We start from the raw sequence: 72,089 nt of genomic DNA on the forward strand, positions 1-72,089 counted from the left end.
AAATCGGGTTCAGTTTTTAACTTTTTAGGTCATTAACGATGGTCCATATAGTTTAAAACTTTTAATTGATGATCCTTTTCGTTGACTCCGCCAGATTGGAGTCGTTAATTGCCCTCACATGCTTTGTATGTGAGGGTATTTTCGTCATTTCACTTGATCTCCCTCATATAATGTTACTGATCATTTTGTAAGACGTACTCTTGTTTTCCTCTCCATCCTATCAACCTCGTCCCTCTCCGAAGAAACTTACATCTTCATTGGTCCTCCTAACTTCCGATTAACAGAGCAACTCCAAGCATCTTAGCGTTTCAACTAAACGAAGGATAATGGCACACTGTGTTTGGAATGTCCATGAAAAAAGGAAAAAAAATATTGAATTGGAAGTTGAATACGATGCACTTTTACATCAAAAAAGCTATTTTTTTTTACTTATAACGTGTTGATTAAAGACTCACAATGTGTTTATCCTTTCTTATTTGGGATTGCAGTAGGATTTTCCAACTACTTTATCTTTACGATACATTATAGTGGATTAATTGTTCACCAAGCCCCCAAGTAGAAATTATGTAGATGGTATTGCCTCATATGTTGACTTTATTGATACATACCTTTTTTCAATACACGGCCTTAATGACATGGTTAAAGAGTTAGAATACCAAAATAAGTAGACATGGTACTACCATTATTATATCCCTGATGTCTCATTAGATTATGGCTTAATTCCCTTAAGGAATGACGGTGATGTTTCAAAAATGGTCACATATGTCCTTAAACATAGACAAATCGCTGTGTATATTGAAACTGGGGACACTAGGGTTTTTACATATTATAAGTCCCATCCAAAGTGGTGATTGAGGAGTTGGAACTTGAAATTGTTTCACCAGAGTTTAGAAAAAGAGACACAGGTTCTTGTAGTAGGAAATTAGATTTGAATCAACCTGAATATGAGGGACTTTTAGTAACACAATCACACGTAATTGATATTGATGAAGCCATAACATATGATAAGTGTATTGTACCATACAAAATGTCAAATGCTACCCAAAAAAGTCATGTATTTAATGTTGAAAACCATAAAGGATTACAAACAAGATCTGTTAAACCTTGTACATCTAGGTTTTTAGCAAACAATATCCTTTAACAAATTCAAGGGAATCCTATAAATGGTCGTTCCATGTTGCCATAAAGTAATTTTCCTTTCACTGTGACCCCTCCTAAACATCATAAATAGGCATGTACTAGACTTACAATATGTAAAGTGCTAGCATATAATAACCAAAACTAACATGTTTCATTATGTATAGGTTGAGATGCCAAATAAGAAGGCGAAGAGGGGTGTTGATGAGGCAAGAAGCCAACCTACCAAATTGAGCATGAAGTATGTCATATTTACATATGCAAAATGTCATAACAAAGGGCATAATTCAAGGAAATGTAAAGGGCAATGGGCATTAGTCAATCATCAAAAGTTGAAGCAAAAAGGAAGAAATAGGGTAAAGTGAGGGGGTGCATGTTCTGATAAGTAGTTGTTTGTTTGGCTTGTTTGGTAGTCTATTTAGGTATTTTGTTGTTTGGGTATACATTTTGGCATGGGGTTATTTTGGGAAAACATTGACAGTTGTTTAGTAGATTTTGATAGTATGTTGCTATTTTTGGTTGTCCAAAACAATTAACTAGATGATGTAATGTTTTGTTGAATTATTTAATCATCAAAACTTTGGTAGTATGATGCTATATTTGGTTGTCAATTGACTTTGTATAATTTAGTATACGTTGAAGTATTTAAATATCAAAATTTTGGTAATAGCTTGCTATATTTTCTTGCCAAATCAACACACAAAATGAAATTAACCAGTGCATTACCTTGAATTTCATACATTTAAAAGCTTGACTTCATACATAATAAACTTTTGCATCACAAAATGTACCCAAAAAATATTTCCATTCCCACCCAACTTAACTACTGCATGTTTGCAATTCTTACAAGGTTCAACATGAAATCAAACTACCAACATCAAAACAAACTAAAATTTAATGGGTGTAATAATATAAAAAAACACCCATCAAAACAAGTAGGAGCATCTTCACCTTCAACACTTCAAAATATAGGAGTTCTGCCATATCATGGCTCTAAGCAAACCTAGAATCACCACCATTGCCCTAGGGCACAATGGAGGGTCATCCCACTTAAGTACCCCGCATCTCCCACCATACCTAGAACAACTACAAAACTGCCTACGTAGGTTATGATTGGTCTAAGAAGTCACCTTCATTGTTTGAGCTCTACATCTGCAAAACACCATTTTCTTGAGTTCGGCATAGTGGAAGAAGTATTCAAGAAGGGAAGGTAGAAAATGGTTTAGAAATTAAGGTCGTTGCAACCTTATAAAGAAGGGAGATCAAGTGAAATGACAAAAATACCCTCTTATGCAGAGTATGTGAGGGCAGTTAACAGCTTCAATCTGACGAAGTCACCCAAAAGGACCATCCATTAAAAGTTTTTAAACCACAGGAACCATCGTTGATGACCTAAAAAGTTAAGGACTGAACTTTATTTTTTTGGAAACCATAGGGACTATTTATGAAGATTTTCCTTCATTAAATTAAACTAAATAAGAATTACTCTTTGAATATTTAAGTTGAAATTATTATACATTTAGTTCACGACATGGCTTAGGAACAATATCGGTTTTGAGCTGGAACTGATACCACCTGGTTTGGAACCGACAACTCCCTCTTTAAGCTAATTCTCTTCCTCTTGTCACCTATTGCACCGCGGTCTCCTTACCACTCTCCTTCTTCCATCTCATGCTTTCTATGTTCATAGAAGAACAAAGCAACACAAGGTGGTTCCTTTTTGCTCATGTATTCCTCGAATTTTCGTCTGGCGTCTTCCTTGCATCTCCGATTATCACACCAAGTGTTTTGGCTTCACACACTCTCTACAAACTAAAGTGGATATCTCCTTTAAGACTTCTTCCGACCTTTTTTGTACTTTTAACCACCTTGAAGTTGCCACTCCCCTTCTCGAACTCACGTCTTCCTACTTATTTTGATCTATGCCATCGTTAACCCTAATTTTCCGTCGACCCAGTTCGTCAAAATCAACTCTAATCCCCGACTCCCTCTTTCGTGCATCCATACATTCTCAACTACATATGCACTAACAACACCAACGAGGCTACTGTTTTTGTTAATATCACTTCTCTACAATCATTATTTTTTGGATTTATAATGTGAATTGTTTTATGGTTTTTCCTAATTTATGTTTTGCTTTTGTTTTCTCTTGTTGAATGGATAATGTAAGCACTCGAAAAGCACTTTTTTGATGTTGAGTTTTAGGTAATCAATTTATGTGTTTTATTTGTCTTCCATTTTCCAATGTTTTATCAATTACCTCTAGTAAGAATCACATAATTATTCCTAAAATAGTTGAGAATGTATCATAATATTCATCTTCTTAAGTTGTGGTTTTTAACTTTTTTTGTCTTTTGGTTCTACGATTTGACTTAACTCTCTTTAACAACCGACTCATTAGCCAAAAAAGACGATCAAAATCATATGGTACAATATTTCTAACTTTACTCTATTAATTTCTTTTTTTAGTATTATTGTATTGCTCTGAAATATTATTTGAATTTTTTTTAGGGTTTAAGAAAAGATGTCATAGTTTCAAGTGTGTCCTCATCATCATCATCAGGAGTTCATGAATCTTTTGCAAAAGCTAATGTTAGAAATAGAAACAAAGTATATATAATTAAAGGTGTCCATTATTCATCTAGTAACTGTTATGAGTATCAGTATCCAGGTAAGAAGTTTCCTAGTTGCATAAACGTTATCTATACCATTATATAAACCATATATAATGGTGGGCCATTTGGATTTTAAGACATTATCTTAAAAAACAAGGAGAAAGAATCTTGACCTTTGGATCTAATTTCAATGGTTAAGATAGTGATCCTTGTGAATAAAAACCATCAAATCAAAAAAAGCACACGGATGCCCATTATACCCGCCGATTTTCTTTACAATTGCCCAGGTCTCTTTGTTTCCTCACCTTTAAACAAAAACTACCTCCCACCTTTGCCTCCTCCCCCCTCTCAAGACTCTCTATGACGATCACCACCATTCCTCCTGCATCGACTTTACCACTACATGTCTTGATCGTACGCCTCCATCACCACTTGCTTCTTTTCCGTCAAAAAGAGACTCATCGTTTCCCTCCGACAAACTGAAGCAGAGGGTCAAATAACATCAAAGATTTGGAAATCAAGAAGTTACGATCTTCACTTATTGTGTAATCCAATGCCATCAGCATCCTAAAGCCAACCGTCAACACCATTCATCCGAACCTGAAGCAGGTCAGCTTTTGTATAAGTTTTTATGCTCAGATCTCGATTATATATCTGAACACAAACCGGAAGCTTCCATTAACCACTAAACAACACATGACACTGCACAACCACCCAATGTCACCGTCTTTGACCTTCTATATCTTTCTGGTATGCGTTCACGGACACACACACACACATGTACTCCTAGGTCTTACCACACACATTTCTCCTTCTATTTGCAGGTTAAGTTCAACCATGATCTATGATACGTGTCTTTCTTGATTTTTATGGCTGCTAAAACCTAATCCATGGTCTGAGGTAAAAACATTTCCATTTCTTTTAGTTTATGTTTTCTTTTTTACATGCAGAAAGAACGAAATTGAAATCAAACCCTTAAACATTTATTAAAGCATAGCACCAATTTAGGTTAGTTTTAAACTGTTGATGAGTTTGTGTAGGTTTATTTATTTGTTATTGTATATGTGAAATGAATTCTTTTGTATATCTAGAACATAGAGGGTCAAAATTTGTTTAAAGTTGTTGACGCTTTGGTGTTTGCACCATTTTACTCTGCTTCTCAAGTTTTTGTGGGGTTTTTGACTATTACACCTCTAAATTTCTAATATGTTGCTGCTGTTTCTCAAGTTTTAGTCTTATTTCACTAAAATGCCTTGATATGCTCTTGTTGTTTATCAAGTTGTAGTCTGATGCTTGATTAAAGTGCTATGATGTTTCTAACGTATTAGTGCGAGTTTTGACTAAAATGCCCTTGATGTTTTGGGCAAAATTTCATTAATGTGGATTTTGTGGTTTCTATTTGGTTTATTCCCGTAATGTGGCTGCTAGCCGTGTTTTTTTGGTAACGTTGTTATTGGACCAATCTCTCCCTAAAGTCTTCAAGTTGTGTTTGTGCTTCTTCTTTTTGCCTCAGTTGGTGCTTCCGAAATTCTTGCTTGAGGAAATTTTGACATAAATTATGTACTTAAAAATAATGACTTTTCTCTATTATTTTTTTAATACATGGTGTGCTAATTTCCTAATTATTGTAGTTCCATTGTTTTGGCTTATGGTAAATGGAAGGCGTAGACCTGCTGTCTACAAAGTTGGTCAAAGATTACAGCTGTTGGCTTATTAGATTTGTTGATGCCAAAGTTTGGTGCTCTCTCCGATGTTTGTTGCTATTATAAGTGGATAATTATCTTAAATGCTATCTTAGTTCATTTAAAAGGATGATTATATGCAAGGGTTACCTACCAAGGGTATTGTTATTTGAGTATATCAACAACCAAAACTTGGTTGTTAACAGAATAAATACATATATCTAACAAAGTTCATGTTTTTTGTTTTTAGATTTGGCTGACATCATCACCATCTGTTCCTGAATTTGTTATTGTATTTGGCTTTTTAATCATTTTTTCTTTAGTTTTGACGTCATCACCGTCTGTAATTGTAAATAGAAGAAATTTCAATGAGCATTGATTGTGAGTTGGCACTGAATTAAAAGGTTCAATAACGATTCAACTTTAGACTAAAATGACAACAATTCATTAAAAAATTATTTTATAATTTATTCAAATGTATTTGAAATATATATATATATATATATATATATATATATATATATATATATATATATATATATATATATATAAAATGACAACAATTCATTAAAAAATTGTTTTATAATTTATTCAAATGTATTTGAAATATATATATATATATATATATATATATATATATATATATATATATATATATATATATATATATATATATATATATATATATATGAGATGATGTGAGTAGTCTTTTTACTTTTTGTTCCATGTAACTAACAAAAAATTGTCGAATATTATATATAATTTTATAATAATTAGTATTATGTTTATAAACACAAATTACAATTAAATATATTTGAGATGATGTGGCTAGCCGTGTTTGTTTAGTAGCGTTGGCATTACAAACAAAATAAAATAATCTTTTATGTTGTTTTGAATTATATTTTTGTAACTAAATTTCTTCAAATTTAATAATTGGCCAAAAATAATAAAGATTTAAAGTTTAAGTACAAGTTGAAGAGTAAAATGAAATTTTATTGTATTAAAGAGTTAATAATATAATATGAAAAATACAAAAAAGTATTTGGTAAATTCTAATGTGGATAAAAGTGAAAAAAAACTATCAACGATTATTGGAATAAACATTTTTTATGGTAGATTCAAAATCATCCACGTTTGATATCTTATAATAATAATAGTAAATATTATGCTGTAATAGATGATTTCACAATATGAATGTGTTACCGCTACAATGAAAAAAGAAACTATCTGATGTGCACATCTAAAAACATACTAATCGTTAACGTTTAATGATGCTTCTCGATTATTTGTGAAAATTTTGAAATATGATATTCAAAAAATAAACTAATCACAAGAATGTAGTATATTTTTATTATTAACAAAAAAAAACAACGTAATTTTATTTTTAACACAAAATCGTCGGACGAAACCAGATTCATCATCCATTTTGCACAACATATCACTTTTTCAATATATTTTTTTTCATTTTCATTTTATGCAACCCCTACCAAATAATCGTATAATAAAACCAGAGCAATAGATGACACAACATACTAAACTATTTAACCCCCACATCTACGTATCTAGCTAGAAACTATTAGCCGAAAGGAACTATCCGACTAAATGGCCGAAACGAACTATTCAACACGAAAAGGAAACTAATTGTCGCATGAAAACTCTCTGCCGAAAGGAATAACCGGCGCCTCCGCATCGCGCTGGTACCTTACTAGTATATATATATATATATATATATATATATATATATATATATATATATATATATATATATATATATATATATATATATATGCTAGGTTAAAATGTGGATGACATCTATTTCGCAAACGTGTGTGGATAGTGCTATTCTATAAGAATGATTAAGAGAATAAGTTGTTTAGTAATGTGAATACGTTCAATCTCATATAATTATCGTAATTGTCATACATTCTCACTAATTCTTTTTAATTTTTGTTCTCACGCATCATTTTTCATTAATTTTCATTTTTACAGAATACGATTATCAAGAACACATTCTGACAGAACGAGAATCATAAAAGAAAGTCTATAATAACATTTCAGATGATTTAATTAGTGAGAACGCATGATAATGACAATAGTTATGTGAAGTTGAACGTATTCACATTACCAAACAACCTATTCTCTTAGTCATTCTCATAGAATAGTATTGTCCATACGTCCGCACAATAGATGTCAATCCACATTTGAACCTAACTATATATATATATATATATATATATATATATATATATATATATATATATATATATATATATATATATATATATATATCTTTAATTTTGGTTTGATTGTTATTTATACCGGGACAAAATGGAACATATACTTAAGTAGATGGATCTAGTCAAATGAGTTCCAATGGGGTTGTTTACTACGATAATGGTTCACTTATTTATTATATGCCTAACTATAATCCGCATGCTATTGGAGCTTATATGGGTGTTGATGGACAACAACAACATCATCAACAGCCACCCTAATTCAACATCTTTGGGTACAAAATATGGTACTTGCTCAAATGGGATGAAATAAAATGATTTAAACTCCAAATGAACCATGAATTTTTACTCTAGGAAATCTCCTAATTACCCTTTGGACGTGAAGGGCGATCAACATTCTACACATGCTGTTCCTAGTTTAACATCTTTGGGTACAAAATATGGTATGGACTCGAATGGGATGAAACAAAATGATTTAAACTCCAAAATAACCACAAATTTTTACATTGGGAAATCTCTTAATTACCCTTTGGACATAAAGTGAAACCAACATTCATCACCTTCTGTTCATAAGTCTATCATTCAGTCATAACATTTCTGGTCTCTCAAGAAGGTATGTGTTGATATTTTGCCTAAAAAGTTATTTGATAGAAAGAAAGGCACTTGAAATGTTTTTTTATTGATTTTGTTTTAGTTGGGTTCTGTTTACTAATCGAGGTCGTCGTCTCGGTAAAAAACAAACCAACTAACCTATGTAGATAGGGTAAGTAGGGTCGAATCAATGAGGAATCTGTGGTCAAACTTTGTGTCAAAATAGTCAATGGAAATGTATTACTTGCAATTTCCACGAAAAAATATTTAAACAAAGATTAAACAAAAAACTTGGAACTTTATTAATTAAAAGGAAACTATCAATAAGAAAAGTAAGGTACTCCCGGTTCAGTTGTCGAACAGTTTAGATTCACATGTTTTCTTCCCTGAAATCCTTGTTCAATTACTTAGTGATGGGTTTATTAGTGTGTAAATGAATCTCCATATCAAAAGACATGGGGTTATGCTCATTATATAGTGGAGATAATTACATATAACCCCCACAAATAATACAAAGAGACATACAATAATTACATATAACATACACAAAGAATAGAAAGAGATATACAAATAAATGTAGTCTAATATCCCCCCTCAAGCGACAGGTGGTGGACCAAGGCGCAACATTCGATGAAACTGCTCAAACTGCTGACGAGGCAGGCTTTTGGTGAAGATATCCGCAACTTGAAGCTTGGTTGGAACGAACATAGTAATAAGTTTTCCAGATGCAACGAGCTCACGAACAAAATGATAATCAAGGTCAATGTGTTTGGCACGTTTGAGAGCAACAAGATTCTGGGTGAGGAAGAGCACACTCTGATTATCACAAAGGAGGGTCGGTCGACAAGAAGGCAAAGCATGAAGCTCACGCAGAAGATGAGTAAGCCAAATAATATCAGCAATAGTGTTCGTCATGGCCCGATATTCAGATTCACAGCTGGAGCGAGAAACGGTCGGCTGTTTCTTAGCACTCCAAGATACAATATTACCCCCCAGGAATATCGAGTAGCCATAAGTGGAACGCTGGGTATCAAGACTAGGGGTGGCAACTCTCGACCCAACCCATAACCCGACACTGACCCAACCCAAAAATAGACGGGTTTGGGTTGAGATTTTTGACCGCCAACCCACCAACTCGTTTATTTCGTGGGTTGGGTTGGGTTATCTGTTTGGGTTCGCGGGTCAACCCGCCAACCCGTATATATATATATATATATATATATATATATATATATATATATATATATATATATATATTACATTTAAAAAATGATATATTTAATTATTAATGAAATTTGATTTCCATCCGTATTCGTAATATTCTATATCATTGTATTCCTTTTGTATTTGTACGCGACTAATTTGCATTTGCAGTTCGTTAATCAGAAAAAGAAAAAGTACATGTTGTTATTTTCACGAGTCACGAACGAAGAACACATCCACTTTCTATGAATGTTTTCATTTTTCATTTTTATTTGGATGTTATTGACTTTATGAATTTATGTTGAAAACCTTTTTTATAATTACTTTAATCATTTTATGAATTTATGTTGAAAAAACCTCATTTTTTAAAATGTATTGTTTATTTATTAAACGGGTTATATGGGTTGGGTTTGACCCATTAACTTGTGAACCCGCGAACCCATATACTTAAATGGGTTATATGGGTTGGATTGGGTTGAGGTTTTCAACCCACCAACCCGTGACCCGCCAACCCGTCAAACAATATATTATATGGGTTGGGTTGAGTTTATGTTTTCTGACCCGCCAACCCGTGACCCGCCAACCCGAACCCAACCCAATTGTCAGGCCTAATCAAGACAACGAGCCCAATCTGCATCATAGTAGCCCACAATAGAGGTGGACTTGGGCCGAGAAAAAGTGAGACCATAAGTCAGCGTTCCTTTCACATAACGAATATGATGCTTCACAACTTGAAAGTGAGCGACAGTCGAAGCAGCAAGATACTGGCTGACCTAATTCACAACATAGGCAATGTCCGGTTGAGTAATCGTCAGATACTGAAGTGCTCCGACCAACGAGCAATAGCGTGTGGGGTCCTCATAAAGGGGACCATCACTAACAAGAGAGGCATTGGTGGCAAGGGGAGTCGTCATGGGCTCAACATCAAGTAGACCTGCACGAGAAACAATTGTTGGGTTTTGAGCATTCTAACACTCCTATGGTGTACATGCAACCCTATAAACCTTGGATCTATGTTTTCTCTATTATACATGCAAATATTAACTATTCCAAGGTTTCATCCTAACTAGCATATTATGAAGCACCTATACTACAAAGTTCTAGTTAGATGACATACCTTTTGATGTAGCTTGATGTCTTCAAGCTTTAAGAGCTTAGCCCCAATAGTGTGGAAGCCTCAAATGGAATCACAAATCACCAAAACACCTTGGAAGAACTTGAGAGAATATGTATGCACACTAAAATCGGCCCACTCTTATTTTCACACACTTGTGCCAATTTTGTGAGCCAAGGACCCCTTTATATATTATGGAGGATTAGGGTTACATCCATGTAAACCCTAATACCCATGACCTTTCATTTACATAGGATCCATGGGTTAAAAGCTCCATGGACCATCCATGAAAGCTTAGCCCAACCTAAATGAACTTGGCCCATTCCATATATATAAGAGTCCATATTTAATTAGTTCTTTTTGATCACTTAATTAATTCTAAATTAATTCTTGATCAATACTAATTAAATAATATGATTCCATATTAATATATTAGAACTTATAATATATTAGTATAAATCATAAATATACTATTCTCAAAAGACTATCCATATAAATTGTGCCGGTGAAGTGCAACCCAAATGGACCATGCCGGGTCGGGTCAAGTACATACCAAATATAGTTATGGACTTAGACATTAATCCAACAACAATGTCATGAGCATATTTGGCCTGGCTGAGGAAGAGACCGTGTGGAAGCGACGTCGCCTCGAGGCCAAGGAAATAGCTCAAGCGCCCAAAATCTTTAATACGGAACTCAGCATGAAGCTTGGCAATAAAGCTAGACATAACGGAGGTGTCGGATCCAGTGAGGATAAGGTCATCCACACACACCAACAAGTAAAGAATGCAGCGATCCCGACGAAAAACAAATAAAGATGGGTCAGCCCGACTACAAGAGAATCCATTAGTAACCAGAAAAAAGCTCAACTGATGAAACCACGCACGCGGGGCTTGGTTCAACCCATAGATAGCTTTGTTGAGCTTGCAAACATGATTAGGAAACCGAGTATCAACGAACCCCGGGGGTTGCTGCATGTAAATTGTATCACCCAACTTGCCATGTAAAAAGGCATTATTAACATCAAGTTGACGCAGCTGCGACCCATTAACAATGGCGAGAGAAAGAACAACACGGATCGTGGCAGCTTTGACAACAGGACTGAAAGTATGCGAAAAATCAAGACCCGACACCTGACTAAAACCTTGGGCAACAAGACGAGCCTTGTGCCACTCAATAGAACCATCCGCCCGGTACTTAGTACGAAAAAGCCACCTGCAACCAACACTATTAGAGTGAGGCGGACGAGGAACCAACGTCCAAGTATTATTGTGGTGCAACGCATGCATTTCGGAGCGCATATCATTACACCATTTAGGGTCACGCAAGGCAGTGACATGAGAAACCGGATCCGGAGAAGAGAGCACAACCGATATCATACCACAGGACTCGTTAGTGGGATCGGTGTGCGAGTCGGGCCCAAAAGAGCTGTCGGAAGAAGAAGAGCTTGACCTGGTGAGGGCCGGTTCGGCATCGGCATCAGGGGAGGGATCGATGGTTGCTGAGGGAGGCTCGGTGACCTCAGGTGCGACAGAAACGGGATCTGGGCAAACTGCACATGGAGCGGTGGGCGGAGACGGGGAAGTCGACCTTAGAGGAGCCATAGGCGGGGAGGAGGGCATCGAGATACTTGAAACATCTCCAAAAAACTCATGTAAAGGCAAAGAGGCCATGGGAGCTGCGCCGGAAGACCCACCAAAGGGAAAATAAGTCTCATCAAACTGGGCATGTCGAGTAATAAAGATGCGTGAGGAAACCGGGTCAATACATTGATAGCCTTTATATTGCGGATGATAACCAATGAAGACGCATGGTATACTCCGAGGAGAGAGTTTATGAGCTGCATAATCACGCAAATAAGGATACACGCGACATCCAAAAGGACAGAAAGTGTCATATGAGGGCACCCGATGAAACAACACCTCAAATGGCGACTTCATGTCAAGAACCTTGGTGGGTAACCAATTAATAATAAACACGACGTAGCTAAAAGCATTCACCCAATAAGACGCAGGAATATGCCCGTGAAACATCATAGCGAGCCCGGTTACCACAATATGACGATGTTTCCGTTCAACCCGCCCATTTTGTTGTGGGGTATACGGGCATGATATTTGGTGAAAAATCTCATGTTTTTGCAAAAGAATTTTAACATTTTTGTTCAAAAATTCGGTACCCCCATCACTGTGAAAGGTTTTAATTTTAGTGGAAAATTGTGTTTCAACAAATGTAATAAACATCTCAAACACCATATAAAAGTCCGATTTGGACTTAAGCGGATAAAGCCATGTGAACCGGGAAAAATCGTCAACAAACGTCACATAATAGCGATATGAATCAACCGAAGTAACCGGAGATGGGCCCTAAAGGTCACAATGCACCAAATCTAAAACACAAGCGACACGTTTATCATTATTATAAAAGGGTAAGCGATGTGATTTCGCTAGTTGGCACGACGAACATACAACCGGTTTAGGTAAAATAGAAGACACCAAAACGGGAATGCCATAACTCAAAAGAGGCCTTCGATCCATTCCGAGCAAAGAAAGCACGCGCCACAGGTTTATTAGGAAGATTGTAGAGCCCATGATCACATCGTCCGCGAGCTAGAGCCCGCTTTGTTTCCTGGTCCTGAATTTCACAATAATATTTGGAGAAAAGAACATCCACGTCATTATCATAAGTTAACCGGCTAATGGAGAGTAAATTTTTTGAGAGACGGGGAACCACTAACACATCCCGTAAGCGAAGTCCATATTATCATTACCAAATTGAACCGAGCCATCACCATTGAACGGTGCGGGTTGAGAAATCGATCCCGAGGAAGACACCATATGATCCGAGGCAACATAATCAATATACCAATCCGGGTCGTGAGTATTATTGACATTACATTTGGCTAGAAAGGCTTTCACCAAGTCGGTGTCATTCACGGGGGCTGAAGAGGCAACCGAGGATAGTTGCGGCCACTGATTTGCATAATGGCCAATGGTACGACATAGTTAGCAATGAGGGGAACGACGCCCACGGCCACGACCACCGCGAATGCTGTCACCACGAGGAGCCCCATGACCTCGCCCAACAGCCGATGAGGTGTGCCGGGGAGGAGTCTCGGCAGTGAAAGCAACGGGAGGCGGCGACGAACCATGAAGCGAGGTAGGAAACATGTCATGCCCCTCGGCTTGGGCAAGCAAATCACGAAAAAGGTGAGCATGACGGGATGCACGAATCGCCAAAGAAAAGGATTCAAAAGAGCCACCAAGACCACATAAAAACAAATGACACTTGTCCGATTCATCAACCGCGTGACCAATGGCCGCTAGTTGATCACAAATAACCTTAAAACGACGACCATACTCCGAAATAGAAGCGTTGCCTTTAGAAAGGAGACGGAGTTGATCATGAAGATTTTGAACCCGCTCCATAGAAGAGATTCCATAGGCGGACTCGAGAGCCGTCCAAACAGCACGGGTGGCGGAGAGACCCACCACCTCAGAAAATGCCTCTTCGGTGAGAGATGCTTGAAGCAAAATGAGGGCACGTTGGTCCGCGGCTTGCCACTCCGCAAACTCCGGGTTCACGGTGGTCTTGTTATCAGCCGTAATAGATGATGGCGGGGCATTAGAAGAGCCATTAACATGGCCAAGAAGTTGTTGATAGGAGAGGAGTAGGGTCATTTGATTCACCCATAGAAGGTAATTAGTAGAGGAGAGGCGGATTGTGATGAGGTGAAGGATGGTGTTCATGGGAAGGTTGGTATCATTGGGGTTGGATGTTGAAATGATGAGGCGACGGTGGTGATGGAATTCCGGTGATAGGGGAAGAAGAAAACCGAAAAGAAGAGAAGAGGAGAGGAGGAATCAAAAGTTTAATGAAGGAGAGGAAGGGAGGGGTTGGCTCTTGATACCATGTCTAAATGAATCTCCATATCAAAAGACATGGGGTTATGCTCATTATATAGTGGAGATAATTACATATAACCCCCACAAAGAATACAAAGAGACATACAATAATTACATATAACCTACACAAAGAATACAAAGAGACATACAAATAAATGTAGTCTAATAATTAGGTTACAACAAAATGCTCAATGCGAAAAAACACTGAACAATTAAGTAAAGGGCATATGCAACCTAAAAGTATTTATGTCTTTTGCTTTGAAGGAAACATACTTTGAATAACAAAACTAACATAAACCCTAGCAATTGAAAAATTAAGAAACCAAGATTAAGGGTTTACATACCTTTGATTTGTTGTAGCAAGCAAATCACTTCAATCATTCCTTTGAAAAGATTGGAAAGCTAGCACCAAAAGGATGATGCCTCTATTGGCTCACACGCAAACCCTAGAATTAGAATACAATTGAGGAGAGAGGAGGAAGGTATAAATTTTGTGCATATGCTCATTCGAAAGAGTAAGCACGAAATTTGATGCCCAAAGGGTCCTATTTATAGTTTAGGTAACTTAAGGACAAAGAAAGATTTGAATAGTTAAATGATACGTGTGGAATGTACTAGTTTTAATCCTAACTAAATTAAACACAAAAACAAACACACGGAAGGCAGTGTACCTATCGATTAGCAGTTTAGTGAAGGTAAGTAGGGTATCGAACACAGGGAACGGTAAACAATTAAAGTTACTACTAATATTATCTAATTTAAACAATGAATTAAAGATGGGGTTTTCTCTAGTTTTACAAGACAAGAAACTTAAACAATTACTTAAACACTTATGAAAGAACAATTAACAACTAGAAAGAGGAACAAAAGACAACTAGATTCAATAATATTAAAGAGACTTCCATTTAGATTCAATTCACTTATTCCTATGGTTGATTTCGTGGCAAGTGCAATGGATTAATATATCATCAATTACCGATTTCTAATGTGATTGGGTTCATGTTCACTATTACTAATCCTTTAGCTAACAAATCAATTCAAGCAGTGATCAAGTGATTAAATCAAAGAGTTTACTAATGTTCAATTCGAATCAAGCAGGACTTGTAATGGTAGTTAATTAAATTGGTTGGTTCAATTAACCCATATATGATTGGTCATCATACATGCTCACACATTAATTTACTTATTTTCTAATTAACCCTAGGTTATGTTCACAACACTAGGCTTATAATCTTGTTTTCACAAAAATCATAAGAGGCAAGCAATCAAGCAGATGTTCATACAACTCAATATACTTAGTAATTAACAGAATAATTGTCATTAACACATAAGGATCTTTTAATAAGCTTATCATGATAAATAACCAAATCAACTTAATCCAAAGCCACTCAATCAATACATAGTCATAAGATCATCTTTCAAAACGAAAATATGGTGTTTTAGCCCATAACTTCAGCAAATAAAACCATAAACACCAAATTCAATGTTGCAAACATGATTCACACAAAAGAATTGAGAAAGAGTAACGATTAATTGCCTTTGATCTCTTCAAAAATAGCCTCTAGTCGAATTCTAAGTTCCACAGCTTCTTGAGAATATCTCTGGCCTCTAAAAGTCGCTAAAAACTCCCAACAATCATTAGGGTTTCAAACAGAAACGATCTTTAAATAGATTATGAAAATAGGCTCAACACGCCGTGTTTTTATACTCAACACGTTGCGTTCTTCATTAAAAACGCATGTACGGCAAGGCACTATTTTATCAGGATTTTTCAATACAACACGTCGTGTTGGTGAGATTAACACGCATTGTTTTCTTCAATTTCATCTTCTTTCTTCAAAATTCAAGATCCAAGCTTCCAATCGCCAATTTTGCTTCCTTTTCCTTCCGAGCATGTCTTTGTTGCTGAAAATGAAATTTCAAACTAATTAAGTATCTTTTGTTCAATATTTGAAACAAAATGCAACATAAAGTATTAAGATAATGCATGAATTATATAACTAAATTTGCTCATATCAAAATACTCCACACTTGACTTTTGCTTGCCCCCAAGCAAAACTGAATTTTAGCAGACTATTACCACATAAGACAATCCCAATTGAACCCAACCATTATGCCAAGACCGTAACGCATGCATTTGTGTCTAATTTTTCCTAAGGACCCCCTAATCCTAAATACTAGCAATCTTCATAAACACTCGCCCACTTTTTCCGGACAACGCTCATTTTATGCATCCCTCCAAATCCATCCGCATAAAACTTTCTTAACCTCAAGGTATATTTGGTTAAACCCCAAGCATACATATGGAAAAATAACCTAGAAAAGAAAATTACAAATAAAATAAAAATACAACTTTTGCTTTGAATCTTTGATACTTTGTAGCTATTCTTTATGTCTTCATACTTGTAGATTCTTTCAAACATTTCATCACTTTTTTCACTCAAATCTAAAAAGCTAGAAAAACATATGCTGACGCAAGGGGTTTTAACTTCAACCTTTATTGATTAAAGACATTAGTCTTATGTGCAATGACTACTTAAGCTTTCCTGGATACATTTCAAGTACATGATGCTAAACATGTTGTGTCCCTCAAACTAAGCAAGGTTATGTTTTTGTTCCATGATTTCACTAGAATAAAGGGAGTCATAAATGCATTATAATGTATATTAGCTCAACTAAACATTTAGGTCCTCAAAGAATCATCAAACACAATACTAGCATGGAATCCTAATTGCTTTACCATAATTTTCTAAATTAACCTAGCAATTTTTTATGTTCAAAATTTTTTAAAATTATACCTAGGATTCTGATGTAACTAATGTAACCAACCCCCTACCCCACACTTATTTTATGCAATGTCCCCATTGCATGTTATGCAAAATAAAGAACATAAAACTAAAGAGAGAGAATTGGAACAGACTCCCCTGGGATAGTAGTGGCGAGGTTGATATTTCTTTTTTAAAGCTCCTTCTTCAGTTGAATTTGGCATCTCTAAATGTAATCGAAAAAGCTTCTTGGAAATGCCTAGAAATGGACTTCATAAATGTGAATAATGCCCGCCTTGGATAGGAGCAAATCAATGACTCGAGAAAGTTGACTGAGAAACGAACACGTTGAGTTGTAAGGAGAAACACATCGTGTTGATTTGATTTCTAGGCAAAAATCGTGTTTTTCTACTGGAACACGTCGTGTTTGGTTTTGACCACGACGTGTTTAAGGTTCAGAACATGAAGTTATTCTTTTCTGCTTCAACTCCGATTTCTTGGTCAAAGAGGGTACTAATGCAATACACCTCTTTATTTTTTCTGTAACGTGACTCGCTTTAGCAATCTAAACTACCAGACTCAAAAAACGTCGCTCAAAGTCTTCTAATTTCTCGTAAACGATTCGACCCCTCACTTGTTCCTCTCACGCTTTAAATACTCGTTCTATTCTCAACCTAACTTCTGCAAAGATCAAAAACAAAAAACTACATAATAAAAGGAAACAAACATTAAATTTAAATTCCTACATTACCCTACTTACTAGAAATTTAAAAAAAAACAAACAAAACAAAACAAACAAAACACACAAAGCAAATAAAAATTGTCTTAAACACTCAAGCACAAATAAAATAAAATGGATAGCTAGTCATCGTCTTCTCCCCCAGCTCCACTTCCGCCGACTCCTCCTTGTCTTTCCCTCTAAAAATCTTCCCAACTCGGAATGTATGGATAAGGAGGATGAGTGTCGGGCTGGTGAATATTCATTTGGTGCATCATGAACTCCAAAGTCATGTTGGTATGATTCACACCATGGGCCAAATTGTCTTGAAATTTCCAAATAGCCAAGTTGTATGGGTCCATGGGCATTTCATCCTCAACTGGAATCACCGGTGGCTCCTCATGTACAGCCACGGGTCGAGGCCTCAATCTCCTTCCCAAGTGCTCCAACACCATAACCTCATCCTTATTGCGGATCAAAAAATTACCCCCTTCATTGTCCTCAAAAATCTTAGCCCTTTTGTAGAGAAGGGGGCTAAAGGGACGTGTGTTTAACATGGTCAGAAAACTTCTGGCCCCATTCTCAAATATTCCATATGACCTTGCCAACTTCGTCACCAACATGCCACCACAAATGGGTGACCCCTTCCTATCATTCTCTCCTCTCTCCGCCAAGTATTTCGCCAAATAGTAGGGTATATCACAAAAAATGTTGGGTGTGATGATGCTCCACAAGAAAAACAAATCAAGGTTTGGAACCTTGTCATCGTCTTTCCTCATGTTGATGGAGCATGTAATGAATCGGTGAATAAGTCGGTGGAATGGTGAACGGATGTCACCTTCTTGTGCTGCCAATGGAATATGTACCCCATTGGCAATTGTGGTCCACCTGTTTGTTCCATTAACCCCATCTGAAAACTCCCTGTGACAGTGCTCCAAAAATGTAACAAATGCTTCCGTCATGGCCTCCGACTTGTTGTAAAGATCCATCCTCCACGCAAACTCAACTATGCTACACTCCCTACACACTCCTCCTAGACAGAAAGTTAGGTTGTTCGTATCAAATGGATCATCCCCCCTCCCCTCTGAACTGAATAGTGGCATAGAACTCCAGGCAAAGTTCCTTATAGATCGGTTGCTGTATCTGAAATAGTCTTCTCCAAGCAGTGCATGTCATCCTCACCCCATCATTCATGAAAACCTTTGTCGAGTATGGGTTCATAGCTTCAACCAATCCAACCTGCTCTAGCCAACTCCAGTTTACTTCATTAGCAATGTAGAATTCCTTTCTCTTCAACTTTTCCAATTTTCTCCTCCATTATGTTAAAGTTCTTTGAGAGACAACCTGCGGGAAGTTGTACCAAGGAAAAATCATTGGCCCCTTGGAACTTGCTGGCCTCTTCCACCTCTCCTCATCTTTTTCTGCACAAACAACACAGGAGACAAACCAATACCAAAAGAAGTGAATAATTATTTTTAGCAAAATTGGGCATTCTAAACAAAAAAACACGCCATGTTGTTCATACAACACGTCGTGTTCGTTGAACAATTCGTGTAGCAGTTTCCGATTTGAACTCATACGATCAGATTAACACAAAACAACTTAAGGGGTTTGCTTAGAACACTAAAATATGCATTTAGACATAGAAAAATCCGGTTTAAATATCCTAATTTAACCAAAATCGGAACCCTAGAATTTATGCAAAGTTAAAAAATTGGGTTTATCACCCAAATCCAACACAAAACTCAGAAAAATCTTAACTTTAACAGGTTTAGGGGTTAAAAATCTTACCTTTGTTGAAGGTAATCGAAGTAGCACCGAAAGGAGTAGAAATCGATGTTCTTGAGGAGAAACTCGACGTGTTCTGGGTGTGGTGGGTGAAAAATGAATGAATGTTGCCTTTTAGGGTTAAAACCCCTTTTTTACTGAGTATAAAAATTGCTATATTTTCGGTAACTGAAAGGTAAACACGCCGCGTTGAAACGGGTTTTTGAGAAAAGTCGCGAAAAAATTCCCAAACACGGCGTGTGAACAACTCATACACACCGTGTTGGGTGCTCATAACAAAATTTTTTATGTTTTTCACAAAATATTTTAACCACACCCCACACTTAAGCCTTGCTTGCCCTCAAGCAACATTTGAATTATTTGAAGACTAAGATTAAAAATCCTTAACAAAACATTATAAATTAAAGAAAATAAATGACAAAAACGAAAAGAAAGGAAAAGGAATAGAAATGCAAACTCAAAAGACGGGTTGCCTCCCGCACGTGCTTATTTTTGAGGAGTCTTGAGCTGGACTCCTTCCCGCTCTACGTTGTAGTGGCTTCCTCCAAATCCATGCCCTGTTCAATCCTTTCTTCGTTTGGCATCCCTTTTTCATAACGCTTGACTCGGTGCCCATTGACCTTAAAACTTGACCCATCCTTGTTCCATAGCTCAATTACTCCATAAGGGTACACTTGCTTGATTTTGAATGGCCCGGACCATCGTGTGTGCAACTTTCCGGGAAAAAGCTTCAACCTTGAGTTGTAAAGGAGAACTTTTTGACCGGCTTCAAATTCTTTATTTCCTTTTAGCCTTGAATCATGCCACTTTTTAGTCTTATCCTTGTAGATCAACGAGTTTGTGTATGACTTGTTTCTCAACTCCTCCAAGGCATTCATTTGCAAGAGCCGATTGGCACGTAGTTCACTTGGTTCGAAGTTACACGTCTTTAAGGCCCAAAATGCTTTGTGCTCGAGTTCCACCGGTAGATGACAGTTCTACCCATAAACTAACCTATAAGGCGTAGTCCCAATGGGTGTCTTGAATGGGGTACGGAACGCCTAAAATGCATCATCGAGTTTGTCTACCCAATATTTTCTATTGCTACCCACCGATCTTTCCAAGATTCTTTTCAAAGCTCTATTCGTGATCTCGGTTTGCCCATTCGTTTGAGGATGATATGGTATTGCAAACCTATGGCATACACCATATTTTTGTAACACCTTTGCTAGTTGATCATTAGCAAAATGGGTTCCCCTGTCACTTATGAGTGCTTTTGGCACTCCAAAACGAGAAAATATTTTTTTTAGGAATTTTACAACTACCCGTGCATCGTTAGTGGGTAATGCCTATGCTTCTGCCCACTTGGAAACATATTCAAATGCCACGAGGATATACTTATTCCCTCTAGATGATGGGAATGGTCCCATGAAATCTACACCCCACACATCAAACATCTTACATACTTGGATGTTCCTTTGTGGCATCTCGTTTCTTGCAGATATGTTCCCTGATATTTGGCAGGAGTCACACTCTCTCGCATAGGTGGTACCATCCTTGAAGATTTTTGGACAATAAAAACCTGCATCGAACACCTTCTTAGCCGTTTACTGAGCTCCATGATGTCTCTCTGTCGGCCCATTGTGGCAATGCTCTAATATGTCATGAATCTCCCTGCCAAACACGCATCTTCTAATAATCCCATATGCACAACTTCTAAAAAGATACAGATCATCCCAAAAATAATATTTGATTTCTGAGAAGAACTTTTTCTTCTGTTGGTGAGTGAGCCCCTTTGGATGAAAGTTGCCTGCTAGGAAGTTTGCAATGTCGGCATACCAAGGTTCTTCCCCTGTAATCATCATCAAATACTCTTCAGGAAAGCTATCCCATATGCCCTTGTTGTCTTTCTCGTCCCTCTCTGGATTTTCCAATCTTGATAGATGGCCGACTGCTAAATTTTCTATCCTCTTCTTGTCCTTGATCTCGATGTCAAATTCTTGAAGTAAAAGCACCCATCAGATCAATCTCGACTATCCTGCTTGGCAAAAAAATATTAATAGCAGAATGGTCAATGAAAACAGTTGTTTTGGACAATATAAGGTAGGGACGAAACTTGTCAAAAGCATAAACCACGGCCAAAAGTTCCTTATCAGTAGTGGTGTAGTTTTCTTGGGTTGGGTTTAAGGTCTTGCTTGCGTAGTAGATGGGTTGAAAGTGCTTATCAACCCTTTGACCAAGCACGGCTCCTAAGGCATAGTCAATGGCATCGCACATTATTTCAAAGGGTAAGTTCCAATTTGGGGCGATAATGATCGGGGCATTAGTCAATTTTTCTTTTAAAACCTCAAAAGCTTCTAGGCATTCTTTAGAAAAATTGAAAGGTGCATCTTTTAAGAGTGGTTGAATCAAAGGTCTCATTATTTTAGAAAAATCTTTAAGAAAACGGCGGCAAAAACCCACGTGACCTAAAAAACTCCTAACGCCCTTCAGATTAGTTGGTGGAGGTAATTTAGCAATAGTATCGATCTTTGTTGGATCAACCTCAATCCCCGATTTGAACACTTTATGGCCCAAGACGATTCCTTCCTTCACCATTAAATGGTATTTTTCCCAATTTAAAACTAAATTGGTCTTCTCACACCTAGCAATCATCAAATCAAGGTTAGGAAGATAATCATTAAAAGAAGAGCCAAAGACAGAAAAGTCATCCATAAAAACTTCCATAAATTTTTCCACCATGTCGTGGAATATAGCAGTCATGCATCGTTGAAAAGTAGCCGGTGCATTGCATAACCCAAAAGGCATGCGTCGATATGCAAATGTTCCACTCGGACAAGTGAATGTCGTCTTCTCTTGATCAATTGATTCGATGGGAATTTGGAAGTAACCTGAAAAGCCATCTAGAAAACAATAATAGTAATGACCATACAATCGTTCAAGCATTTGATAAATAAAAGGAAGAGGGAAGTGGTATTTGCAAGTGGCATCGTTTAACTTGCGATAATCGATGCACACCCGCCAACCGATTACCATTCGTGAAGGTATAAGCTCACTCTTCTCGTTTGTTATGACCATCATCCCTCCTTTCTTTGGAACTACTTGAACTTGACTCACCTATTGGCTTTCGGAAATGCAATATATGATCCCAACATTTAGGAGCTTGACAACCTCCTTCTTGACCACCTCTTGCATTTTTGGGTTTAGTCGTCTCTGATGTTGCATTACCGGTTTTGCACCTTCTTCTAGGTTGATCTTGTGTGAGAAATAGGAAGGACTAATGCCCTTTATGTCGGTGATTTTCCAAGCAATGGAATTCTTCCTCTTCTTTAGACACTCAACGAGACTCTCTTTTTTGGTTGGTGTGAGGTCAGAAGCAATAATCACCGACTATTGGTCATCCTCTTCCAGAAAAGCATACTCCAAGTATTTTGGCAGAGTTTTCAGCCCCAATTCTGTTTTCTAAACACTAAACACAGCGTGTGTATCAACAAAACATGTCGTGTTGTACTTATATAACACGTCTGATTGCGCTTTTTCAACTCGACACGCCGTGTTGAGCTCCTCAGCACGCCGTGTTTGTGCTTTAGAATGTCTTTTTAATTCTTCAAACTCGCTTTCCTCAAGTAACCTCTCTACATCTTTCAAATATTTTTCAGCATCAAAGTCACTTTCTGAAAGGAATACGAATCCACCCATAGTGTCTTCTTGCCATCCTGCCAATTCTTTTTCCATTAGCTCTTCGAATCTGTCCACCAAGAAAACCGTGTCATCACTAAACCTTGAATGCTTCATGGCTCTACCGACTCCAAAAGTGACTGAATCATCCCCTACCCAGAGAGTAATTTTGGACTCTCGCACGTCCACTATGGTGCAAGCGGTGCTTAGGAAAGGTCTCCCAAGAATGATAGGCACTTGATGGTCTTCTTCCATATCTAGCACTATAAAATCTGCAGGAAATACGAACTTGTCAACTTTTACTAGAAGGTCCTCGCATATCCCTCTTGGAAACGTTACCGTCTTGTTATCTAAATGGATCGCCATACAGATAGGTCTTGGTTTCGGGAGGTTCAACTTCTTGAAGAATGAATAGGGCATAAAATTCACACTAGCCCCCGAATCGGCCAATGCGTAACTTGTAGCCAAATTCCCGAATTGACATGGCAAAGTCAAACTCCCCGGGTATCCCATTTTCTTTGGTAGTTTATTTAACATTGCAGCTGAGCAATTCTCGTTCAAAAATACCTTATATGCTTCCTCCATCTTCTTTCTATTCGTGAGAAGGTCTTTCAAAAACTTGGAATACTTGGGAATTTGAGCAACTGCCTCGATGAATGGAATATTGATTTGGAGGGCCTTTATATGATCCAGAAACTTCTTGTAATCTTCATTATACTTTTCTTGTCTAGCTCGGCTCGGGAATGGCAATGGAGGTCTATATGGCTTGATTGGAGGGTTTTTATTTTCTTCAGGTGGAAAACACATCGTGTTCTTCTCCTGAACACGTCATGGAGAGTCGTCAGTTTGCGATTCTCAGTTTTCTTTTCCTGCTTCCTGCACCATTTTTGGATCTTCATTTGGGATTGGGGTTAAAGGTGTGTTTATTTTACCACTTCTTGTTGTGGAAACATATATGTGTGCCCCTCTTGGATTTTGCTCGGTGTTGCTCGGAAGTCCGCCCGGTGACCGCTCATTAAATTGCTTTGCAAGTTGCCCGAGTTACTTCTCGATGTTGAGGATCGAGGCTTGCTGATTTCTCATGAATGCTTGCTGATCTTTCATCATCACTTGTTGCTCTCATATCGTCGTGTCAGTTTAGTTATGTCTCTTCTCGGATGCGGATGCGAAACATGTAAGCATATCTTAAAAATTTGTCTTCTTTTCTTGAACCGACTCTTCTCTTTGATACAACCCTCTCGTCTTTTGCTTGTATTTTTCCTCTTTTTCCTTCTTGTAATCGTGATAAGGTAGCCATTCCCTCTTAGGTTTCCTCCAATCTTCATTATACCTATACCCGCTCGAATAGCAAACTTGAGCTTTTCGGTTTCGTTCTCGTCTAGGTCACAATCTTTGGTTAGGTGAGGCCCGCTAAAATTATCACAACCCACACGGATAACGTGGATGGATTGGTCCATCTTTGTCATCCTACGATCCATGCTATCCAACTTTTCCATCATTTCCGCCATATTATTCGAAACTGAGTTCACTGTTCCTCGAGTTGAGTCATTTCTTGGGTTATGATATTCTATTGAGTGTTTAGAGAATTCTTTAATTAACTCTTTTATCACCGTTGGCGCCTTCTTCGCGATTGGTCCTTGGGAGTCAAGGAGCTGCCTGGTTGTCACATTCACTCCATCATAGAAGATGGAGACCTCTTGTTGAACATTAAGGTCATTATGTGGACAGTTTCTCAACAACCCTTTGTACCTATCCCATGCTTCATAGAGTGACTCGCCTCCTTGCTGTTCAAAGTTTGCAATTGCTTTCTTCAATTTTGCTACTTTGGATGGTGGGCAAAACTGATCTATAAATTCTTCACGCATCTTTTGCCATGTCGTTATAGACCCTGGAGGTAGTGCTTTTAGCCAATATTTTGCAGCTCCCTTCAAGGTTACCAGAAGCATCCTGAGCAGTACATTCTCACGAGGCACATTGGGGATGTTGAAGTAGTCGGCTATGTAGTCGGCCTCATCGATGTGCTTGTACGCGTCTTCGTGATCCTTTCCATAGAACGAAATGTGTAACAACCCGATATTTCAAGTCAATGTAATAGTTTAAGTCAACCATTGTAACTAGTGTTAAAGTAATAAAGAGAAATTATTTAAATATTGTGCATTTAATTATTTTTAAAGATTTAATAAAACAATTAAGGTGAAAATAAGCGTCAAAAATAAAATATTAAATAAACTTGATTAGGATGAATAAAATGGTAGAGATCGTAACAAGGATTCCGAAAATATAAAGAATACCGAAATCCGGGTTATAATGAAGAAGTTATTGACCTATCGAAGATCCGCGACAAAACCGGCAAAACACTATGTAGCGTAAAAAGTGAGTTTACAATAAAATGCTTTTTAGCCTTAGATATCTAAATGAAAGTCGTAGAATACGTTAAACCTTGAACGTACATAAAAAGAACGTCCAAATCTGACTTCGTATGAAGGTGTTATGATTTTTCCAAGATTCGACATAGCAGTACACAGCCCGTAATTCGATATAAAGATCGAGCGATTTTTAGCCGACACAACCTAAACGAGAATCGATGGTCTCGTCAATAGTAGTACAACGATAAAAAGACATACGAAAACGGATGTCGGATGAAGAAGTTATGAATTTTTAACGGATTATCCTATCCCGGTCTGTTAAAAATATAATATTAAAAATAAATTCAAAATTAGCCGACAAAGTCTAAACGAAAGTTATAGAGTATAATCTCACCTACTCGTGGATATAAAGAACGTCGAAAACGGAGCTCGTATGCGAAAGTTATGATTTTTTAAAGTTTTTGACACAAAAACCGAGAAATTTCGCATACACTAGGCCCGGGTTCGGCCACGTCACCCCATTCCTTGCGAGCATTCCCCGTGTCCGACCTGATGACTCATCCGAAGCGGGGTCCAATCCGGTTCCGACGCGTGTCGCGTCTATGGCATGTCCGAAGTCCGACGCGTGCCGCTTGCGAGTTTCCGACGCGTGCCCCTCCCCTTCGCATGCGAGGCGACGCGTGTCCGTCCTCCCCTCTTCGGCCGAGACCTCGCACCCTATATAAGAGGTGCGAACCCTCCCAGTTCATGTTACCAAATTTCACCATTTTTCACACTTTTTCAAATTTCTCACTTCCTTAAACCTTCTTACAACCCCCCAAAGTCCCGGAAACATATCCAACACCCGAAGAACATCCCGAAGCACCTGAAGTCCACAAGAAAATAGTCTTTCCGTTTCTAACTCGACCCTCGCAAAGCCTAGTTTTCAACAAGAACTCCCGGTTTCGTCAAGAAAAATCAATTCTAGTAGCGAAGTGCTGCCCGAATCACCACATTTATCAAGTGAGTTTGTATCCCTGCGTTTTTACTATTTTTCATTGTTTTAGGGGGGGAATACAAGTCTAACACAAGAATATTGTGTTTACAAATAAATGATTTCTAAATACTTTTAAAATGACTTTAAATGTTTTATGAACTCTTTTTAATTTATATTTTGCCAAAATCACATTCATATATATATATATATATATATATATATATATATATATATATATATATATATATATATATATATATATATATATATATATATATATATATATATAAAAGATTTAAAAGGTTTAGGACTGATAATTCGCTTTATTTCCCTTTTCCTTGTTTGGATGTGGGCTCTGGGTAGAATTATTTGTCCGAATGTCGTTTCAATTTTAATTATATATATATATATATATATATATATATATATATATATATATATATATATATATATATATATATATATAAGCTTAAGGGTCTATGCCTTAGTATATTTTTTGTACGCTTTCGTTTCCCTATAAATAGGGTTATTTACTAGAGTTAGAAAAGAGTTTTTACAGACCTGTCTATTGTACTCTGTAAACATTCGAAAGCGTAATAGAGCTGAAACAAGATCATATTTACATCCGGTGTTCAATCTCGCATTCTTACTTGAATTCATACTCTGATTAATTCAATACTCGATTCTTTGATTCATCAATTGTTATCAGAGCAGGAATCACATCTGTGATCTGATTTTCATTCATTCAAAAAGTTTTCGAATCAAATTTTTGGTTCGAAAGTTTCCGCACTTTTTGATTGTGAAAAAATTGTCTAGATCTTAGTCTGTGATTTGATTCTGCATTTGAATTGTTGAATCGAGTGTTCTTCTAGCAATTTCGATTTGATTCAACTAGTTTGTTTTCAAATTTTCAAATCTTCTTAAGAATTTTCAAAAATCCACTTCCGTACAACAATGGCGAGTTTCAATCTCAATTCGATGACCTCATTTTCTCATCTGTTAGGATCATCAACCAAAATTCCAATGCTAATCCCTGAATATTATGATCAATGGGCTGATCGTATGCAGGATTATCTGAATGGTCTTGATGAAGAATTATGGTCATGTATCCCTGGTAATGTCAATGTTCCAGTGACTGTTCACGCAATTGGATCATCTTCTACAAATTCTGGTGTTGATAATCAAACTGATCGTCTGAAGAAACTGGAGAAAAGGTGTATGAGGGAATTGCGAGGAGCTTTACCTCCAGTTGTGTACAATTATGTAAGGAGTTGTACAACTGCAAAGGAGATCTGGAACAATCTGAAAGATTTCAGACAAAAAGAAGGTGAAACAATTGAAGTTTACTATGATCGACTGAACGAGTTAATCTATCGTTGTAATCGCTATGGAATTACAAGGACTTAAATGGAATTCAATCTCATTTTTGTGATGGGTCTTTAAAAAGAATGGAGAAGCGTGAGTATGATGGTGAAGAATCAGCAAAGTTTTGATACATCAACTCTCAATGATTTGTACAATCAGTTGAAGACACACGAAACTGAGGTAAATGAAATTGCTGAGGAGTCGAAGCTGAATTTGGGAGGTCCATTGGCACTTGTGTCAAAGATATCTGAGAAAGAAGCTGATAATGGTGATTCTGAGGAAGAAGAAGGATTCATCATGAATTCGGATGATGAGGCAATTGCTTTTTACTCGAATAATCGTGTTAAGAAGTTTTTTAAAAAGCCGTTCAATCCGAAGACTAAGCTTGCTGAAGTAAAAGGAAGTGTTGTGAGTAAAACTGCTGATGAGGAGAAAAAGAAAGTTGAAAAGAAAGATTCAAAAATGACTGAAGGAAAGATTGAGAAAAAGCTGAAAGGTGATGCTGGAATAGATTGTCATTATTGCAACGGTGCGAATCATCTTGCAAATGACTGTATGCTTCGGAAGAAGGATGAGAGGAAGAATAAAGTCAAGGATGGGGCGTATTATGCAGAGAAGATTGAAGAGGTTCGTGCGAAAACCAAAAATTTGTCATTGGTTGCAAAGGGTGAGCATGAGGATGAAGATGGAACTTATCAAATCTGGTCATCCGGATCAGACGATGAAGAAATGCGAAATCCAACACATGGAGCGTTGTATGCGAAAATGGAGGAGGACTCAGATGATGAGGAATTCAAAGTAAAAGGACGATGCTTCGTATCCAAAGCGGCAGACAAATCTCCAATGACAACAAAGGTACGTAAAATTCTCGAATCTTTTAATATTCCTACACATGCTTATGATTCTAAACTAATATCTTTTGATGAGACGGTTACTTATTTTGATTCAATTGTTGTGTCTGCTAGCAATGAGGCCAACAAATTGTCTATGGAGTTATTAGAGACCAAAAAGATATTAGACTTGAAAATAAGCAAAATTGAATGTTTGGAATTACAAATAACAAATATTATGTGTGATAGGGATACTTTAACGAGTGAAGTCAAACTTTTGTTAGCACAAAGAAACATTTATTGTAATTCTGCTAAAAGACTTTATGGCAAATTAACTGATTTACATCATTCATGTGACATAAGTAAAGAGCAACATAGAAAATTACTACCTTTTCTAGCATTCGAAAGAGCTAAGGTAGATAATATTTCGTATGATTGTGAGTAAATAATAGTTGATTTTGACAAAGTTCCTGATGATAGATATAAATATGGAATTGTCAAAATTGATGAATGTCTTGATGCTAATGAATTAGTTAACATAGTGAATGATACTTTGACTAAATCTGAACAAATTCAAATTTTGAAAAAGACTGAGAATTCAACATCTGATTCACAATCTAATTTTGCTGATATTAAAGATAATTCTGACAATATCAGTGAAATTAGTGAACTTGAGGATGTTGATTGTTCCCAGTTGTCTGTTGTTAATGTTGCATCAACATGTAAAGGAAAAGAAAAAGTTAAGGATTTGTTGGTTGAGAAAGAAACTGATATACCTTCAACTTCAAAAGTTTGTGATATGAACTTCGTGGATATCAAAGACAGTCAAACTGATGATAGCGATGATGAAAATGAAGAGAAAATTTCGAAGGAAAAGAAATCTTCAAAGGAAGAAGAAACTCCACGAATAGTGGTTGATCAGGTGTATGGTGATACACAGAAGTTCGAAAAAGTAATGACTGAAAAAGGAGAACATTACCTTGAAACAAATATCGTGGTTTATCCAAATTTCAAGTGTACTGATGATGTCATTTTACCAAATCAAGTTTTCGTAACAACTGGAAATGTTGAGAATATTAATCCAGAATTAAAGAAATTAGTTGAGGAGGATAATTCAAAAACAAATGATGAAGGTTTTTTCGCAAATCAAAGCACAGTTGAAAACAACTTAACAAAGAATTCGTATGTGTTTCAACGTCAAAAACCACAAAGAAAATGGGTTGAAAAATCAAAAATTGAAAAAGAGAATTCAAAACAAGTTGTAAAGGAAAATGAAAATGTTGTCAAACTAAATTCCAAGGAATTCAAAGATCAAATTGACAAATTTTCGAAGGAAAACAACATTTCAAAAAGACAAGCAAGAAAGAAAATATTTTGGCAGAATGTTGAGTCTCAAAAGTTGTCTGAATCCCAATCATCCAAAAATGTTTTCAAAGCTAAAAATTCCTCTTTTTCAACAAAAACTCACAATTCATCTCAATCAAATCATTTAAAGTCTGAAGTGAATACACAATCAAGGTTTTCGAAAGTTTCAGAAAATAATATTCCAAGAAAATTTTCAAATAAATCAAATCCAAATCAAGAATTTCTTCAACGTCAAAATTTTAAATCAACAGTTGATACATCATATGCTTACTCTTTTATAACAAATCCAAAAGTTGATTTTGTTCCTCAAAAACCAAATTTTCCTAATCAAACAAAGAAAGAAACTATGAAAATTTCACGAGAAAAAGGAATGACTTCAAGGAAGAACATTGATCATTGGCTTGAAGGCAAAGGAAAGATGTATCAGTCGAATAAATTTTCAAAGGAGCAAATTCACGAAGCATATGAGAAGTATGTGAATACTTCATCAAACGGCAGTTCATCTTCTAAGGATTCGAACATTTCAGTCAAAGCTTGGAAACCAGTAATAAAAGCAAAGATTGTTCATTCACAAACTCAGAATTCGAAGGGTAATGTCAGTGAACATTCGAAACCAACAAAAACTTATGTTTTGGTTCCTTTAGTTGAAGATGTGAACTTAATTGATAGTCTCAAAACAAAAGTTTGTGATTGGGTTAAAAGTTCTTCATTACATTCGAAATTGAAATCTAATTTCCAAGGACCCAAAAAGCCTTGGGTACCTAAATTTTTCCACTGATTGTAGGTACTATGTGACGAGCAATATGATGATAAATGGTACATCGATAGTGGTTGCTCTCGTCACATGACTGGGAAAAAGGAGAATTTACGTGATTTTCGAAGTCTAAAAAATGCTGGAGTTGTGAAGTTTGGGAACAATCAAAAATGTCAAGTCAAAGGATATGGGAAGATAACGAACGGACAATTCACAGTGAATCGTGTTGCATATGTTGAAGGTCTTCAACATAACTAATCAAGTTCTTTTTAACAAAGAAGGAAGTGTTATTTCGAATGTCAACACAAAAGAAGTGTTACTGAAATCCAAAAGGAAATGTGACATGTTCACTTTGGATATCAATCCGATAGTAGGGAAACCTGTTATATGTCTTCTTTCGAAAGCAACAGCAGACTTAAGTTGGCTATGGCATCGAAGACTTTCTCATCTCAATTTTCGAAACATCAATAAACTTGTGGTACAAGATCTGGTAAGAGGTTTACCTGTACTTAAATTTGACAATGATTCTTTATGTGCAGCTTGTGAAGTTGGAAAGCAACATAAACAAGGTCATCCAATAACGATAGATTCGAAAATTGTTGCACCTTTGGAGCTCTTACATATTGATTTATGTGGTCCTTCGACTGTTTCAACTCTCAACAAGAAAACGTATATTTTAGTTATTGTTGATGACTTTTCCAGATTTACGTGGGTTTATTTTCTCAGGCTTAAATCCGAAGTTGCACAAATAATGATTGACTTTATCAAAAAGATGGAAACAACATTGAACAAGATTGTTCAAAAAATTAAGAGTGATCATGGAACTGAATTTAAGAACAAGGTCCTTGATTCGTTTTTGGTGGACAAAGGGATTTCGCATAACTTTTCATCTCCATACACACCACAACAAAATGGTGTTGTTGAACGAAGAAATAGGTCTCTATGCGAAGCGGCAAGAACTATGTTGGCATATGCGAATCTTCCACAATACCTTTGGGCTGAAGCAGTATCAACCGCATGTTTCACTCAAAACAGATCCTTCATTCATCGACGTTTTAACATTACTCCATATGAAATTCTCAACAATCGAAAACCTAACGTCAAATTTTTCCATGTTTTCGGATGCAGGTGCTTCATTATGAATCTCAAGGATAATCTTACGAAATTTCAAGCAAAAGCAGATGAAGGGATTTTCTTGGGATATTCGCATAATTCAGTCGCATATCGTGTGTTGAATAAAAGAACACGAAAAGTTGAAGAAACTTTTAATCTTACATTTGATGATTACTACGTTAAACAAACTAAATCACAGTTTGATAATCATCCTATTCTGAAAAACATACAATATGAATCTGAATCCTCACAAACTTTAGATATTGATTATGATTTCATTTTTGGAATTTCAGATCATGCTGTTGATGCTGAAATAAATGCAAATGATAATCATCTCTCTGAACTCACGAAGCTTACTGATGATTCAACATCAACTTCTCCAGAGAAGGACGAAAGTATGCAAAACAATCCAGTGGAGGGGGAACAATTGGCTTCGAATACTCTAGATGAGGAAGAGCATTCTTTCGAGGGGGAGAATGGAAGAGTGAATGCTGATGTTGAGGGGGAGCATTTAGAAAATATTGAGAATAATAATGATTTTGATGATGTTTGTTCGATTGCAGGTTCAGAGAATGATGATATATACGAAGATGCACCTTTGGAATTTGATCCAGCATATCCACCAATGGAAAAGTGGACAAGAGATCATCCGAAGGAACAAGTAATTGGGAATCCACAGGAGGGAGTATTAACAAGAGCTCAAATTCGTGCAAAGAATGAGGTATTGAATACTCATCAAGAATTTTGCATGTTCAATGTTTTCATCTCTAAAATTGAACCAAAAACAGTTAAGATTGCAATGGAACACTCAGATTGGGTTGTTGCAGTGCAATCTGAATTGTCTGAATTTGAAAGAAACAAGGTTTGGAGATTAATTCCTAAACCTGAAAATGTTTCGCTTGTCGGGTTAAAATGGATTTTCAAAAATAAAACCGACAAAGATGGAAATATTGTTCGAAACAAAGCCAGACTTGTTGTCAAAGGATATTCACAACAAGAAGGATCGATTATGAAGAAACTTTTGCCCCTGTCGCAAGACTCGAGGCGGTTCGTATATTTCTGGCTTATGCAGCTCACAAAGACTTTGATGTTTATCAAATGGATGTGAAATGTGCATTTTTAAATGGAGAGCTTGAAGAAACTGTTTACGTGGAACAAGCCCCAGGTTTTATTAACGAAGAATATCTAAATCATGTTTATATTTTAGATAAGGCAGTTTATGGTTTGAAACAGGCACCACGAGCATGGTATGCAACTCTTACTTCATTATTGAACCAATCTAAATTTAAACAAGGATCTGTTGATCCCACATTATTTCGAAAGAAAGTTGGGAATCATCTAATGCTTGTTCAAATTTATGTTGATGATATTATTTTTTGGCTCAACTGACCCTGCCTTGTCTAGAGAATTCAAAGATCTGATGAAAAGCAAGTTTGAAATGAGCATGATGGAAAAAATCAATAATTTTCTTGGACTGAATATTCGTCAAAACAGAGAAGGGATTTTTATTAATCAAGAAAAATATACGAAAAATCTGCTAGAAAAGTTTGGATTGACGAATAGCACAAAGTTACGAGTTCCAATGGCAACTGGCATAAAGTTGACACCTTCGTTAGATAAACCTGCAGTTGACATAACTCTTTATAGAAGCATGATTGGTTCATTACTTTATCTTACAGCAAGTAGACCTGATATCATGTTTTCTGTGTGTAATTGTGCTAGGTATCAGTCTAATCCACGAGAACCACATCTCACTGCTGTGAAGAATATCTTTCGTTATCTTAAAGGAACAATTTCGTTAGGATTGTGGTATCCTTCGAAAATTGGATTTTTTGTACAAGCATATTCGGATGCAGACTTGGGTGGTTGTAATCTTGATAGGAAAAGCACAAGTGGTGGATGTCAGTTTCTCGATGGCAAATTGGTGAGCTGGCAATCGAAAAAACAAACATGTGTCTCAATCTCAACAGCTGAAGCAGAATATGTGGCTGCTGTTGGTTGCACTTCACAAATAATATGGATTCAAAGTCAATTGCGTGATTATGCAATCAATATGAAAAAGATTCCATTATATTGTGATTCTCAAAGTGCAATAAGAATTTGTCATAATCCTGTGCAGCATTCGAAGACTAAACACATTGCACTTCGTTATCATTTCATCAAGGATCACGTGGAGGATAGGAATATTGAAGTACATTTCGTGAAAACAACTGATCAGTTAGCTGATATTTTCACGAAAGCGTTAGATGAAAAATCCCTTGTGAAAATTATAGAAGGGCTTGGAATGATCGATGGAAATTCTGTTCCATGCGAAAAAGGAGAATGATGGTTAACAAGGAAAGATTCAGAGGCGCTGAATAAAAGACAAAGCAAAGTCATTCAGCATTCAGAGGTTACTGTTCATAGTCAACGCTTCGACCCCTTCGAATTCGTCAATTTGTTACTTATTTTCAGGGTTGATTTAGAGGTTACTGTTCATAGTCAACGCTTCGACCCCTTCAAATTCGTACATTTGTCACTTATAAGAGGATGATAAAATTTCGTGTTTTTGCAACAAGTACAGTATATTTTCATTTTCGAAAATACAAAAATCCAAAAAGATTTTTGTTTTTTTTGTAATTTCATTTTCGAAAATACAAAAATCCAAAAAGATTTTCGTTTGTTTTGTCATTTCATTTTAGAAAATACAAAAATCCAAAAAGATTTTTGTTTGTTTTGTCATTTCATTTTCGAAAATACAAAAATCCAAAAAGATTTTCGTTTGTTCTGTCTTTACTTTCGAAAAATCAAAACAACAAAAATATTTTGATTCTTATTTCTTTTAGTATTTTGTTGCAGATAATCATGAAGATACAGAGTGGATTATGCTAGCAGTTCTTGGGTCAGGTACATTTTTCGTATGAATCGATAAATATTTTCATCATTTGAACTAGTTAAGTTGTCCCTAGAAGCATGCTGCTGCATGTTGTCCTAAAGCCTCCAATGACTCAATGTGTGTGTACGAAAGCCTTAATGAAATTATTCATACGAAAATTTCTTCCCAATCAGGCTTATATTCACATTAGTCTCTGAGCTACCTGACTCTTCTCAAAATGAGTTAAGAGTTTACTGTTTGGTTCAAAAATAACAGAGGTACTTTTCGTGTCTTACAAACAATCTTTTTCACCTATAAAGTTCTTACACGATCACACATGAAGACATATGTCTGAGAGGTCTCTGATCAAACCCATCGAGACTTAGACATATCAAAAATCTGTGTTTATGATCTAACATCATGAGACCTTGATGAAAGTGAAAACCAATTTTCAATATACTTTTAAGGAATTGACGGGGAACAATGTTCCAGATTTTCACGAAACATTTGTTTCAGTACCAAAATTCGAAACTTCAAATCATATTCATTTCAAATGAGTGGTCTTGATCAAACATTCGAAACCCAAGATGTTTGTCACCCAACAAGATCCAGCACAATTTTTTTTCGTGAATATGATTTCCGTTTGATTTTCATTCGAAAGACCATGTCACCTAAAAAATTTTCAAAGCACACTTGTCACCGACTACACTGGTTAAACAAGTAATTTCTGTTACAATTTCTCACCTTATGTTTAGGATGATATGTAACGAAATTTTTTTGCCTACCCACGAAGTATTCTAAAAGAAGCCCTTTGATACTTATCCACAAGTATTCGATTGTATTCACGGGAACCCACACAAGCTGTTGATCATTTTTCTTAATGATTAACGAAGCGATCTTTGCCCGGGATCTCATCTGCTTTTGTGTCAAATTGAAATTTTGACATCACAATATCCCAAATTTTTCTTATCTTTGTTTCTCATCTACATTCTTTGGAACACTGCACTCACGAAATCCTTGAGGTTCTGAGTAATACCAACTCAGGCTGATGATTTCAAACATCTGGCATATGACTTCGCTTTTCATCCCAAAAGTGAAAGAGCCTTGCTTCCATACAAAGAGTCATGACGGTTACAATCATCTTGGGGATAACAATACAGGCTGTCTATAAATGACGTATGGTATTCTGTCCGGTTTTCAAGGAGATGTGATAGTTACTTTTTGACGCATGGCTACTTTTACGCAGTAATGGTCCGATTTTCAAGGTGCCACATCGGATTTCATTAAATACATCCCGCTTCAAATTCAAACTTCAGGGTTACATATAAAAGGGGATTCAAGGGTTCATTATCAGTTTACGCGATCAAAAAGAACAAATTCCCAAATTCTCTGCTCATCAAAGTCTTTAAACCCTAACAATGGCGACTTCTGTTCATGTTGATTCTCATACCACTGAAGATGCTTCTTCATTACCAATAATGAAGATTCAAGCAACAAACTATTACTTGGAAGGTGATGTTTCTCAATATCCGTAAGAATTGAAGATGCTAATCATTGCACTGAAGAACTATGTCTTGTCTAAAGCAATATTCAATTCCTTCTCTGTTCCAATGTCATGGCTGTCTCAAGCAGGATCAACTGCTACTTACAACAAAGCATCTGATACGATTACTTTTCATCTAGTGAACGACAAAAAGGTCAGGCTATCCAAGAAACTCTTTTGCCAAATTCTTGAAATTCCGAATTCACCTCCGTATCTTGCTTTCACATTCCCTCAAATCGTTAACATGTTTAATGAGATGGGATATCAGCCTCCATTGTCTAAGATCAGTGATTTTAAGAAATCTGGTCTTCCACGATTATGGAATTTCTTATTTGGAATCTTTCTATGATGTTTAACTGGGAGAACAGTTGGTCTTGATAAGGGAAGAATTGAGGTTTATGCAATGGTTGCTGGTATCTATTATGATCTTCAAGTGGACTATTCTACACAATTATGGAAGGAATTCCAAAAGGGTGTAGAACATACGAATGCTATTCATGGTATTTCGTGTGCAAGATACTGGAGCCTGATTTTACAATACTTTTACAACAAGGAAGGGATCTTGGTACCCAATGATGAAGCAAAATCAGTTTTTCAATCGTATCACTATCCGAAGGAGGTCACAGATAGTGCTAAGGTTTTTCCATTAGTTGCTCGTATTCCCGATGTGTAACATCCGGAATTCCAGGTATTATATTTTATCATTTATTTTTGAGAAAAGAAAGGGACTCGACGAGTCGAGTCGTAGACTCGTCGAGTAGGACCGCGAATGCTGACTGGATTTAATGAATGGACTCGGCGAGTCGATGCGTGGACTCGGCGAGTCCGCGCTGTAAAATGAAACCCTAAATCTCAGGGCCTGAGCCCTATTTAAAGGCCTTTATGGCCTCCATTTGCGGCTACCTGTCCAGAGAGAGTACCCCTTGAGAGCTTGAGCGAGTTGAGAGGGAGATAAAGCCATATTGATCGATTTTGGTGTAACTTAGCAAAGGAGAAGTTGTTTCCAGCAAGAGGAGGTCAAGGGAGCTGTGGATCCAGAGTTTTCAAGTTCAGATCTATGCTGTTGAGGTATCTAATCGAACTCCTTTTCTGTTTTGGGTTAAGATCTATGATCTAGGGCTTCCTTTGCACCATTTTGAGTTAGATTGTGAAGCATAGGGGGTCCCTTTGAGTATAGATGATAGATCTGGACCTTGAGAGGTCCAAAAGGTCCCAAGCTTCCAGCTTTGTGAGGTTTCATGTGAGCCTTTAGAGTAAAATCACATTTAAAAGGTTATTCCTCCATTTTTGGTCTTATAAGCATTGCATGAACGTAAAGTTTGAACCTTTACGTGACTTTCGAGTGTTAGAAGGATGGATCTACGGTTTGGTGAAAGACCTCAAGAGATCTTTTGAGAGTTTTCATGGGAGGAACTCGCCGAGCCCATAAGGGACTCGACGAGTCGAGTCGGGTTGCCCCGCGACTCGCGACCTGTGGCGACCCATGGAGTATAGGGTTGACTCAGCGAGTCAAGTGAGGACAGGGGCGAGGAGGACAAGCATGTACTCGCCGAGTCACTCTAGTACACTCGGCGAGTCCGGTCAATGTTGACCGTTGACTTTTGTTGACTTTTAGGGTTAGTCAGTGTTGGGACTTATGAGCCATTAGAGGGGCAGAATGGTCTTTTACCCTTCTTAGAGAACTTATAGAGAGGGGGTGGCCTAGCCTTTAGAAGTTGTATTAATTAGAGTAATTATTTATGTGATTAGGCGAAGGCTAGTGCAGTATTTCAGAGTTCGAGGTTTACCGAGTTACCCGAGGTGAGTCTTCTCACTATACATTACATAGAGTGGTATTTATGTGTAGACCAGAGGGTCTTGTATGCTATGTGTATATATGAGATTATGTGCATTGTGTTATATGTATGCTATGTGGTGAACAGACCGGGCCGGAGGGCCCAACAATATAGACCGGGTCGGAGGACCCAACGATATAGACCGGACCGAAGGGTCCAACGACACAGACTGGACCGAAGGGTCCGACGAGCTATGACCAGACCAGAGGGTCCGACAAGCTACGGGACTGGAGGGTCCCGCTGAGACACATCGACCAGAGGGTCGTATTATAGCCTCGAGTGGCGTATGTGTTGTATGTGGTATTTTGGGGAACTCACTAAGCATTTATGCTTACATCTGTTGTGTTATGTGTTTCAGGTACTAGCGAGGATCGCGGGAAGGCGCCGGCATGATCCGTACACACTGAGAGGATTTATGTATTCGAGGATCTTGGGATTTTTTTATTGTGAAACATGTGATACTTTGGGTTACTATGATATTTCATGAATGAAAGTATGTTTTTAAAATGAAAAATTGTTTTGAAAATTTACGTTGTTACACGATGCAATGCTCAAAAGAGTTGATTCTTCGAATCCTGTCTTGGTGGCATATTTGAAAACCATTGATTCAACAATCGAAACTGGCATATTGTTGGGAAGAGATGATAAGAAATCCAAGAAGTCGAAGAAGAATGAAACTGAGTCAAAATCTTCGAAATCTCCAAAGAAGAAGCCTGAAACAGTTGAAGTGTCTGTTGTTGAGACTCAAGTGATTGAGCCTATTATTGAAGAAACACAATAGCATGTAGTCATTCCTTCGAAGACTGGTATGTTTCGAAGAATTAAAATGAAGTCCACTCACAAAAGCAAGTCTCCAACACACAAAGTGGTTCGAAAACCTCAAATCACTCATCAAGGTATTTTAATTAGAGAAGTGCCAGCACCTGTTTCTTCGGTGTCAAAGAAAAGAAGGGCTGAAGATATGGCAAAACATTTGTCAAAGAAGAAGAAGAAGAAGACCCGCAAACTCGTGATTTCTACGGAGTCAACAGAAGATGATAGTGAAAGAATTCCAGAAACACCAGAGGCAACTCTTCAAGAACAGAGTTCGACTCCTGAGCAAACACTCATCATACCACCCGAAGATTCGGTTGCCAAATCAGTTTCTGAGGAGGTCCGAACTTCAGGCATCCCTGCAAACGTATCTGATACGGATGCAAATGTCAATATGGGTGACGAAGATGCGAAGAATGAAACTAAAGGTCAATCTACTTCTGCTCCATTCGAAAGTCTTGTTTCTTTACCACCGCTCACTATTCCCATTACATCAACCACTGATTCCCCTACATTCGAACACATTATCAATCAACCATTCACTTCTATTTTTTCTTCTCAATCCACTGACACACCCAAACCGACTTCGAATGTTCAAGAAACCATTTTTATGGAGACATAAACTGATAATGAGGGGTTTGGAGGCACGTTTGAAGAATTGGGATTTCATGAAGAAGAAGAGCAGTTTCCAGATCATATGCTGATGACCATGAAGCAATGTAAAATTCTGAATCAGAAGTTGAATTCGATAATTCAATCTCAAGCTGATCTGGGGGGTGGATCATCTGTTTCAAGTATGGAGGTTGATTCCTTGTTGAAAGTGTTCGAAGCAAGAATTGTAAGTAAAGTATCGGGAATGATCACTGACTCTGAATCTCGAATTTTGGAGAAGGTTGATCATAATGATCAAAATAATGAACATCGGATCAATTCTCAAAATTCAAAGTTTACAAGTGATGTGAAAGAATTGAAGAATGTCACAAAGGAACGACATGTTCTGTTTGTTCAAGAAGTGAAGAAAGTAAGGGAAGATGTAAATTTGCAAATTCGTGAACTCCGCGAAGATATGCAAAAAGAGATTGCGAATGTTCAACAATACTACGCATCTTTGAATCAGAAGGTTGATATCATTTGTGACGCAGTCACACGCTTTGTTAAATTGTATGAAAATTTGAGTCCACAACTAACTCAACTTTCATCATCCGAAAGTGCAAACTTTGAGGAAGTGATTACTTTGCTCAAGGAGTTAAAAGAAATTTCTGACAGGCCAGTTTCTTCTTCCCTGATTACTCCTGAATTTTTATCACAAAAGTTTATCCAATTCGAAGCCATTTTCAACAAGCAACTTGCTCCTATATTTCGCATTACAAGCCTTCTTCCCACAATATATGCCCCACCTGTTTTCACAGGGGTGCAAGGGGGAGAGAGAAAAACTGGTGAATCAAAGGCAAGTGAAGAAGATGCGAAAGTTGTAGGCAAGGTTTTCTCTTCAAAGATCACAACAACAAATCCAGTGATAGTTTTTGCTGGAATGGTTACTTCAACAGTTGTTACAACATTACCTATTACAAGAACTATTTCGAAAGGAATTGTGATTGGTAAACCTACGGAGACTGGTGAGAGTGGTTCGAAACCAAAAGAGGCAATTGACAATCCAGCCTTGAAAGATAAAGGGAAATCTATTGTTGTGGAAAAGTCAAAAGAGGAAAAGAAGGCTGAAGCTAAAGCTGAAATCGAAAAGCTCAGAATAGTTCAAAGCATAATGGCTCAGCGAGCAAGTGATCCGAAGGGAATGGATAAAGGTGATCCGACTAAACATTACAACTACGAAACAATCGCGTCCAAGGTTGCATTCAATCACATGTATTCATTTGAGAAGAAACCAAAACAAAGCTATTTGGTTACGAATACTGATGCAAGCCACCTGGATTTTCCAATAAACGAAATGATGTTCATCATGCCTCAGTTTAAAGCTGAAGGAAATTTTAAAGAAAAGGATGAAGGTACTCACATGAAAATTCGTTTTCATGCTGTTCTTGCAAAAGCCCCTGAGGAAGTGTGGTCATTGGTTAAAATCAAGAAAGTGATCAGTATGAAAAAGGATGTGGTATTCGAAAACACAGTCCAAAATTTCAAGTATGTGGTTGCCAGGGCAAATGGAAATATTTGTGAGTTTACTGTTGCAGATTTTCCATTAATGAACTTGTATGATCTTATACAAGTTGCATTAATTTTAAAAGACAAATCATTTTTATACCTTCAAAACACAGAACCGGATGAATTCAAGCTTGGGGTGCTCACATCAAGATTTTTATCGAAAACTATTATGAGTGCTTGGCACTAACAGATGTGGAGTTAGCTACTGCCAAACGAATGGAAATAAAAGCACCAATGGCACCAACGAAGACTCAAGCAGAATTGAAAAAGTATGCTGATGGTGAAATCTGCTTGAAGCCTTTTGGAATGGTCTTCGCAGGAAAAGACAAAGCTGGAAAAGCTAAACAGTTCTTATTCCAGGCATGCGAAGTGGAGAGGTATTCAACATCTTAATATACGAACTTACTTGTTCGTATGAATCATTGCAAGAAGAACAATGAAGGAGATAAGAGAGAGCTGAAGAAGATAATCTCCTGGTACACGGAGATTCGAAGAGTGATGTTGTACTCCATTCAGCTTCTTACTAGTTAAGGATTTCGACTATGATTACAAAGGAGGAGATTGTAAGAGTCGAATTTTTGTAATTAGTCGAAATGTATTTTGAACTCTTCGAATGTTATGTAATGTATTTTACTAGGGCGCTTTTATTCGAAGCTTAAGGGTCTATGCCTTAGTATATTTTTTGTACGCTTTCGTTTCCCTATAAATAGGGTTATTTACTAGAGTTAGAAAAGAGTTTTTACAAACCTGTCTATTGTACTCTGTAAACATTCGAAAGCGTAATAGAGCTGAAACAAGATCATATTTACATCCGGTGTTCAATCTCGCATTCTTACTTGAATTCATACTCTGATTAATTCAATACTCGATTCTTTGATTCATCAATATATATATATATATATATATATATATATATATATATATATATATAAGATTTAAAAGGCTTAGGACTGATAATTCGCTTTATTTCCCTTTTCCTTGTTTGGATGTGGGCTCTGGGTAGATTTATTTGTCCGAATGTCGTTTCAATTTTAATTATATATATATATATATATATATATATATATATATATATATATATATATATGAATATAAAAAAGTTAATTCAATCAGGTTAATATTCCCTTTGTAACATGTCGAGCAAAGGGGATACTTTCATGAATATTACATATCAAACATAACACACATATAAATTACAATAGGTATAATTTATGGAACTCTCAAACTATTACACAAGTCAGTTAAACAAAGTTTAAACGGTATACTCTCGTACAAATACTTTACAAGTATACTAGAAAATGATCATACTATCAGTTCAGTTATTTCAAAATGACTTTTTATCATTATTATATACATAATCGTCAATATGTTTGTTGTGAGACAATCTTCAATTGCTTATTCATTTAGGCAATACTAGTTAAAGTCCTGATGTTATAACCAGAATCTCTGGACAGAGAGCGGGACATATATGTATAGATCTATACGGGACTGACAATCCCGCACTCAGACTGTTCGCTACAGCCGGGCTGGAATGCCAATGAGTGACAAATGTCGTTAACAGTTCTGACGCCTACAAAGCGTCATATCAGGCCATCTAGTTATAGTATGGTTATAACAACTCACAAAAAAAAGATATGAACAAATACGATTAGTGTATAATTAATTAAACCAAAGAGTACGAATACAAAGTACTGGTTTTACAATAATATGGTTTACAGTATTATATTACAATTTACAACTTCAGCTGGTGGAGCCCGGCATACTCACTTTTACAGGATTTTCAAAGAGTACAATTACAAAACTTGAAAAACAAAAACAATATAGAAAACATTCTTTTATAGTGTTATTGAATTAAAGCTATGTTATAATACTTTATAGTTTTATTGAACTAAAACTAAGTTATACTATTTTATAGTACAACAATACTTAAACAGAACAGTTTGATGGGATTAAAACTACTTTTCAATTACATCAGAATATATTGGATTTTCTGGAACAATATACATACTCTCTCTTTCAAGGATTAGATAGAAAACTTTTAAACATAAATACTTATGCACTCACTCAACTTAAATGTTGATACTCTATTTTCAAAATACTTGTATTCTCAGAGAACCAATAAACAAGTATATTCCCAAGCTTTTGAAGACGGAGCAGTACAAAGTTACGTCTTTTGTTTTGTTATATCTATTTTGGTGTCAATATACAATGATTGAACACACATGTAAAACTATTATTTCTTTAATACAATGGTTGTTGTACTTTGATTACTATGATGCATTTGTTGTGATACTTAAGCATGAAGTCATCCACCCCCGGTCATTTCCGCCGCTCCAGTTTGGGGGTGTGACAGATTGGTATCAGAGCATTGTTTATAGTGAACTTAGTATATCAATTTATAAAAGATATACAACTATAAATACATTGGGGCTAATGAGCTCTGGCTATAAGTATACTTTTAAAATCTAAGTATTTTATAAGAAGTATACTAACACTTATACGTACAAGAACAACATCACAGTCATAACAACATAAAAGTATTTGGATGTTGAACACTACATTCAAACCTAGACAGTTATGTAATCATATATGGGATAAATATAGCCTGATCAACTATATTTATTTAAGATATGACCAACATGTGTTTGGGAGTTATCGTAGTGTTGCAAGAAGTCTAAAACTTACCAATAAACCATACAGAGAACCTTTATAATTTAAAATACTATGGGAGTATTCTGTTATACTATGAAACAACATGTTTACATTCTTCTATTCTTGTATAGACACTATGGCAGGATATCCCCCGCACGGAGATCCCTACTTCCCTGATCACGGGAATAATGGTTGGATTGAAGATGATCCTGAAGAGGATCCCGAGGAGGATTCAGAAGGTACAGACTCAGATCCAGAAGTATACAACCCACCGCCGGTTGAACAAAACCCCACATCCAGACAGGATTACCAAGGTCCGACACCAGCATGGGGCGAAGAACTACATAGGTGGAGCTAGCAGCAAGGACAACGCCCTCCTTTTGGTATGGACATGGGATTCTACAACATCAGCAATGGAGGTTCAGCTGACAGGGCCCTCCCTGTTATAGTACGCCGCATTTCTCGTCAGGTTGATCAATCTCGGATATCGATAAACCGAATTCTAGAAGTCATTGCTGCCTCCCAAGTAAACGTCGTAAATCTTCATCGTCTGTACGGAGATCACGATGAAACCAGTCACCACACAGACATGCTTCATGAAGAAATGATTGCTACTCAAATTGAAATGAGAACACCCAGGGAGCATCAAAATTTACTAGAGAGGCGTATGATGGATGCAGAATCCATTGCCAAGAACCGTACTCGTCAGAAGTAGTGACTAGGATCTTGGATGTATATACTACTTTTAAAACTCCACCCTATGATTAATTGAATACACTACTCATAAGTAGTAATGCTGTCTATTTTCCCTTTTTCTGATGTAATATAGACCTATATCTAGGTCAAATTTTCCCAACTTCATGTACAAAACAATATATCAATGAAAATGATAAGCATTTTACTTCATTGGGAGTTACTACAATCTTCATAAACATTTTTCTTTATAAATTTTGCAGACTTAAAGCAGACCCATTATGTTCAACTATACAAATTCATTATGAGTGTTGCTATAAACAAAATTGGGGATTGTTTACTTATAATAGTAGACATTCATTGTAAATCGCTTAATAGAACACTATGTCAGTCAGGAAATAATACAATTAAGATACGTTTTATTCAATATCACTTGACTCATGATTATTATAGAGTACTTATCATCATTTTTCTTAAATCATTATAGATAAAGATGCCTCCAAGGAGAAATCCAAGGCGTATCAATGTCAATGCAACACCAATACCACCTCCACCTCCTCCGCCGCCACCTCCATAGTTTGATGCTACTATGTTTCAGGCAGCGGTCACTGCAGTTGTGGCAGCGGCCATGTCACAAATAAATACAACCGGTGCGAGCGGATCTGGGAGTGGTGCTCATCCTTTAAATCATGATGAAAGTCATGGACACCCACGGGAGTGTACATATAAGGACTTCACAAATGCCAAACCTAGGACCTTTAATGGGACTGGTGGAGTCATGGCTCTAACTCAATGGATAGAGAAGATTAAAGCAGTCTTTGAAATCTACTCGTGCCCTGAAGGTGGCAAGGTGAAATTTGTTGTCTGCACTTTTTCCGACCGAGATCTTAAATGGTGGAATGGCCATGTAAAGTCACTGACTCTTACAGTGGCTAACTCGATGAGTTGGGAGAATCTGAAAGCGATGATGATGCAAGAGTATTGCCCGAGGGGTGAAGTACAAAAGCTCGAGCAAGAGCTTTGGAGTCTTACCATGACTGGTACAGACATAATATCTTATACCAATAGGTTCAGCGATCTGGTGATCCTATGTCCTGGAATGGTTCCTCTGGAGAGAAGGAAAATCGAAAGGTATATCTGGGGGTTATCACCTTAGATCCAAGGAAGTGTGTTAGCTTCAAAGCCTGTTACTTTCGATAGTGCCAAACAATTGGCACATTCTCTAGTAGATCATGGAGTTCGTCAAGGCTTCATGACTATTACTCCAGAACAACCCAAAGGCAACAATAACAACAGTAACAACAGCAACAAGAAAAATCTATGGAACAAAAGGAAGGGTCAATCTTCCCAAGAGCCTTCCAAGAAACAACAGATAGTGGCAGTTCATGCTGCTACTGTTCCTGCTGCCATTCCTGCTACTCCTACACCAGCAAAGCAGTATGCTGGTAAATTGTCGAAGTGAAACAAGTGTAATTTCCATCATAATGGAAATTTCTGTGAAATGCAATGTAGGAACTGCAACAGAAAAGGGCACACTGCCCAATTCTATAGGTCACCTCCACAACCAATCACTCAAGTTACAGGCGTTGGAGTAAGTCGTGCATGTTATGAATGTGGTGACACTGGACACTTCAAAAAGGATTGTCCAAAATTGAGGAATGCCGGTGGTGTGGGAAGAATACTAGCTATTGGTCACGAAGAAGCTGTGGCAGACCCTACAGTGGTCACGGGTACATTTCTTATCAACAATACATATGCATGCATCTTATTTGATAGTGGTGCAGAGAAAAGTTTTGTGAGCCATAAATTCGAACACCTACTTAAACAAAACTCCTAACCACTAAAAGATACCTTCACTATAGAAATGGCCAACGGGAAAACTGAGCGCACTAACGATATATACATAGGATGTACCCATACTCTAAATAACTTTTCCTTCCCAATTGACCTGATGTTGGTATCCATAAAAAGTTTCGATGTCATCATTGGTATGGATTGGTTAAGTCCTAATCGTGCCGACATCCTATGTTACAAGAAATCCATTCGCCTTAACCTACCCAATAACAAAACTCTTATTGTTTACGACGACAAATTAGGCGCGAACTTACAAATCATTTCTTGTATCAAGGCACAAAAGTAACTTCGTAAGGAGTACTATGCTTTTCTAGCTCACGTAGTAGACAAGAATCAAGAAGTGAAAGACTTCGAGAGCATTCCCGAAGTCTGTAATTTTCCCGACATTTCCCAGATGATCTTCCAGGAGTTCCACTTGAAAGAAAAGTCGAATTCAGAATCGACTTAATCGTTGGAGCTACCCCCCGTAGCCAAATCACCTTATTGTCTTGCACCTTGAGAAATGCAGGAACTATCCAGCCAACTGAACGAACTTCTCAGCAAGGGCTTCATAAGACCAAGCTTCTCACCTTAGGGAGCACCAGTCTTGTTCATGAAGAAGAAGGATGGATCTTTCCGCATGTGCATAGACTATCGTGAGCTAAACAAACTTACCATCAAGAACCGATACCCTTTACCTCGTATTGATGACCTGTTCGATCAACTACAAGGTGCAAGTTACTTTTCAAAGATTTACTTAAGATTCAGATATCACCAGTTACGAGTGTTAGAGGAATATGTTCCCAAAACAGCCTTCTGAACTCGTTATGGTCACTACGAGTTTGTAGTGATGCCTTTCGGATTAATGAATGCACATACAGTGTTCATGGACTTGATGAACAGAGTGTGCCGTCCTTACTTGGAAAAATTCGTAATAGTCTTCATAGACGATATCCTTATCTACTCGCGAAGTGAGGAGGATCATAGCCAACATCTCTGACAAGTCTTGCTAACATTGAGGGCAGAGAAGCTATATGCGAAGTTCTCAAACTGCGATTTTTGGATTAGGAAGGTAGGTTTCCTAGGTCACGTGATCAGTGAAGAGGGAATACACGTGGACCCATCCAAAATAAAGGCAATCGAGAACTGGTCAGCACCCAAAACATCTACAGAAATCCGCCAATTCTTAGGCCTTGTTGGCTAGTATCGCAGGTTCATTCAGAATTTCTCCCGAATTGCTAAGCCACTCACCACCCTGACACAAAAGGGTGTAACTTTTAGCCGGGGAGAGAAACAAGAAACAACGTTCCAAACACTGAAACGAGCCCTGTGCAGTGCACCTATTTTGTCCCTTCCAGAAGGAACAGAAGACTTCATAGTATACTGCGATGCGTCTAACCAAGGGCTTGGCTGTGTGCTTATGCAGCAAGGAAAGGTCATATCCTATGCCTCGAGACAACTTAAGACACACGAGGTCAATTATACGACTCACGACCTTGAACTGGGAGTAGTGATATTTGCTCTGAAGATCTGGAGACATTATCTATATGGTACGAAATGCACAATATTCACGGACCATAAAAGTCTTCAGCATATCTTCGACCAGAAAGATCTGAACATGAGACAACGACGTTGGGTGGAGCTACTAAATGATTACGAATGCGAAATTCGTTATCACCCTGGTAAAGCCAATGTAGCAGTTGATGCCCTCAGCAAAAAAGAATACTCGGGACGTCGAGTAAAGTCGTTGACCATGACTATCCATTCACATCTGTCCACAAAGATCAAAGAGGCTCAACTTGAGGCCGTGAAACCCGAAAATTTGACAGGTGAATCTTTAAGATGAATGGACAAAAACTTCAACATCAAAGGTGATGTAGCCCGATACTTCATGAACCGGATCTGGACACCAAAGTTTGGTGGTTACAGAGAAGTTGTCATGAACGAAGCACATAAGATGCGATACTCCATTCACCCAGGTTCAAACAAGATGTATCTGGACTTTAAGAAACTTTATTGGTGGCCAAACATGAAGGTTGAGATTGCTAACTTTGTGGGCAAGTCTCTTACTTGTGCCAAAGTCAAGGTAGAGTATCAAAAGCCTTCAGGCCTACTACAGCAACCAGAAATCCCCGAATGAAAGTGGGAGCGGACTACAATGGATTTCATAACTAAGTTACCCAAGACAATGGGTGGTTATGGTACTATTTGGGTAATCGTTGATATATTAACCAAATCCGCTCACTTCTTACCAATAAAGGAAACAAACAAGATGGAGAACCTAACTAGATCATACATCATAGAGATAGTTGGACTGCACAGTGTACCAATATCTATTATCTCTAACCGAGATAGTAGAGTCACTTCATGTTTCTAGCAGTCACTACAGAAATCTTTGGGAACTAGGTTGGACATGAGTACAACGTACCATCCACAGACCGATGGACAGAGTGAGAGAACGATTCAAACTTTAGAAGACATGCTGAGAGCGTGTGTTATCGACTTTGGTAAAGCATGGGATACCCATTTACCACTAGTCGAGTTCTCGTATAATAACAGTTACCATACTAGCATTAAGGTTGCTCCATTCGAAGCTCTCTACGGTCGCAAGTGCATATCATCTCTGTGCTGGGCTGAAGTGGGTGACACGCAACTGGGTAGAGATGAAGTTCCAAAAAGCACTCTCACTGGTCCGAAGATCATTCGAGAAACTACTGAGAAGATAGTACAAATTCGAGAACGAATTAAAGCCTCCAGAGACAGACAGAAAAGCTACGCAGACAAAAGGAGAAAACCCTTGGAATTCCAGGTTGGAGACCGCGTCATGTTGAAGGTTTCACCTTGGAAGGGCATGATACGCTTTGGAAAGCATGGCAAATTGAATCCAATGTACATTGGACCGTTCGAGATTCTTGCTCAAATTGGTCCAGTAGCTTACAAACTCAAATTACCTCAAGAACTTAGTAACATACATCCTATCTTTCACGTGTCTAACCTAAAGAAGTGTTTATGCGACGAGACTCTTGTTATCCCACTCGATGAAATCGAGATTAACGAGAACCTCAACTTCGTGGAAGAACCAGTATAAATCCTAGACAGGGAAGTAAATAGAACCAAACAAAGCCGTATCCTGATAGTAAAGGTTCGCTGGATTGCAAAGCGGGGACCTGAGTTCACTTGGGAACGGGAGGATCAAATGAAACAAAAGTATCCTCATCTAGTTCCCTAGTCCTAGGATATCTCTATAACCTTATATTCGGGACGAAATTCCCTCTAACGAGGGGGGGGGGGAGGGTAATGTAACAACACGATATTTCAAGTCAATGTAATAGTTTAAGTCAACCATTGTAACTAGTGTTAAAGTAATAAAGAAAATTATTTAAATATTATGCATTTAATTATTTTTAAAGATATAATAAAACAATTAAGGTGAAAATAAGCATCAAAATGAAAATGTTAAATAAACTTTATTGGGATGAATAAAGTGGTAGAGATCGTAACAAAGATTCCGAAAATATAAAGAACACCGAAATCCGGGTTATAACGAAAAAGTTATGACCTATCGAAGATCTGCGACAAAACCGGCAAAACGCTGTGTAGCGTAAAAAGTGAGTTAACAATAAAATGATTTTTAGCATTAGAATCTAAAGGAAATTCGTAGAATACGTTAAACCGTGAACGTACATAAAAACAACGTCCAAATCTGACTCTAAGATTCGACATAGCAGTACACAGCCCGTAATCTGTAATAAAGATCGAGCGATTTTTAGCCGACATAACCGAAACGAGAATAGAATGTCTCGTCAATAGTAATACAACGATAAAAAGACAGACGAAAACGGATGTCGGATGAAGAAGTTATGAATTTTTAACGGATTTTCCTGTCCCCGGTCTGTTAAAAATATAATATTAAAAATAAAGTCAAAGTTAGCCGACGAAGTCTAAACGAAAGTTGTAGAATATAATCTCACCTATGCGTGGATATAAAGAACGTCGAAAACGGAGCTCGTATACGAATGTTATGAATTTTTAAAGTTTTGGACACAAAAACCGAGAAATTTCGCATACACTAGGCCCGGGTTCGGCCACGTCACCCCATTCCTCGCGAGCATGCCCCGTGTTCGACCTAATGACTCATCCGAAGCGAGGTCCAATCCGGTTCCGACGCGTGTCGCGTCTGTGGCGGGTCCGAAGTCTGACGCGTGCCGCCTGCGAGCTTCCGACGCGTGCCCCTCCCCTTCACATGCGAGGCGACGCGTGTCCCTCCTCCCCTCTTCGGTCGAGACCTCGCACCCTATATAAGAGGTGCAAACCTTCCCGGTTCATGTTACCAAATTTCACCATTTTTCACACTTTTTCACATTTCTCACTTCCTTAAACCTTCTTACAACCCCCCAAAGTTCTGGAAACATATCTAACACCCGAAGAACATCCCGAAGCACCTGAAGTCCACAAGAAAAGAGTCTTTCGGTTTCTAACTCGACCCTCGCAAATCCCGGTTTTCAACAAGAACTCCCAGTTTCGTCAAGAAAAATCATTTCTAGTAGCGAAGTGTTGTCCGAATCACCACATTTATCAAGTGAGTTCGTACCCCTGCATTTTTACTATTTTTCACTGTTTTAGGGGGGAATACAAGTCTAACACAAGAATATTGTGTTTACAAATAAATAATTTCTAAATATTTTTAAAATGACTTTAAATGTTTTATGAACTCTTTTTAATTTATATTTTGCCAAAGTCGTATTCATATATATATATATATATATATATATATATATATATATATATATATATATATAATTAATTTAAAGGGCTTACGACTGATAATTCGCTTTATTTCCCTTTTCCTTGTTTGGATGTGGGCTCAGGGTAGAATTATTTGTCCGAATGTCGTTTCAATTTTAATTATATATATATATATATATATATATATATGAATATAAAAAAGTTAATTCAATCATATTAATATTCCCTTTGTAACATGTCGAGCAAAGGGGATACTTTCATGAATATTACATATCAAACATAACACACATATAAATTACAATAGGTATAATTTATGGAACTCTCAAACTATTACACAAATCAGTTAAACAAAGTTTAAACGGTATACTCTCGTACAAATACTTTACAAGTATACTAGAAAATAATCATACTATCAGTTCAGTTATTTCAAAATGACTTTTTATCATTATTATACACATAATCGTCAATATGTTTGTTGTGAGACAATCTTCAGTTGCTTATTCATTTAGGCAATACTAGTTAAAGTCCTGATGTTATAACCAGAATCTCTGGACAGAGAGCGAGACATATATATATATATATATATATATATATATATATATATATATATAATATATATATATATATATATATATATAGATCTATACGGGACTGAAAATCCCGCTCTCAGACTGTTCGCTACAGCCGGGCTGGAATGCCTATGAGTGACAAATGTCGTTAACAGTTCTGACGCCTACAAAGCGTCATAGCAGGCCATCTAGTTATAGTATGGTTATAACAACTCACAAAAAAAAAGATATGAACAAATACGATTAGTGTATAATTAATTAAACCAAAGAGTACGAATACAAAGTACTGGTTTTACAATAATATGGTTTGCAGTATTATATTACAATTTACAACTTCAGCTGGTGGAGCCCGACATACTCACTTTTTACAGGATTTTTAAAGAGTACAATTACAAAACTTGAAAAACATAAACAATACAGAAAAAATTCTTTTATAGTTTTATTGAATTAAAGCTATGTTTAACTACTTTATAGTTTTATTGAACTAAAACTGTGACATCCCCATTTTCACGGCCAGAAAAGACCGATTTTGTTTATGCTTTATAAAAATCAGAGTGCCTCTTTTAATAAAAACGTTGCAGAATTTGTTCCCAGAAAACATGATAAATAGGTTATCAAAGCATTTCCGAAAAAATGTATTTTTATTCATTTTCAAAACATTGGGATGTCATTATCAATACAGAAACATAAGCATAAACAGTACTTACATTTATTTACACTAGTGATCTACATCTCTTTTAAATCTCACAGTGTAAAGTAGCTTCGTATCGACACATGTGATACAAATAAACTTGAGTGGGTCAGGTTGGGAAACCTGGTGAGTACATAGGGTTTTCAACCTACAATATTATAATTATTATGTTTAAACATCAAACAATCAACCCAATTACCCATCCCCATTATCTTCCTTACTCTTAAGGGTCTACCCTAAGAGTCATCTATCCTGCATTCGTTCATTTCGAAGTCCCTTACTTCCAGGGTTTATAAGACATGCACTAATTCCATAGCTGCCAATGCACTAAATCCATAGTTGCTAAAGTTCATTCATCAGGTACTAAATCAATAGCTAACAGTGTAGGTACTAAGTCCATAGCTACCAACGTTTATCTAACAGGCACTAAGTCCATATCTACCAGGTACTAAGTCCATAACTACCAACACCTAACAGGTACTAAGTCCATAGCCACCCATGTTTACCTAATTGGTACTAAGTCCATAGCTACCAGTGTTTGTCCAATAGGCACTAAGTCCATAGCTGTCGATGTTATTTATTAGGCACTAAATCTATAGCTACCAATGTTTACTCACATCATCTTTGATCTCTCATTATTCATCTACCCATGTCATACCCAACATATTTGTAGATATAAAATACATATACAGTTTAAATCATTTTAAAACATGTATAAAATCATTCTTCCAGCATAGACAGCAAGTATTCAGATAGTATGCACACATAGCACGTAATTTATATAAAATACTTCATATCTATGTGTAAGATGAAAGTAACTATGCACTCACCTGGAAAGGTGGTGACTCGGTACTCGGACAACAATTCGTTACTCTTAAAACAATCTTCCTCAGACAAAACCTAATATCATTACCACTAGAGTTTAGTCTAACGTCAACCGCGACTAATTAATAGTCTAGCTATTATTAGTATTATATAGGCGTTAAGCAACACTCTTATATAACTCATAATAATAGCCCAAATAATTATTTTAAGGTCCTAATAATGTTACTATATTAAAACATAAGCTATACTAAAGATAGGGTAGGCGTAGCTCACTTACAACGGGTTTTTTCTCAAAACCGGGCTCCGATCGAGCAGCGTTTCTGAGCCGAAGGCTTCCGCCTCGTGCTAGGGGGTTCCCTAGACTTTGGGGGGGGGGTTTGGGGGGTTAGAGAGAGAAAGTGAAGATGGATGGTGTGAAGAATGAAGGGAAACCGACACCTCTATTTATAGGCTTCCTGAGGCGTCACCACGTCATGGGGCCTCTCACCACGTCGTGGTGTTGCGTAGGCTCCAAGGTTTTGCCTGGTGCTGACACGTGGCATCGCACACAGGGTGGAAATCAACCGATTTTCAAAAATTCATAACTTTCGTATACGAGCTCCGTATTCGACGTTCTTTATATCCACACGTAGGTAAAAATAAGATCTACGACTTTCATTTTGACTCCATCGGCTAATTCTCGACCGATCTTAAATTAGCAGTACGAGAAGATTATACTGTTAAATGTCCGCGTAAAATTCATAACTTCTACATACGGACTCCGTTTTCGTCTGGTTTTTTACCGTTGAGTTCCTATTAATGATATCTTCAACTCTCATTTAGGTCGCGTAGGCCAAAAACCGCTCGATCTAAAATTCGAGTTTCGGGCCGTGCACTGTTATGCCAAATCTTAGAAAATTCATAACTACCTCATACGAAGTCAGATTTGGGCCTTCTTTTTTTGTATGTTCTCGGTTTAACGTATACTACAACTTTTTTTACATTTATAAGGCTAAAAAGTCCTCCATCGTAAATTCACTATTTACGTCTCCAGGTGCCGTGCCGGTTTTGCCGTAAAACTTTGACGGGTCATAACTTCTTCGTTATAACTCAGATTTCAGCGTTCTTTATATGTACGGAACCCTTGTAACATATACTACAACTTGGTTAAGATTAATCCTTCTAAATAATCTTCCATCAAAAACTCATTTTTGATGCTCATCGTCTCTAAATTGACTAGCCCGGATCTGCAAGTAGTGCTCAATCTTGCATCTGCTCTCTATCTCATGTTAGACTCCAAATTATGACCTTCCAGTCACAATATTGATCCTTATTAGAGACAAACTTAAGATAAGTTCTTTTATTACTACAATGGACCGATGTGTCATATTCTAATGACCTATCATCGTATGTTGCAACGCTTATACTTAGGTCTCTTAGAGTCAAATTTCCAGAACATACTATACCTTCCTTCATGTTCTAATGTGATATAATCACACCTTAAAAGGTAGCATTTCTAGCTACAAGCAATTATCACGATACCTCTACTGATCGCTTTGATTATTTATTATTTTAATCTTCTGGCTTAAATCGGAAGCTACATCAAACTTGGTTCTCTGAACCACGTAACATACTCAGCGTAGTCGGACTCAATTTGTTATGACCACTAGGGTCGGAATAACAATCATCTTCTTAGTCATTACCGAAACAATGGTAACGACATACTTGAATAAAACGGAATCAATTACTAGCTTCTTGGTAACCTTGTGACTTTCCCTGATCCAAGTGTGAGTCTTGTGCTTCCGGTAGTATAGGCCTCTACTACCATTCACACCTACTCATACTCGTCCCAAGTATTGTCTCGCAGCTTTCCAAGTTATTATCACAAAAACAATTTTAACACATACAAATGTGTCCAAGCAATCACAAAATTTTCCCCTAGACTCTACTAGGACTTCTTCCACGCGTATCTTCAATCATCAATTCTGCTTCAACTCGGTTGGTGGTGGAAATGCCATACGATGGGAAAACTTCAGGAATTACGCCAATCGTTCCATCATCCCGCCAATCGAAGGTGTACCTCGGACGTACCGTACGCCTCTAAACATACTGTCTAACATATTTTAAATGCAAGATACCACTCTTACGATATCTTCTGATAGGTGTCATTCACTATAATAAACCTTTTCATTTCCTCTATTTACTCAATTCCCTATGAGTCTTCACCATGACGTTATTTTCACGGAAGCATGTATTCATTGCATCGAGACGAGAATATGGATAGAGAAGATTTAGACGTGTAATCCTCCTTATTACTCTGAAAAGTTACATGCCAGTTCTAATATCGTAATTAAACGTTTATAAATCTGAACACATAAAATTTCCAGATCCGGTCGGCAACAGACCATAGATCCGATCAAACGATAGCATCGTAAAACATCACAATTTATTAACACATAAAAGCATGTTAGGCATTTTCCTAAATTTGCTAGTGCTTGTGTCTATTCAGGTGTATTACCTAAAATTTATTAGACACACTTCTCACCATCATTTCTTAGCATTCTAAGTTTAAGTCTAGAAATAAATCCTTATTCCTAGTTCGCTTAAACTAATGCTCTGATACCAACTGTGACATCCCCATTTTCACGGCCAGAAAAGACCGATTTTGTTTATGCTTTATAAAAATCAGAGTACCTCTTTTAATAAAAACGTTGCGGAATTTGTTCCCAGAAAACATGATAAATAGGTTATCAAGGCATTTCCGAAGAAATGTATTTTATTCATTTTAAAACATTGGGATGTCATCGTCAATACAGAAACATAAGCATAAATAGAACTTACATTTATTTACACTAGTGATCTACATCTCTTTTAAATCTCTCAGTGTAAAGTAGCTTCGTATCGACACCTGTGATACAAATAAGCTTGAGTGGGTCAGGTTGGGAAACCTGGTGAGTACATAGGGTTTTCAACCCATAATATTATAATTATTATGTTTAAACATCAAATAATCAACCCAATTACCCATCCCCATTATTTTCCTTACTCTTAAGGGTCTACCCTAAGAGTCATCTATCCTGCATTCGTTCATTTCGAAGTCCCTTACTTCTAGGGTTTATAAGACAGGCACTAATTCCATAGCTGCCAATGCACTAAATCCATAGCTGCTAAAGTTCATTCATCAGGTACTAAATCCATAGCTACCAGTGTAGGTACTAAGTCCATAGCTACCAACGTTTATCTAACAGGCACTAAGTCCATATCTACCAGGTACTAAGTCCATAGCCACCCGTGTTTACCTAATAGGTACTAAGTCCATAGCTAGCAGTGTTTGTCCAATAGGCACTAAGTCCATAGTTGCCGATGTTATTTATTAGGCACTAAATCTATAGCTACCAATGTTTACTCACATCATCTTTGATCTCTCATTATTCATCTACCCATGTCATACCCAACATATTTGTAGATATAAAATACATATATAGTTTAAATCATTTTAAAACATGTATAAAATCATTCTTCCAGCATAGACATCAAGTATTCAGATAGTATGCACACATAACACGTAATTTATATAAAATACTTCATATCTATGTGTAAGATGAAAGTAACTATGCACTCACCTGGAAAGGTGGTGAGTCGGTACTCGGACAGCACTTCGTTACTCTTAAAACAATCTTCCTCGGACAAAACCTAATATCATTACCACTAGAGTTTAGTCTAACGTCAAACGCGACTAAATAATAGTCTAGCTATTATTAGTATTATATAGGCGTTAAGCAACACTCTTATATAACTCATAATAATAGCCCAAATAATTATTTTAAGGTCCTAATAATGTTACTATATTAAAATATAAGCTATACTAAAGATAGGGTAGGCATAGCTCACTTACATCGGGTTTTTTCTCAAAACCGGGCTCCGCTGGAGCAGCGTTTCTTAGCCGAAGGCTCTTCTTTTTGGAGCCATTGGGCGCTCCTGGGCTTCCGCCTCGTGCTAGGGGGTTCCCTAGGCTTTTTGGGGGGTTTGGGGGGTTAGAGAGAGAAAGTGAAGATGGATGGTGTGAAGAATGAAGGGAACCCGACAGGCTTTATGGGGCGTCACCACGTCATGGGGCCTCTCACCACGTCGTGGTGTTGCGTAGGTTCCAAGGTTTCGCCTGGTGCTGACACGTGGCATCGCACACAGGGTGGAAATCAACCGATTTTCAAAAATTCATAACTTTCGTATACGAGCTCTGTTTTTGACGTTCTTTATATCCACGCGTAGGTAAAAGTAAGATCTACGACTTTTATTTCGACTCCATCGGCTAATTCTCGACCGATCTTAAATTTAACAGTACGAGAAGATTATACTGTTAAATGTCCGCATAAAATTCATAACTTCTACATACGGACTCCGTTTTCGTTTGTTTTTTTACCGTTGAGTTCCTATTAATGATATCTTCAACTCTCAGTTAGGTCGCGTAGGCTAAAAACCGCTCGATCTAAAATTCGAGTTTCGGGCCGTGCACTGCTATGCTAAATCTTAGAAAATTCATAACTTCCTCATACGAAGTCAGATTTGGGCCTTCTTTTTTTGTATGTTCTCGGATTTAACGTATACTACAACTTTTGTTTACATTTATAAGGCTAAAACGTCCACCATCGTAAATTCACTATTTACGTCTCCCGGTGCCGTGCCGGTTTTGCCGTAAAACTTCGACGGGTCATAACTTCTTGGTTATAACTCGGATTTCGGCGTTCTTTATATGTACGGAACCCTTGTAACATATACTAAAACTTGGTTAAGATTAATCCTTCTAAATAATCTTCCATAAAAAACTCATTTTTGATGTTCATCATCTCTAAATTGACTAGCCCGGATCTGCGGGCGTTAGAAAAACTAAGTTATACTATTTTATAGTACAACAATACTTAAACAGAACGGTTTTATGGGATTAAAACTACTTTTCAATTACATCAGAAAATATTGGATTTTCTGGAACAATATACATACTCTCTCTTTCAAGGATCAGATAGCAAACTTTTAAACAAAAATACTTATGCACTCACTCAACTTAAATGTTGATACTCTCTTTTCAAAATACTTGTATTCTCAGGGAACCAATAAACAGGTACATCCCCAAGCTTTTGAAGACGGAGCAGTACAAAGTTGCGTCTTTTGTTTTGTTATATCTATTTTGGTGTCAATATATAATGATTGAACACACATGTAAAACTATTATTTATTTAATACAATGGTTGTTGTACTTTGATTACTATGATGCATATGTTGTGATACTTAAACATGAAGTCATCCATCCCCGGACGTTTCCGCTGCTCCGATTTGGGGGTGTGACAAAATGTCCTTCAGCTGGTTGAGGATGTGACCCTTCAATTCAAAGTTTGTTGTTGCTGGAATGACGGGTTGCACAAGATCTGGTCCAGTATCCTCACGCATCCTCCATTTGTATTTGCCCGTGGGTATGTCTGCAATGTTTTCCATTTCTTCTTCTGAATCTGTTTCACTCTCTTCTTCAAATTCGGGTGTTTCGGACTCGTAATCCGCTGCCTTGTTGTTCTCAATTTTCTCAGAACCGCTTGATTCCTCGATTGCTTTGTTCTTCTTTTTTGTGAAGAATTGATTATGGATCTTCTAAGGGTGGTACTATAGGAGAACTGGAGCTCCGGGTCATAAACTTCCTGAAACAAAACAGAAAATTATGCGTAAAACGAACAAAAACGATAAAAATGAAAACTGTACGTCAAACACGTCGTGTTCAGATTTAACCACGGTGTGTTCAAGCGTAAAACTGAAAAACAGATAAGAAAATTTAAGCAGAAAAACTGTAACTTTATATGAGATAAATCTCACACAAAGGATCAACAACACTAGAAAATAAAATTAACTATTTAGAACCGTTCCCCAGCAACGACGCCAAAAACGTGATACGTGTGGAATGTACTATTTTTAATCCTAACAAAAAAACAAACACACAGAAGGCAGTGTACCTACCGATTAGCAGTTTAGTGAAGGTAAGTAGGGTATCGAACACAAGGAACGGTAAACAATTAAAGTTACTACTAATATTATCTAATTTAAACAATGAATTAAAGATGGGTTTTTCTCTAGTTTTACAAGACTAGAAACTTAAGCAATTACTTAAACACTTATGCAAGAACAATTAACAACTAGAAAGAGGAACAAAAGACAACTAGATTCAATAATATTAAAGAGACTTCCGGTTAGATTCAATTCACTTATTGGTAGCCTTATCTCGCCGATGGTGTGTTTGGTTTCGCCGCTAAATCCGATCAGCGCTGAGGATCTTCTAACTATTTCAGACTTCGAGATGTTCATTCTTTTTAATGCATCCAGGAGTATAGTGTTGACTGAGGATCCTCCATCGAAAAGGATCCTTCTGACGAAATGGTTGGCGATGTAAAGAGTGATCACCAATCCGTCATGGTGTGGATCTTGGATGTCTTGTCTATCTGCTTCGTCGAAGGTGATCTCCTTCTCGTTTGTGATTGATGTATTATTCTGTGGCCCTTTCTCTCTTTCTGTTTTTGACACCTTAGCCTGCCTCCTTGCTGTAGAATAAGAGGTACCACAAATGCCAGATCCTCCAGAGATCACATTGATTACATTGGTGTCAACAGGAGGGGATCATGGTCTGTCGAGGATCTTCTGAGGATCCTAGTCTTTCTCTTTGGATCTCTCCTTTCTTCTTCCAAGGATTTCTTTGAGGTATCCTTTGCCCAAGAGGTAGCTGATCTCCTTCCTGAGAGTTATGCAATCCTCTGTGATATGACCAAAGTCTTCATGGTATGCACACCATTTGGAGTTGTCTTTCCAAGCGGTGGATTTTTCTCCTTTTCTTGGCCATCTCACTTTGTCTCCAAGATCCTGCATAGCAAATATTACACCTGAAATATACACAGAAAAACAGTAGTCAATAATTTTAGGAAAGTCTTTTTCCTCTCCTTCATCTTCAAGGGCATTAACCCTATGATGGTCAGGTTTAGAGTATAGTTTTGACTTATAGGATCTTTGGGCCGAAGAGTCGGCCTTCCTATTAGGGTGATCATATGAGCTTGGTGGGTTGCTCCTCTTTTGGATCTCCTTGTCTTCTTCGAGCCTTATGAACCTTAGTGCTCTGCTCCTAACTTCGTCCATCCTTTTGCATGGAGTCATTACGAGGTCTTCATAAAAAGGAGAATCCTTCTTTAAGACCATTTTAAAGGCTTCAACTGCAGTCGCCATGTCGATGTTGGGAATACTCAGAGCTTCCTTGCCAAACCTGTTCACAAAAGTCCTAAGGGATTCCTTAGGATCCTGGACCACTCGATAGAGATCACTAGGGATCTTTTCGAATGTTCTGCTACAAGAAAATTGATTGTTAAATAAATAAACTAAGTGAGAAAATAAAGTAATAGAGTAAGGAGGAACGTTAAGAAGTCATTTTAAAGCTGATCCTGTGAGGGTTGAACCAAAACCCTTGCACATGCAAGCTTCTTTCAAGTGAGTGGGGTGGAAATGATCTCCATCATTTCCCTGTATTGTGCCACGTGCTCCTCAGGATCCGTAGTCCCGTCATAAGGCTTTATGTTGGGGGTTTGGAAGCGCTTTGGGACTTCAGTATCAGCTATTGTCGGAACAAATCTTGAGATCATGTGGCTTGTGGGGGATACTTCTGATACAGGTTAAACTACTCCAGGCATGCTTGAGATCATTTTTCTTAATTGCTAAAGCGCCTTAGCCATGATCGGGCTTAAACCTGTATCAAGGTCCATAGAGTTAGTGGTAATGATATTATTATTGACGAGGTTACTAAGATCCTTATTATTGGGAGTAACAAAGGTTCCGTTGGGATCCTAGGTCGTATGGGCTTGCTCTCTTAGAGTTTCGCCCCAGGTAGGAGCAGAGGACGATATTGAGGATTCTATCTCGCGGCGAATCGCTAAGGATCCCGTGTTATCAAAGTTCAGGATCTTGGGCTGCAAGATCGAGGGTGCTGCTTCTTGAGGCTTGTGAATTTATGTCCTCATTCTCTCCATTTCCTTGAGAATTGTCATGTTATCCTCCTGCTGTTTGGCGACTTGTCATTCCAGTCTCTTCATCATAGCGAATATTTCATTGTTGGAAATCAGAACAGGAGGATCTTGGAGTCCTTGGGTATCGACCGAAGAGGTGCTTTTCTTCGATGCTTCCGAGGCTTTCTTGGGAGCTCCATTTGGAGGCGGTGGGAGGTTTTTGGAGGAAATGAGAGGAATTGAGGAAGAGGATAGGGTCGATTGTGTAGACATGATTTTTTGAAAGATTTTGAACACCATGGCCCCACGGTGGGCGCCAAATTGTTTTGATTAAAAATGAACAATCAGTAATCAACCAAATTGTATGAGAGGCTGTGATGTTCAGGGTAAAGTAAGTATAAGATGATAATCAAAGTGACACAAGTGATTTACAAGGAAAGCCCTTGATCCTTGTTAGGATCTCCGACATAAAACCTTGGGAGGTGATAACGATCACTTGCCTTGATGATTTTATTGATTGAAAATATTGATTACATAGATGAATGTAAAGAATGTAAGTACAAGTATCGTAGATAAGCTAAGTGTGTTCGTAGTGTGATGAATACAGGTTTTATTTATAGTCTAAAGTTAATAACAATAAGTCAGATAATTCTGGGATCCTCCAAGATCAACTTATAAACATTATTTGACTTTGTATTTTGGGTCTTGTGCATGATCAACATGATTCTTCGTTGAGAATAAGTCTTTAGCTCACTATTTCTGCACATGTGAGAAAAATAAAGAAGCATATAACCGTTAAATATGTTATGAAAATTAATGATAATAATCAGGATCCTGAAGTATGTTTAAGGATCCTGAATGTAATTCCGGGATCCTGAATGTAATTCCGGGATCCTGGCCCTAACATATCTCAAACTCATTCACATCATTTTTTTCTTTCTCTTTATTTATAAAATTTCAATACTTCCCAATTAAAAAATTTTGTTTCGTTCGCCCCGTCCAACAATGATGATGACGATATCTTAGTTAGTATGTTATACGTCTATTGTACGAACGTGTTAGTACAACCAAATCCAACTCCACTACTAACAAGTCATGCAATGTTAAACAAAAATCACAAAGAAGTGCACCAATGTCTAGTTTACGATTATTTTGCAGATAATTGTGTCTACTAGGCAAGCGATTTCAAAAGAAGATTTCATTTGCGAAAAAATGTGTTTGTACGGGTAGCCAACTCCTTGAAAAACATGTATCGTTTCTTTCAATTTTTGTTATTTATAAATGTAGATTTTAGATAAAATAAATGCATTTTTACCTATTAAATATATGTTTAGGTATGTATTTTTCCAATTGAGATATGATGCTAGAAGTAAGTGAGGGTTCATAGGGTTGTAGAAATGTGATGCGACAATTAAGATTATGGCTATGGGGGGAGTCCCCCGATTATGTTGACGATTATATGAGAATGTTTGAGAGAACGGAAAGATGAAGTTTGTATAGATTGGCGAGAAGTGTTGTCGAAACCTTCAGTGACGTTTATTTATGAAAATCTTCGTTGAACGATATTCAACAACTATATGCGGAACATGAAGAAATACATGGTTTTCTGGGTATGCTTGGAAGAATTGATTCCACACATTGGAACTAGAGAAATTGTCCCGTAGGGTCGAAAGGTCAGTATTCAAGTGGTCATCATGGAGCACCTTCGTTGGTATTAGAGGCTGTTGCTTCCCAAGATTTATGGATTGGGCATGCTTTTTTCGGGGTTGCGGGTTCCAACAGTGACGCCAATGTTCTTGATCAGTCACCAATATTCGACGATATTTTGTCAGGAAAGACATTAGATGTTCTTTTCACAGTGAATGTAAATGAATATAAGTTTGAGTATTACTTTACGGATGGAATATATCCAGCATATTCCACATTCGTGAAGGCGTTTCGACACCCAGTAGAACCAATAGACAAATTTGTCAAGAGAAGACAAGAAGGAGCACGTAAGGATGTGGAACGTGTTTTTTGGAGTTCTAAAGTCGAAATGACACATAGTTAAACATGCGATACGACCGTATCAGTTAGAAATTCTACGAGATATTATGTATTCATATATCATAATACATAACATGGTTATTAGATAAATGACAAAATATTGCGGAGTATTTGGCTACGGAACCCAAACACATGTAACTTCAACCATGGACATAGAGTCGTTGATATTCAAGACACATGAAAACACATGCAACTTTGAGAAGACTTAACAGATTATATGTACGACGGTAACCAAGATGAATAATTTAGGGAAAAAATGTATTTTTTTGTTTTTAAATGTTATTTGTTTTTTGTTGTAATGTTTTTTTAGAATTTTAAATATTATGTTTAATTAAAAAAATAGGTTTTATTTAAATAACATCTTTTATTAAATTAATTTTGTTTTAGAAATATTAAAAAATAAATCGAAAAAAAAGAAAAGAAATTATGACATAGAAATTATTGGGTGTTATAACATGTTTCCCATTTTCTCAATTGATGTTATAACATCATGGATGACATAACATGTGAGATGTCACATTTTTTGTGTGATAACACTCGTTAACATGTTGCTTACACCTAAGAGTCTTAAAAAGAAAATGACTACCACGGGGGTTATAACACCATCTAAGAATCGAGCTCCAAGTCTCAACTCTGACGGGACAAAGCAAAAAAACATGAAATTTAGTTTTTGATTGGTCAATACACTGACACTAAGATGAAATCTTCATTATGGTTGTAAATAAACCAAACAAACATGAATAGATGTTTTTCATTTTCGTTTAACGGAATACAAACAAATCAATGAACGAATTTTTTTGTTCATATTCATTCGTTTAATAAGTTACTTTGTGTGTGTTTGTTTGTTATGCTAAACGAACATATACAAACCTAAATGAACGAATATAAATAAATAAACATCAAGAAACATAAATGAACCTAAGCAAACATTTATAAATATAAACGAACCAACAAAATAAATCATTCAAATTAAAATTTTGGTAAGAATGGTAACAAATACATAAGTTGCAAGTTTATTGGTGAACTAACAAAATAAATCATTAGATTAAACAAAAAAGGGAAAATGACTTAAAAGGTAACGAAGTTTCAAAAATATACAAAAATGACCATTGTTTTTTTTAGTACACAAAATACCAGTAAAGTATATTTTTTGCACAAAATACCAACGAATTACACATGTGTATAAATATAACATTGTGGTAACCGGTTACCTCTGGTAAACAAGAAATGACTTAAAAAGGTAACAAAGTTTCCAAAATGTTCAAAAAATACTATTATTTTTTTAATATAAAAATACCCTTGAAGTATATCATTTGTACACAAAATACCAACGAAGTACACATTTTAGTACAAAAAATACAATTAAAATTTCCAAAATGTTCAAAAAAAAATCATTGTTGTTTTTTCAAAGCACCTTTTGTTAACTTCGTTGTTTTCAAATTATATAGAACACGGTCATCAAATATTAGTCACCGTCGTACCAGTTCACACCAGTTGTGTACTATCTTTCACTCCATCACTCGATCAGTTTGTATCTAAATCGATATTTAGGAATTCTCATGACATAACGTACATATTTAGGAATTCTCATGACATAACGTCACACTCGTTTCTCCTTTGTATCTCTCTTGTGCCACAACACTAATGAACGGCTAACCTTGTTTGTATCTAAATCCATATGTAGGAATGAAAGAGGTTTGCACAACTTTTGTGAACTGATATGATAGTTCATGATCTCCGATGATTGTGTTCTACATAATCCGACAACAACGCAGTTAACAAAAAGTGTGGTATTTTTTTTAACATTTTGGAAACTTCGTTACACTTTTAAGTCATTTTTCCATTTACCTGAAGTATCTGGTTACCACAAGGTTTTATTTGAACACATGTGTACTTCATTGGTATTTCGTATACAAATAGTAACTTTAATGGTATTTTTTGTACTAAAAAAACAACAATGATATTTTTTGCACATTTGGAAACCGGATAACCTACAATAGCCGGTAAAATGGTATTTTGTGTACTAAAAAAAAGACAATGGTCTTTTTTATACATTTTTAAAACTTCGTTACATTTTTAAGTTATTTTCCCAACAAAAAAAACATTATTTGCAAAAAAATCCTAGAAAATTGGATTTATTTTGTTTTGACTAAATCAAGTTTTGATTCAATTTTTATACAATTTTAGTGACACATTGCAAAAAGACATCATCAGTATTCTTTTTCGGGATTCTATTTTTACGAATCATGTCAATTTTCAATCATCTAATAATTTATTTTGTTTGTTCGCCAATAAATAAGAAAATGATATATTTTATTACTCTTACTACCATATTGTTGAATATATATATATATATATATATATATATATATATATATATATATATATATATATATATATATATATAAACACGGGATTACATGTGATAATAGTTGTTGTACAATGTACTTTAATTTATTATCTTATTATCACCAATTAGTGCTACTGTTAATATATTATGTTGTAATTTGGGGACCATGACATATAAAATAAACTTTAAAATTAACTATTATGCCTAAATAATAATTTTTATCATACTTAATCAGCAAATAACAAGGCTTTTAGTAGGGGACCACATATGCATATAAATAAACAATTTCTTTTACTATAACTACAAAAATAAAAAAATATATATAAAAATATATGAGAGAGAAGGCAAATCGAATAATGTAAAGTGATGTTATTCAGCATATCATGTGATGTCGAAAAAGTTTATTTTCTATAAGAAGCATGCTTAACCAAATGTGTTAAACAATCAGTTCGAGAAAAGACATACTGTAAAAGAAGACACTACGTGAATATATTAAAAATCAGATCAAGAATACATATTTTTAAGCAATAGGGGGACCGGAATAGAAGGTCCCCAATCTACTTATTTGCAAATGCATGTTCACAAAAGTAGGTTTATCTTTATTGTTCATAAACTTATGAAAATTATATTTGAAGTGTCAATTTTTTATATATTGTATTGCTAAATTTTAAGATGACAATATATAGAATATAATATTTGAGTTTAACATCTTTAAGCTTTGCTAGGTGAGTTAGAGACGTCTAAGATTAGATTAATTACATGATGTTTTCATATTGTTTGTCATTTTAATAGAAACTGATAAAAGAAAAACAAATGTTACTAAGTAGATTACGTTTTTATTGTTAGAAAACTCCAAGTGGAAAAATTGATGAAAGATGAAAGGGAAAATTTGACTAAAGAACATTTTAGAGGGTTATGAGGAAAACAAGTTAGATGAAAGATTTCGGAAAATGGTCCTTATATCACTTAGGCTAGAAGGAGTGGTAACAATACTAATACCTTGCCACATCACTTTTTTGTCTGTCACGTCATCTTTTTGTCTTAACACCTAAATCTTAGAATTTTATAAGGAGTGGTAACAATCCTAGCACACTAATTTTTTTTCTTTTCCAAAATTAATTAAATTATATTTTTTTAAATAAAATTTTTTTAAACCATAAACAGTTAATATCAAATAAATTATATTTTTTAAAACACAATATTTCAAATTAAATTAAAAAAGTTACAATAAAATTTTGCAGAGTGGTTTTATGCCAATTCTAGAAATTTATGTTGTAAAAGAAGTTGTAAGTTAGGGTCGAATCTGTCATAAAACTAAAATCGAGGGACCAAAACTGCTAAATTGTAAAATCTGTGTCATCTTCCTCGTTTGCTACCTGACGAACAAATTGATAATATTTCTCTTTTTTTTAACCTGTAAATTTCAATTTCATGGAAAAAAACTCATTTGCCAATCATATTGTTCCATTTCTTTCTCTCTCCTCTCGCTAGATCCATGGCAAACTCCTGCTAACGAGCTTCATGGCGAATATAGAGAAGTGGTGCAGCGTCTATTGACGAGGCTGTTGGCGAGAGGGGTGGCGAGGCCAATCCCTCCAGCCTTATAGATGCTTGAAACACAAACAAACAAACATGACAACCAAAAACACAAAATTTTGGATAGACTTTTGTGAGAAAAACCACAAGCACGTTTTATATATATATATATATATATATATATATATATATATATATATATATATATATATATATATATATATATATTTCACAAGAAAGTGCAGAGGGAGTACAATAATCACGGAGGACATGAGATTAGAGTTTAGAAGACATTAAAAAATCTTAACAAAAATCAAATTGCTTCTAAAATCCTAATAACACAGAAATAATTCCATAAAAATTGCAAATTTGAAAACCTAAGTAATTAATTATCATGCCAATGAAAATAGACTCGCTCATACAACAAACTACACCTTATTATGAATTTCAAAACCAGATAACCTAAATAATTTAGTTATAGTTTTATACTTTGATTGCGATAATAATCAATTTGTAACGTAACTATAGATATAATAGTTAATGATGCGTTTTGATAGAAAATATAAGAATGTTTTTCATAAAACTAGGCAACAGAAGCTTAAAAATAACAATATTATTTTCGAGTATTTTACAAAAGAAAACCACCAATGATCCATTTATAGATGTTAGAATGATATTAAAACAAACCATACAGTGTTTTAGAATGAAAACATTTCGAGCCTATGAACCCATTTGGTTTTGAGGTGTTGATGAAGATAGAAAGATCAAAGATGATGATATTCTCTACAAATATCCACCATCAAGAATAAAGTACTTTGGAATGCTAGTTCCTTCTTATAATCTTAAGTATCTTAAGCCTTTAAGCACTTAACTCAACTAAACACTAAATGCGATAAATCAAGGAAGTTTTGTTTCACCAAAACTAGCTTCAAAAGAGAGAGGAAGAGAGAGAGATGATGAGAAGAAAGAAGCTACGACTTCAAGGCTTCACAAGACCAAAAAGACAAACTTTTCTCATGCATAAGACCTTCTTATACACTCCCATGCAAGCAAAAGGCTATACCTTATTATATTCAAAAGTAATACACTAGATGAGAGGCATAGGGAACAAAGTATGGAGGTTGACAAGCAACCTCCATACCCTCTGAAGTGTTTCGGCCATGTGGCTATGAAAAGTTTCGACCAAATAACTAGTAAGTCCATGGTTAGTCAAAGTGTCCAATAATCACCAACTTGCACAAGATTTATTACAGACTAACATTGACAGTAGTTGACGTCTAGCAACAGGCTACTGCCCCTAACAACATACGGAGGGTGTCATCTCATCAACATTCAATTCCAGGAGCTTAAAGCTACAATTGTGATAAAAGGTGTGGTATCAGTTATTCTTTTGTCTCAAACATCATGTTGAACATGAGATATGGATCGCGATCAATCTCATTTAGTGTTCAACTTTTAGTAAGGCCTTAGATATCTAACTCTCAACGAATAAGAGGAACAAATCCCATCTTTAATACATACGCCCATCATGTAGTTCATGTCATACCTAACGATGGCCCTTATAACCGCCTTTTACGGAACAACGTTAAACTATGTCAAAGCACAACAATTCGTACATTTATGTCCCAAATATGTATCTCAGGTCGAAGAATACAAAGATATTACCTGTTACAAAACATCATTTTTTACTATGATCCACAAAGTGAATTTGATGCGGGTCAGGTCCAATACTTATTCTCTCAAACATGTACCTATGAAGTTGGTAGCAACTCTTGCTATTTTCATCTCCATGAAAATTAACCAATCGATTCATATTAGTCTTACCTCATAGATGCTCACACAAATATGAATGCCTATGGACATTTAGAATAACCAAAGTTATTTAAGGATTAAACATGTTAATATATAACACAACAATTATTTAATGAAAGACTATATCCAATATATCAACCCATTACAGTATATGTTGCTTGTACTGTTCTAATATCCAAATACTAAATTTCAGTCAAATACAACCACTTAGTTCAGTTATGTGTGTGTCTATGTGTGTATATATATATATATATATATATATATATATATATATATATATATATATATATATATAGAGAGAGAGAGAGAGAGAGAGAGAAAGAGAAAAAAAAACTATTGAGAATGCTCCAAATGCTTAAATTTGACTTAGATACCAATACTTGTGTAATGGGATTACTCATAGTCATAAATGAACTAAACATTTAAGTATCTTCATATGTGGTTCCCCGAACAACAATGTATTCTAACTCTGATGTGTAACTATAATTAAAATCTACATGGAACTACTATCCATTTAACTTTCACTTCATTCATAATGAGGACACGCCCCGATTGTGATTTAGAATCATCTCAATCTAATGGTATTTCGACATGGTCTAAGCATACGACATATCTGGCATTCACACATAATCATGACATATATGGTTAATCCAATCACAGTAGCATATGGAATACAATCATTTTATCTAGTTCAAAACATTGTACTGGGATTTTGAGGGATTCTCAAAATCATGTGATGTGGTATTGACAAGATGACTCTCTCAAAGTTTTTTATCTTAAGCTCTTTAAGATCCTTGACAATCAGTGTAATTTTACTTAATCTTTTAAGTTGCCATTGTCACACCCTTGGCTGGCGGCGGAAGCGCCAAGGGGTGACAGCGGTACATAGATTACCCAAATCATAGAGCAAAAACTATAAATATATTTTTATTAACAATTGATATCTATTACATGGGATAAATAAAACCTATCTATCTTCGAGCTGCTTTTCCTTCCTTGCCTTGATCCTCACTTCATCCTAGAAATACATGCGGTTTTGAAAACGTCAGCTTGATGTTGGTGAGTTCACATGTTTAAAAAGATATTTATAAAACTTTTAGGATCTTTGTTTATGAATGTGGTCACTTTCATATATTCCTTGTTTCCTAGGTTTACTATATCGTAACTTCCAAAGCTCTTTTATTTCAAAATCTTTAATCCTTTGGATACTATTAATTCTAATTTTTTATACTTTCCTCTTTTCTCTGAAGGATATTTTACCAATTCTAACTTACTATATATTTTTAGGATATTCTACCAATCCTAACTTCAAAAACTTTATAGGATATTTTACCAATCCCAATTTTATTATAATATGTTTTAGGATATTTTATCAATCCTAATCTATTATAATATTCACTACTCGAAGGCATCCCTTTACGTAGTTGGTTCCTTAAGGTTTTCGGGTTTGTATTATCATGAGCCCCTATAATCGACGTTGTGGACTAATATTTTCCCCTCACGACGCTTCATCGGACGTCGAGTAACACTTGTATATAAAGAAAGTTATCATGTCAGTATTGTAGCTAACAATTGTAGGTGGGCGTGTCAGCCTCGTATAGATCTATACATATCTTTCTGGATCTCGCAAGATTAACGATTATAGGTTCGGGGTAGCGGAATTTAATCAGGCTAAGGATGAATAATAAACGCTCACTAACGCATTAACCTCAAGTGTTTTTATCTTTTCTTTAACTCTTTTATTTAATAAAATCTATAATTATCACTATATAATTCTTTACTTTATATATGATAATTAATATCCATATACCTCATAATTATCCTTGTGTATGTATATATATATATATATATATATATATATATATATATGATTGATTTGAAAACATGATATTTGGGCAGAGTAACAACTAGGTCCAGTGCACATTCATGTAATTGACCAACATTACTTCTAGGTACTATGTTATCCTAGTAAATTGGCGAGCATAACATCTATGTAAAATCTTTTCCTAGAATATCCGGCATCATCACTTTTAGGCATAATATCATAGCTTACAACTAGGTATAGTATCTATGAGTATATTATCCTAAAGTTTCATGTTTTGTTTAACTACTAATATATGTAAAATTATATTTTGATAAAGCAGTTTGATAAGCATGTATTCCCCCCTTAAAACCTTTAAAATAGTAAAATGGGGTTGTGAAATCACCATGGTAGCGTAATCAGGGACATCCTTGCTACTGCATCCGAAACTTCGCGTCATTGGGAGGATTTCCGAGATAGACCAAGAGAAAGAGACATTTTTTTGGGTGTGGAGAATTCAGGAAGTGAGCATCTCTATTTATAGTGCATATACGCATGGTGCACCTGGTGTGTGTCGTGCGCATGAATCATGGCTCCATCCAAATCTTGCTACGTGTCAAACTTTTGGTGGTCCACGTCTCTCCAATCTCAACGAATCCAGGTGTCAGACATGTGCGTCATGCATGGCGTGCACCTCACACGCTGTGTAAATTTTCTTTAAAAGTTCATGTCTTCCTTACATGAACTTTGTTTCTTACCCTCTTTATATATATTTGCGTAGCTATCCTTGACTACTACAACTTTCCTTAAGACTGCATTGTCAAATTTTAACTTTTATTGTTAAAATGTATTTTATATTTTTCAAAAAATTGTATCTTCTTTATACAGACTCTGTTTTTACCTTTTTCATTTCAAATTTATTATCTTTTGGAGTACTACGATTTTCCTTTTAATGACTTTAGTAAAAAATCAACAGATTTCTTTATACTATTTTGACGTTAATTACATTAATCACGCGGTTGATTTTTGCTTTTAATAAGATCATAAATCCTTCAATTGGAGTCAGATTTTTACAAAGTTTATATCCTTGGGATCACGTTACTATGTACTTTCCAAATACACTAACCATTATTAATAGCGGTATGACTTTGTGGTCACTCA

The 72,089-nt window shown here is 36.4% G+C and overlaps 1 protein-coding gene and 1 non-coding gene across 2 annotated transcripts; one reads left to right on the forward strand and one right to left on the reverse strand.

Annotated features, from left to right (window-relative positions):
- Window positions 1-23,190: 23,190 nt before the first annotated feature.
- Window positions 23,191-24,213, reverse strand: LOC145158287 (uncharacterized). Its single transcript, XM_079077206.1, has one exon. It carries the CDS (start codon window positions 24,211-24,213, stop codon window positions 23,191-23,193), a length of 1,023 nt encoding a protein of 340 aa, XP_078933332.1.
- A 903-nt stretch (window positions 24,214-25,116) lies between these two features.
- Window positions 25,117-25,223, forward strand: LOC145162046 (small nucleolar RNA R71). Its single transcript, XR_013738901.1, has one exon. It is a non-coding gene; the product is annotated as a small nucleolar RNA R71 (small nucleolar RNA).
- The last annotated feature ends 46,866 nt before the right edge of the window (window positions 25,224-72,089 follow it).

This window comes from Lactuca virosa, chromosome 2, assembly GCF_052849685.1.
Source record: "Lactuca virosa cultivar CGN04683 chromosome 2, Lactuca_virosa_CGN04683_v6, whole genome shotgun sequence".
Classification (NCBI taxonomy): Eukaryota; Viridiplantae; Streptophyta; class Magnoliopsida; order Asterales; family Asteraceae; genus Lactuca; species Lactuca virosa.

Coding starts and splice junctions, on each gene's coding strand:
- LOC145158287 (XM_079077206.1), bottom strand. CDS start 24,213: ATGTGTTTTCCACCTGAAGAAAATAAAAACCCTCCAATCAAGCCATAT.